This window comes from Brienomyrus brachyistius, chromosome 18, assembly GCF_023856365.1.
Source record: "Brienomyrus brachyistius isolate T26 chromosome 18, BBRACH_0.4, whole genome shotgun sequence".
NCBI lineage: Eukaryota > Metazoa > Chordata > Actinopteri > Osteoglossiformes > Mormyridae > Brienomyrus > Brienomyrus brachyistius.
Genome location: NC_064550.1, coordinates 5,775,812 through 5,847,900, shown reverse-complemented (window position 1 = coordinate 5,847,900; position 72,089 = coordinate 5,775,812). Strand labels below are relative to the sequence as shown.

Genomic DNA, 72,089 nt, shown 5'->3' with positions numbered 1-72,089 from the left:
CTATATAAAATAACCTATAAACCAAATTGTGCACTATTCCTATTAAGATTCAAGGTTCAAGTGATTTTGCCACTGACTATGGCAACCGGGGAGTTTTAAAATTTAGCAATTTAAAGCAATTTAACCACAAGTAGGACTGGGTAGAATACATGATACATTGACCGATTGTCATGTAAATTGTAGATGATTAGAAAATAAGAAACTTAAATAAACAGAACAATGCAAACCTCAGCTCACCACATCGCAGCAACCAACCAAAAAAAAAACATTTAATCATTTAACGATGCCGCAACAGACGGCCCATATCCATCAAATGCACTGCGTGGTTAACTGTGTTAGTGGAATACGCCACATGCCACTGCTTTGGTAATACAAAGCCAAATAGGTGAATGTTCCCACAGAGGAAACTTCAAGCGCTGGTGAAGAAAGCAACGCATTAGAAGTCACACCATCCTTAAAAAAGGAGATATTGGCGATAAGCAAGGTATCGAAAAAGATATCGGTGGTCCAAAATTCAACAGATTGGTGTTATATACTGTATACTCTACACGGAAACTGGAAATACTGCAAACCTATTTCACTGGTTCACCAACGTTGGAATCCAGTGGAACGTGCAGAATGAGGATGTGGTGGAAAATCACAAAATATGAGACAAATCGCCTCCCATATTGTTTCAAAATGGGATGCAGCGTTTTGTTTTTCAAAATAAGACGTGTAACTACTCTACCAACAATGTCAAACTTGTTCCCCGGAACGAATGACGAGAGTCAAAGAAAATCCTGGCAACAAATCATGTTACCGCCTTTATTGGTGTTATGCCCTGTGACAGAAATGTTTGCTTGCGTGATTTACAGTGTTGTATTTGAGGACATCTTAGCAAAGCCTGAGTCAAGACCATGTCATTAAACAGCTTGAAATACAGTAAAATATAATAAATTGGCGTCAGATTCAGTTTGGTTTCATTTGAAGGGTAAGTAGCATTTCAGAGGTTCTTTCAGAAGATCTACGTGCTTCCAGTGCCGTCAGCTACGCAATCGGATTCCATCATTGGGCCGGTGGGTGGTTCCTTACAAACGCTGAAGAGAAAACAGGTGGCAGCAGAGCTCTACAAATCTGTAAAACACAGGAAGGGAAGCTATCAAGGCAGACAGCTTTTGCTTTGCTAAAAATCCTCCACACTTCTTGTTCAGACAGTTTCAGCACAAATCCCCCTAGTTCTCTGGAAACTTAACGTAAGCATCTGTAATCTGACACCTCTGTCCACTGTGGTTGGTTGTTGCCTGCAGGCCATTCCACAGACACCTGCCGTTGACACCCCTATGAAGAGTATAACCCAGTTCTCTTGCATTAAAGTATCACACGGCTCTGTTCCAGCACGGACTATACCTTACGCTTTCATAGACTACATGCTTAGTTTTTCATTCTTTGCTGTAATTCTGCATGTACCATCCTTTTCCAAAAACAACCCAAATTCTAACGAAAACAACAACATGAATAAGAAGATTTTTAAAACAGTTTTAGTAATATTCATATTCTTTCTTTGCAAAATCCAACTTCTGTGCAAGTAAACACTGAGATATTGTGTTTGTCATCTGGAACATCCCTACTATACAGAAAGTGTGTAGATCTTCAGAAAAACAATTAATCTGTCAGTATCTGTTTGTTTCCTGCCCCTAAGTATTCTTGCAACTCTTATTTGATGATGCAAAAGATTGATTTCAATGACTAAGTTGAATTACGGTACCAAAGTTCATGCAGCAGATGCTGCAGAGCATTAATATAAATGTATTGTACCATGAACAGTTACGATGGAGTACAAGATATCTGTGCAACAATGCGCATGAATAAATTTGGTAAATGAAGCCAGTAAATAATGCTGAAATATAATAAATGCAGCTTATCAGCCCTTTATGTCTCACTGTTCTTTATCTAAATACAAACTGTAATGTTCTTCCATCGAACGGTATAGCCTTGGCATTAAATGGACTGAACTGTTGTTTAAAGTTTGACAACAAGTATAAGTAACGGCGTACAGAATCCACATTTCACATAAGTTTAAATTCCACGTGAAATTACTGCAGTTATTCAGAGGTGTAGAAACAGCTAGGAGGAAACATCACGTTTCTGAAATTATAAACATAACAAATTTCCTGGTTAACCTGAAAATACCACACTATTATGTACAATTATTACTTAAAAGTCCTTCTTCTTATTATTATTATTATTATTATCCATCCATCCATTTTCCAAACCGCTTATCCTACTGGGTCGCGGGGGGTCCGGAGCCATATGCCGGAAGCAATGGGCACGAGGCAGGGAACAACCCAGGATGGGGGGCCAGCCCATCGCAGGGCACACTCACACACCATTCACTCTCACATGCGCACCTACGGGCAATTTAGCAACTGCAATTAGCCTCAGCATGTCTTTGGACTGTGGGGGGAAACCGGAGTACCCGGAGGAAACCCCACGACGACATGGGGAGAACATGCAAACTCCACACACATGTGACCCAGGCGGAGACTCGAACCCGGGTATATAATAATATTATTATTATTATTATTATTATTGTTTTGACTTGTTTTCACTTATTTGACCAAATTATCTCACTCCTGAGTTCTGTAACCCTGTAGGATATTGGTATGGGGACTTACTTGAAAATTTCACATTAGGTATTTGTTCCCTTATTTTGATTTCCATGACAAAGAAGGGTTAAACTTGGTATTAATACCTGTTGTAGAACACAACAGAAGACTCAAAAGGTATAAACACAGCATACATCTTACAGTATAAACAAACAAGAAAAGGAAGGCGAGGGAATCTTACCAAACTCACACTGATACCGGCACAGCAAAGCTCCAGATCAAAATTAAAACCTAATCTTCTGTATCCAGGCTACTTGCCAACAGCTTTGAACCCCTTGCTGTCTCGTCTCATTTCAGAACACCTCTATCATACCTGCTGCTACAATTCCCAGACTTGAGAGAACACAAGTGTACAGAACTCAGTCTTCTCATCACAGCAATTAGTCTTTTCATCTAAGTCAGTAGCAAAATTGTTCATATTCCTCACCCCGTAGGGTAGGTTCCTCTTAATAATACACCATGTAGGTTCGCTTCTATGTTCCCTCCTATGGTGATTGACACTCATCCGAGATGGTTAGAGGAAAGACCTTTTTTAAACCTTATCAGATTTCCATTATGTCCTACTAAGCAGGCAAAATTAATGCATATTCATGCATTTATGTTGTAGATTGTGTCGTAACTGTGTAATATTTACCATGGAATAATGTGCGCTTGTTAACTGAGTGCAGTTGCCTGACCAATCAGATCTGAGAAGTATTGCATATCATTAGTAGCTTTATATTGTCACTATAGTAGCATTATACATTTTATTAATTTAAACAGATAAAGGTTCAGAACCGTGTCCTCACTTTTAATAATAATAACAACAAAATGATAAATTAATAACCAAAAAATATACTGCATTCCCAGACAACGAGAACAAACTCTGCAGACGACGATAGAGGTGGAAACCAGCAACGGTGATATGGGGAAATGGAGCTTATCTGTAACTCCTCACTGTCACGTCAGTCTCCCTCTTAAAAAGACAGGACCTCAGTCTGTTCTGTGGAACAGACTGAGAAATAAGCAATGCTGTCATCTAATATAGATCACGTGGGCTTGCTAATAAGTTGCTAATAATTTGCTAATAGTTAATGGACAAGGTGCAGTTATTACGAAAAATACATAATGATGTACGCTGTCAGCACTAAAAAATGCACTCCCCAGACATTGCATCTCTGTGTGTGTCTGTGTGTGCATCTCTGTGTGTGTGCATCTCTGTGTGTGTGCATCTCTGTGTGTGCATCTGTGTGTGTGTGCATCTCTGTGTGTATCTCTGTATGTGCATCTCTGTGTGCGTGCATCTCTGTGTGTATCTCTGTGTGTCCATCTGTGTGTGTGTGCATCTCTGTGTGTTTCACTGTGTGTGCATCTCTGTGTGTGTGCATCTCTGTGTGTATCTCTGTGTGTGCATCTCTGTGTGTATCTCTGTGTGTGTCTGTGTGTGCATCTCCGTGTGCATCTCTGTGTGTGCATCTCTGTGTGTGCATCTCTGTGTGTATCTCTGTGTGTGTCTGTGTGTGTCTGTGTGTGCATGTGTGTGTGTCTGTGTGTGCATCTCTGTGTGCATCTGTGTGTGTGTGTGTGTATGTGTGTGTGTGTCTGTGTGTGCATCTCTATGTGTGTATCTCTGTGTGTGCATCTCTGTGTGTGTGTATGTGTGTCTGTGTGTGCATCTCTGTGTGTGCATTTCTGTATGTGTATCTCTGTGTGTGCATCTCTGTGTGTGTATCTCTGTGTGTGTATCTGTGTGTGTGTGTGTCTGTGTGTGCATCTCTGTGTGTGTATCTCTGTGTGTGTCTGTGTATCTCTGTGTGTGCATCTCTGTGTGTGTATCTCTGTGTGTGCATCTCTGTGTGTGTATCTCTGTGTGTGTCTGTGTATCTCTGTGTGTGTCTGTGTATCTCTGTGTGTGTATTTCTGTGTGTGTCTGTGTATCTCTGTGTGTGTATTTCTGTGTGTGTCTGTGTGTGTCTGTGTATCTCTGTGTGTGTATGTGTGTGTGTATGTGTGTGTGTGTCTGTGTGTGTCTGTGTATCTCTGTGTGTGCATCGCTGTGTGTGTATCTCTGTGTGTGCATCTCTGTGTGTGCATCTCTTTTTAAAGCACCCATAACAGTGAAATAGGCACCATTGACTTCAGACCAGGTTTTTCGCATAATTGCTTTCTGCTGCCTCAGGATAATTATGTGCCAAAAAGGCACCTGACTGACACACCCGTGAGGGTTCCGATGGCCACAGGACATTTGCTCTTGAAACAACATGGGTGCTGGATGGGAAAATGAGGAGCGAGTCGGGCTCTGACTAGCAAAGATACCTGGAGTCACTTTGTGCCTGGTGTATAATAGGATCGTTAGAGTTATATATATTTATATATTAAATTCAAGCATTTATATATTCATATGGCTGAGGTGATTCTTTGGTTAATATTTGTTCATATATAGCCAGAAAGGTCCAATTTAAAGGGTTAAGTTGTTGTTGTTTCACAATATTGTTTGTGATGCCTAATTTTTGTGTGATTCTGTGAGTCTGAATTCTGTGTGTACCGTTTGAGCAGAGAGCACAGTTTTTTTTTTTACATAAACACGTCCCCTCCACGCAGCCATTGTGTGGCAGTGACAGGCATCGCTGCCTTTCCAAAGGGGGCTTCTGTTCCACAGAACAAAACATCTGGCACTGAGACCCAAAGGAAAGCAGGGGAGGAGACCGGGAGCCAAGGCAGGCGCCCCATTCCCCTGTGTGATAAAGATGCTGCCCCACTTTCACTGAAAAAGATCAAAGGAGCATATTACTGTTTCTTCTGTTTCGGAAATCGTTTAAATAACAAACTGGACTTGTTTTTTTATTATTCAGTTTTAAGATCACATTATTAAATATTTTGTTGAAATTAAAATTTTACTTATCTTGTCAAAAGTGTTTATTTCTATATTGCACAAATTAGTTTCATATTCTGTCTGCAAATATAATTTAAGTGCTAGAGATTTAGGTAGATTTCCAGCACTAATATCATTGTCAAACTAAACACAACAGAAGTTATTCAGATTGTTTTTTTTATGAAATTATCAGGACAGAAGCATCCTTTTCCTTCTTCCCATGTCGCAGGGACTCCCACTTACATATAATACATTAATAATAATAAGATTCTAATAAAACATTATTCACATGAAACTAATTTACTTCAAGTTTGACTTAAGGCTAAAGAACTTCCAAGTTTTTGGTTTATAATACCACTTGTAACGTCATTCAAAAATCTTTTTTTCATTGGCTGATGATATTGCAGGCCCATGCATTTACCAGTTTATGTATTTGTTGTTATAATTCGAATGAACTAGAAACATCCACAATTCTTAAATCTTAAGAATATGCCCTTTAGACCTAAGATCACAAACACTCTCAGCCCATCTTCATAAACTTAGACAGTTTAAGGCAAAAATCCCCGTGACCCTGATTTAAAAATTTAGGTGAGGAAGATAGCAGTAAACATCTGAAATGATGCGGCCTTCATACTTAGAAATTCTGTCGATCCTGAAGGAAATTGCAGGAGAACGAGGATAGAGTGACTCTGTGCTTCTTATTTTGTTCCCGTGAGGGAATACTGTACGCCTTGCATACGGCACCTTTAATGTTTAATTGAATATGACTGCTATTTAAGGTACTGAATAAAGTAAATTATTTAAAATACAATTCAAACATCTAGTTATATCCTTAATGATATATTTTGAGACTTGCGGCCACACAGGAGTCTGTGATCCCAAACTCCTTTGGGCTGTTTCGTACCCCAGGCAGGAATTCTCGCGTTGGATCCGATGCAGCTGAGCTCACAAACTCCCTCTGGCACACCTGCAGGAGCCAGTCAGAGCCCCCCGCCACGGCTGAGCGAAATGCTTGCTCAAAAACAGGCTTTGGCGTCTCCTCTGCTCCGCCCCGTTTTGTGTTTCCTCTCATTTCAATGGCCTTAAAACTGCATACAACAGCCAGTCCTGCTACAATGCGACTAATCCAATCCTGACAAACCTTGCATTCACAAAAGTCATACAGTACACTAAAATACAAAGATCCAATTGTAAAAATAGGGTTAAGGAAACGTATCACTCTATCCTCGTTTCCCCGTGACCCAGTAGGATAAACGATTAGGAAAATGGATGGATGGATGGATGAATTTAAGAAAAGAAATACTACTACGACTACAACTACTACTACTACTACTACTACTACTACTACTACAACTAATAATAATACATTAATAAATTGTATCATATTCATCTCAGTCTTATTAATCTCACAAAATTTGACTAATAACCACTTCAATTTAACGTGCCGAACTTGATAATTTGTCGAGAGTAGTGAGCCACAGCCACTATGAGGCCGGGCATGTGCACATCACAAACACAAGGGATTACAGTATGCAGAGGGGCACCATGCGGCCGGGCATGAACACATCAAAAATACAAGGGATTAAGTTACGCGGAGGGGCACAGTCTCTGAAAAGCAAATGTAACTGAATTAACAAAGGTCACTGTGTGTCTTTACAGTGTGTGATTTGTGAAATATTTTTTGATTTTTAATGCGTGAATCTACAACAACTTTGATTGTTATAGATTTGAAAACCAGTCCAGCCGATTCCTTGAAAAGAACCGAATCTAGCGTTTAGACTAATTACTTGAATTGGTTAAACTGCAGGTGAACGGCAATCTTATATGATACAGTGCAAAAGTGCCATATGGCCTCTGAGTTGAGTTTATCAGACATCATGTAATTCAATCAGTCCCTGAGCTAATTTAATCAAACATGTTGACTATTGCCTTGAAGCCTTGGAGTTGAATTAGTTAGACATGCTGAAACTGAATCAGTCCCTGAGCTGAACTTTTCAAATATGCTGTGTAACCATGTACGCTCTGAGCTGAATCAACCAGATATGATGAAACTAGGTAGTCCCTAAGCTACATTTATCAAACATGTTGATTTTGTGGTAGCTTGTAGCCACCCCATAGTCCCTGAACTGATATCAAACTGGTTTCACATTGTGTCTGTTTGTAGCCATCAGACAAACGTGAATCCAGTCTAGCATCATAGTCCAGTATGAACAAACCCACTTAAAAATAAGAGAAGCATAGAAGTAATCAGAACAACACTAAATTAACTAAAGACCATAGCCATTCTAAAACAACCCACATTTTAAAATAAATTGAAGTCAGATTTCTTTTTCCAAACCAAAAAACTCTTGCCATTTGATATGAAGTCAAAGTAACATTACTAGAAGCGCACAGAAAGATCTACAAGCATTTACAGCTTCTGCCGAGCCAACAGGCGGTTCCTTGCATTAACATTTAAAGAAATGTGGAATAAAGACATTTTCATAGACGATTAAATGCAAATTAGAATAATATAAGAAAGGTCAAATAAAGTTTGATAAAAAACAAGAAGAAAACATGTAGCTGCATTATTTAAAATTACTGAAAAGTTGCATCCTCCTTATCTTTGTTTGTGGCAGTGTTCCTGATGTTTAATACATGTGTAGTACGTACTGTGTAAATTTTGATTTTGATAGCCCCAGAGAATGCTGTCCATCGTAAGGACAAATTTTACAACAGAAAAATATCTGGCTTTTGGCTTCCTAATGTCCGTTCATCCATCCATCCATCCATCCATCCATCCATCCATCCATCCATCCATCCATCCAGTTTTTGTTGCCAGAATCTTTCAGGGCATAACTCCTTTTCCTTGTTCTTTCACTGCCACGCCTTCTTTTTTCGAGTCACATGCGGTGGTCATGACCATGTGAGCCGAGGTGAGAATATGCATAACTCAAAAGTGCAAACGTTTTTTAAAAGCTGTATTGACTTAAATTAAATCAATTTCCATCCATCCATACATTTTCCAAACCGCTTATCCTACTGGGTCACGGGGGGTCCGGAGCCTATCCCGGAAGCAATGGGCACGAGCCTGGGTAAATCAATTTAACTAAACTAATTTAATTCATCAAATGTATAACAGTAAGCCATACAGCAGTAGATTTAGACAATGAAATGAGTTGGTTGGAGACCTTGTGACGATAGCGATACGTCGTCCAGGGTGAGCTAGGAGACGGTGAAGATTTGTATTGATTGGTTCTATTCAATTAGTTCTGCTGATGTTCTCAACAAAGTGGATATATTGATTTTCCCAGTGACCCAGGTAACCGAAATATACTGAAAGATATTTTATTCAACTCACCACCCATCACCTGCCTAACCTTTTAGCTATCCCTAATCCTAACAGTTATCCCTGTTCCGATATAACTCTGGAAAATAAACTTCCTTGCTGTCTGTTAGTTCCACGTGTTGTCAAAAACAGACAGATTATTATTGCCACAATTTCCATTAGAATGGAATTGTTTTGCCACTCGGTTTTCTTTAGCCTTACTTTGCTATGGCATTTATTGGCTGGCTGTTAATAGATGTGCAAATATATCTTTTGTGTGTACTTCCGAAGAGTGGTCCTTATTTCTCCAATTAAGGTGTCAACTTTAATCCAAGAATAATGCTTGGAATCCATTTGCCAATGAGAGTTTGAATGACTAGAAAAGAAAATGGACAATGGTGAAAAAAATGCATAATAGGGAGTTATTGGTCCAAGCAGTTTTCTATACGAAAAAAAAAAATCTTCTGAAGACGCTACGCATGACTCACTTGACTCACTTGAGAATATTGTGGAGTAATACAACAAGACTAAAAACATACACACAATGGAGAATCCTACAATGGAATGTTTCATCTATTATTCAGTCAGTCTGTATATGCCAGTTGGAACAGTAAATTTAATAGACACCCTTCCATTTAATGTCTCTTTAATCACAGAAAATCTATTTAGTTTTTGAAACTGTTTTCTTTAGAGCTACTAGCAAACTAATAGATGGCATCTTTCTTTATGACACATTTCCAAATATTAACAGTAACTTTCACATCACACCCCCCACAGGCTATATTCCATCTTCAGTTCCTGGAACGGTTAATTCAGGTTGGTTCTGAACTGTCTAATTAGAGGTCAAGACCACAGAAGCGATTTAGAGATGTGTGGGATTCATTAAAACAAGCCCAGAAAGATCTGCCAGTGAGATATCAGTGAAAAGTGGGGTGAAATGGTCTTAAGTTTAATGCTTTAATATTTTCAGTAATTATACGATGAAAGCAAAATTCTATTTAAAATTGATGTTTTGACTTTAAAGTATCCGGCCTCTAGGGTTGAGGGAACATTACATAACAGGTTTTACACGGCAAAGACGTCTTTATAATGAAACAATGTAGCGCCTGGATCTGTATTCTATTATAAACGGACTATGGGAAACAAGATGCTCCTGGCTGGCTCAGTGCCCCCCCCCCACATGCGATCAGCCCCCAGCATGCCCACCTTCACCAAAACCATTGTGCCCCCACCCATCACCTTCCCTGAGGGACTAACAGCTGCCACGCATCACCAGTAATCAGCTTCTGAATATAAGCCTCGCTCTTCCTTTAAGTACTAAATGGCTGCACTTACTGAGTGTGTCATATGACTACTAGAGCCCTTTCTTGTATGATCTGCTCCTGACCTCCTGGACTTCGGATTCTTGCCTGAGTGTTTCCTGGTTTCGGTTGCCTCGCCGATCGCCTGAGCCTGCATTCTCCCCTCTGGATCACGTCTTCTGATTGTTTTGCTTACCTGCCTTGAAGGTTTTTCACCTGCCTGTTCCTGACTTGAATTTGAGCTTCCGAATTAAACATCCGCACTTCCTGCACTTGGATCCTCTTTGTCTACGGGGAAATATTTGGCCAAACTTAAATTTTTATCAGTAATCAACCAGTAAAATGAATAGGAAAATGAGGAATTAAAAAAATAAAATGAACCAGAAAAGATAACAAAGTTCTATCACATGGAATAGTCCGAAATAGGAGAACAGCCATTGCTTTTCATTGCACATTCACTGTTACATTTGAAACCAAATAATATTTTCAAGGCTACTGGCACCAACAGGAACCTGTGACTCTGAACCCCTTTAGGCCTGCATTGTGTATCACTTCAAGGGAAATTGTCAAGTTGGCTACAAGACTAGATGCACAAATCCACTCTGACATATCAGACCCCTAGAATGCCCACTGAATAAAAGTAGCTCACAGGCCTGCTCTCACGGACCTTGTGTCATACGTTCCACCTCCTCCCATCTCCCTCCCTGCTTACCTTTCTCTTACACCCGGCTCAGACCGAGTCCACTCAGAACACGTAAATGTCCGAAACATTGTTCTATTTGAATGCAATTGGTGTAAAGTTTGGTGTAGATGTACTTGATTGTCCTAAACACAACTGGTACAACAGTCTCAGTCGTAAGATGGTACCCTCCCCTTTGGTGTACAAAGAACCTCAACTCCACGTTGTTAATTTTCCAAGCGACTACCTGACTGTTTATCAGCAGGTGGAAGCTGGATGCATGGATGCTTATTCCCCAGAAATTAGTTTTCACATCTGATAATTGATTGATTAATTATCCTGTTCAATGGAACTCCCTCACTTGGTCTCTCACTTATGGAGGATGCTTAAGATTACCAGCAAATCACTGCATGTCCACGTCTAGCAGATTCCTAGGTGGTGACGCTACTACAATGCCCTGCCAGAATTAATACACACTACAGCAGCACCACAAGGTTGTGAGGTCTGGTGATTTTCGGGAGCTGAGAGGCTACATGGTATCATAGAGTGACAAACTGCTGTGCAGCCTTCGTGTTGCGTCAGTCAGACACACGGATCTATGTCAGTTCCTGAGTTGAACTGGCCAAATATGCTGGCAATTAACTTGGAGCCTCTAAGTGCATGTGTGTCAGTCTCTGACCAAATATGCAGACATTTCGTTAAGATTTAATTGAATTTAATTTGCAATATAAATACCATTTTTGCTCAGAAAGGAAGAGCTACTTCTATATACTTTTGTCTATCCGACTGAGTCTTCAGTTATTCAAAATTTAGTTCGGTAATTCAAAGTTCAGTATAAGGGAAATGGGAAAAACAAAAATAAAATCAAATTAAGCTGAAAATTACCCAACAATTTTGTTAGACGTCCAGCAATTCAGCAATTATTAACTGAAGTAGAATGTCCTGTTTGGGTTTGCATTGATTTTGCTTTAAATTGTTTCTTTTCATTCAGACTCTTTCACAAATGAAATGTTTTGGCCTTTTTGGCAAGAGTTTTTTGGTTTGGAAAAACAAACCAAGTTAATTTATTCCTTCCTTGTCTACATTCTGTGCTTTCATGAGCATTGTGGCTTTCTGTCTTCCCACAGCTGAGAAATGAAATATGGTAATATATGGAACACATGAAATTTCAATATAAATTGTCAGTCCATAAATGTTCTTGCTGCAATAATGTCCATAACAAAAAGAGCACAGTCTGATGAGCTGGGAAGGCTTGTTTAGATAGGTCTGTCATATCCAATTTATGAGGCAAAGGCCTTGAGTACTGTACAATTTAAAACACTTAGACCGGCTATCCAGCCTGCGCTTTACATTTTAAAGTAATTCTTTTTGGTTGTTCCGTGGCGCATATGCAGCTATACATAAATATGGAAAAACACCTTATCCTGGTCAGCTTCACCTACAGCATTTCCGGCACAGCATAGGACAAAAGGCTGCGGGCAGTTGGGATTGGAATGTCACCCCATTACAGGGCAATAAAGGCGTCAGTATTTAAAAAAAAAAAAAAACAAGGATTCAAAGTGTCGTACACTAAATATTTTAATAATAAGTTATCTTGTACATTGCGTCCATGTTACCAGAAGCAATTGGTGAAGCCTGAACATTCACTTAAGTTTTATAACCATTGTTATTGTTACTTCTAATAATTATTATGAATGGCAAAGGAACCAAAATGTTACAAGTTATGAAAACAAAGTGATTCCTAAGACTTTCTTCGAATCCAAACCAATTTCATTATGAAATATCACAAAATCTGTTACTTCTGCTGTCTGGGCGGGTCCTCTTATAAAGCCACAACGTTAAAGCTTCTCACCATAGTGTTACATGTATAATTCACCAACAATCATCACATTTTCCTCATTGTTCAAACTGTTGACACTTAAGAAAAATGTAGGCCAAGATCATAAATCAAATTGCATTGATTTGTTGCTTTACTTTAGTGCTTTGGGGCAGCAATTTTTCAAATTGCACTGTACACCGCACATATGAAATTAATTAAATTCAGGGTTCTAAAAAAAAATTAAGATCTGTTTGGAGTCTCCAAACCAGCTTGCAAAGCCGACTGTCCCACAGCCTTTACTAGTTAAATATCTGATTTCTTTTCACTCAATACTCATTTATATGACATTACTACTATAGGTGTAGATTGTAACTCTTTTTAATTGTTTTTATTAATTTTTTTTTGCCCACATAGCTGACAGGAATTTTATGGCACAAGAACAGACCAGTAAACAACATACAGACTGCAAGTTGCCAAGATTAACATATTAAACAAGAGTCAAAATTTAATTCAAAAATAAAGGAATGATTATTTAAAGGTTTATGAAAAACCTGTTGATTTAAAGGTTTAACTTACCGAAAAGAACCAAACACAATAACAATTCTGTTAAACATTTTTAAATAAAGTAAAAACGATTCTGGCTTACATATATGTTATATATAGATTTATATATATATTTCTTTGTGTAACAAACTCTACTTTTGAACCCGTCGAACACAGATATTAACTAGGTTTTTTTGTCTTGAAAGGAAACGTTAAAGGGATTGTCACAAGTGTATGAAAAATGTTCATTATAAACCATATATACATATCCGTTCCTTCAATTTTCTAGCTCCGCAACCGAACATTTGAAAGCCTCCATGACCAGAGAACAGTTAATAGTCCCATGCCCCAGTGATCACAGTCACAGATGGGTTCCAGAGTTTTCAAATAATATTCTCCGTTTGAAATAAAATTTTTATTGGATGGATATGGTATTCCTACATGCTTAGCTTTGTTTAGTGTTGCCCTTGGATAGTAGAAGAAGTATTAATAAAATAATAATAATAATAATAATAATAATAATAATAATAATAAAGTACTATAAAGACCTTCCATTTATGTCGTGGCTGACTGTGTATTCCTGGTTTAGTTTGTACGCTCTGTTTCCCATTAGGGACTGTGGTCACATTAAAACTGACAGACACAGGAACAACAAACTGCAAAACAGCAGAAAGTAATATTGTGTAAAGCACAGAAATAAAACAATTACTTCACAATTTCAAGCTTCTATCCACACGAACGAAAGGAACAATAAATAAATGAACAAATTCTGTGGAATTTGGCATGTTACACAGTAACTAGTAAAGCCCTCGTTCCAGCGTACCAGGAGGAGAGATAGATCAGGTATAAAAACCTCCATCTTTTCTTGCAGGTGCAGGATTTTCTTGCAATACCAGAATCCATCTCTGTGAAATTCTGTTACATAAGTTGTGCTGTAAATGGTTTCGTTCTTTGTTTTTCGGTTGTTACAACACGAACGAAGACTGGTAGTAATGGAGCAATGCCTGTGTTCTTACAGCACGATATCCTTCAGGCACCTGTTTCCCGGAGAGTCCTTCTCTTGACAGTCATGCAGGCCCTGCTTGACGTCCCGGACATCAGGCTCGCTGTCCTTCCCCTCTGCCTGCCGCAGTAGGCTTTGCTGGGTTATCCGTTCAGCATCACGCCGTTTCAGAGTGCTGTAGGTGGAGGGAAATTTGGCCAGGGGGCTCTTCAGATGCACAGGGGAGGATAGGGGGCTCGCTACCTCTTGGCCGTTACCTGCCTCCCTCACCATCCCACTGGCTTTCGGGCTACATGTTGACGCCTCCACTGTCCTGCGCCCCTTTGGCTCACACCGCTCATGATCCTCTGGACCATCCTTGCCAAAGGTGGCAAAAGTCCTTTTGGTAGCGCAGTCCTTGTAAGGGGGAGCATCCACAGTGGGCGGCTCAATGGGGAGAGTGATGACGCTGCTGCTGTGTTCTGGGGATTTGACACGGGCGGGAAGGCGCGGCATCCAGCACCGGTCCGAATGCCCCAGGATACGGCATTCTTCCTGACAGTGGAAGCTATCTGTGAGGTCTGTGGAGAAAAAGTGTTGAACACAACGTTTAGCATAATATAGCTTTTAAAATCAGAAAGTCCCATCTTGACCTACGGTTTTTTTTTAGTTTTTTTTTTTTTTAACAATGGTATTTGTAATAAACATTCACCTCAGACAGTAGTTATCACATGCAAATGTGAGCATAATCGATTGTGTTTAGACTTCAGATACACTTTTATTCTCCTGCCTCGTCTGTGTTTTGGGAGACTGACACACAGCCGTTTGTGGGGAAATTCTACATCACTGTCCAGTGTATAAAAGTTGGCCCATAGATCAGATTGACAAGACTTGGTTGTAGGTAGAGTTTTAATTGGGTGATCTGTCAAGCCCACACTGCCGGTTTCAAAAACGCCAAGGTCTATGAAAAGTCACCAATTTTGCCTTTTCCACCCTTCCTTGACTGTGAGAGGCATGTCTGCCTCAGACTTACGTCGATATTTAAAGACTGAAGATGGGCGTGCTGTCATGCCCCGTAACCTACTTCAGGTTCCAATGAGACTCGCTGATCAGGCTGCAGAAAATCGGCCTGTCATCAATCTCTGAATTTGGATGTGGAGAAAGAGCAGGAGCTTCTAAGAGCTACCGTATTAATTAAGAGGTCAGCAATTCATCTTTCATATCATGAAAATCTGTTTCATGATTTTTTATAACTCATCTTTAAGAAGTTATGATATCAAACCTTTAATATATCTACATATGCATAACACTGGGAGTGAAACATAAATGTAAGCACAAGAATAACTTACTAATCTTCTATCTACAGAGGTGATAGTTCACGGTTTCTTTACCTTCAAAAGATGTTAATATACTTTAAAAAGCATCGGGCTGCATCACATTCCCTCCCTGCTCTGTGTTGGCATTCTCGCCCTGTGATGGATGGCTTTACACCACACATACCGCTTCCTTTCACAGTCGCAGCGGTTGTGTGAGATGATGTTTCCCTGTACGGCGCCCACAGCCTGCGAGTTTGTGTGCCCTGTGACACGCTGGCTTTGTGAGCCCAGTGTTCTCTGGCTAGGACAGGCTTCCTGCTATCTATACTCAATGACAGGATGCAAACTGGGTCCATTCAAACCATGCTGTTATAAATAATATCAGGAAATATATACAGTAAATACTAAACCAAAGACTCTCATGTTATTTCGTCTTCATTTACTTTACCAAGGAGAGAGCATTTTCACAACTTCCAAAAAAAAAAAAACATTCAGAAAATAATGAAAGTGTACAGATTATACTCAATTTGTTAGGAAAAAAAACATTTTTTATTTATTATTAATTTTGACGAAAATGAAGTGTAGCATACTAAAAACACAAATGTTAAAATATTTATGTTAGTATTCAGGCACATATAAACCCACAAACACACATATTGTGCAAGACTGACGGTAGCATGGCCATTCTCCTGTGATTGCGAATGCTTTGATGTTTGAAAGTAAATTATAATCAGGATACAATTTGCACTGTTTGCCTTCATTTTGAGGTCAAATTACATAGCTGTTTCAAGTCAATGGTCCCCACTAATCGAATAAAGATAATCAGGAAATGTTAGATTAAAGAAAATACAGACCAACTATCAACATGTGTGGACCAGGAGTAACTTTATTGTGTGTGTATTTTTATTTTCTTTTAAAAAAATTCGTCTGTTCTGGTTTTTGCTGAGCGCAGTAAAATCTGATCAAAGTACTCTAAGTGCTGTCAGGGTTCCTACACATTTTCCACTTTAAAATTCCATAACGAAATACCAAAATAGTCGCATACTTTATTCCCTTTTACATACTTATCTAGACACGGAAAACAGCAAAATGAAATTGCATACATCTCCATAACATGCAGGGACCCCGCGGTGTGCAGCAACAGACCCAAATTAGCTTAACCACCTATTTAATCTAATCAAGAAATAAACCATTCAGTCAGAGACATGTTTCAGTCACTGCATTTTGCTGCTACATTAATATGTTACTGCTTGTGCAACAATCCTGTTGATGGGTCGGTATTCTGACATGCATTTTGCTTCCTCAGACAGGCTCCTTCCTGCCGCACATAAATATTCTGCATAAGCACATCATTGAAAGCAGGTCAAATACTTCTACTACTACTACTACTAATAATAATCATAATAATAATAACTACAACAATGATACAACATGGATGGATTCATTTATGTAGAGGAACATTTCTGTTGAATCAACGACTGAAAGAATAATATGAAATGATAAATGTATCATTTTCAATGTTCAATTATGCTTTATACTGTAATGCAAATGGAGCTGTGTGTCTATATGAATATGCAGACAGTGATGCTTTTCACTTAGCCTCACTGAGATGTCCGCGTGTCCAAAACATTCTTTCTAATGCATTAGAAACAAAGCTGAGATTTTGTAGTCCATGTTCTTAGCCACTCATAAACTCCCAGGTCACAGTCCGCTTGTATCGTGCCACTGAAGTTCAGCTGAATTTTCTTTTCATCCATTTTGCACAAGCAGCCAGTAGACTGCCGTGCAGCCTAAAAGCTTTTATATGGCTCCTTGGATATCCTGTACTCCATCTCAGCCTCAGGCGTACTGCCGCAAAGCAGCCTAAAACGGCCAACTCTCCCATCATCTACACATGATAAACTGCCAGTCGTCTTCAATGCCAAATACACAGGATAATTTAGAATTTTACATTGTTATGGGACGGGCAGGTAGAGAAAATGGATGGATGGATTTAAAGGGTAGAGTACAGGAAATATTTCCTGATGATGTCAGCTGGATTTTTCAAAATTTGGCTGCAGGGAACAAGGAAGAACTACAGTGCTGTGAATATACAGAGCTGTACGTGCAGTTGGACTAAATAAGATGGGAAGCTGTGGTACATGATTACAGTTAAAATGCAGGATAAAAACCTGTAGCCTTCGAAGTGGTAACTTTCTGCCAGGGACATTACTGATGCTGGACGATAAGTTTAATTCCAAGATTACAAAAAAAAATGATAATATTAAATTACATCTCTAATGGCATTATTACTTGGTGACATCTTGTTCCCATATCTTATCATTAGCAATGGGAATGAGAATTCAGACACAGAATATCCATTCTGTAGTTTTTTGTAAGAAATGCTTTATAATTACAATCATAGCTGCCAGTTCTGCACGAGGTTTGGTGCTGGGCCCTAGCATGATATTTATGTGAATATTTTAGCACAATAATGGTATTACTTACTTACAAAACTACTGTATATTATGTGGGGGGTGGCATGGTGGTGCAGTGGTTAGCACTGTTGCCTCACACCTCTGGGACCCGGGTTTGAGTCTCCGCCTGGGTCACATGTGTGCGGAGTTTGCATGTTCTCCCCGTGTCGTCGTGGGGTTTCCTCTGGGTACTCCGGTCTCCCCCCATAGTCCAAAAACATGCTGAGGCTAATTGGAGTTGCTAAATTGCCTGTAGGTGTGCATGTGTGAGTGAATGGTGTGTGAGTGTGCCCTGTGATGTGGAAATAAACCAACTGACCTATATTTTTCAATTTTATTTTATAATTTAATCTAATTTGTATTTAAATTCAATTTTTGTTCATTCCAATCATACAGTTAACATACACTCACTAAACTCTTCATTAGGTAAATCTGTTGAACTGCTTGCTGAAGCAAACGTCTAATCAGTCAATCATAAGTCAGCAACACAATGTATGAACTCATGCAGAGATGGGTCAGGGGCTTTAGCTGATGCTCACGTCACACACCAAAATGGGATGAAAGGTGACTTAAGTGACTTTAAATGTGGCATGGTTGTTGGTGCCAGATGGGCTGGTATGAGGTCAGAAACTGCTGATCTACTGGGATTTTCACACACAACCATCTCTAGGGTTTACAGAGAAAAGGCTGAAAGAGAAAATAACATTCAGTGAGCGGGACAAAATGCCTTGTTGATGGCAGAGGAGAGAGAGATGAATGGCCAGACAGGTTCAAGCTGATAGAAAGGTGACAGTAACTCAAATAACCACTCGGCACAACCGAGGTATGCAGAAGAGCATCTCTGAACGCACAACACGTCGAACCTTGAATCAGATGGACTACAGCAGGATTAGACCACACCAGGTGCCACTCCTGTCAGTGAAGAACAGGCAACTGAGGCTACAGTGGACATGGGGCTCACAGAAACTGGACAATGGAAGACTGGAAAAAGGCTAAAGTCTAACTAGTTAATTTATTCAACGAGTTTATGATAAAAGTTGATAAATTGTTTAGTTATGAGAGAGCCCCTTCTGGCACAATGGGTGATGATAAAAATGAATAGAAGAAAAAAATAAGGAGACCTTTTGCGAGATCTCACAGTACCTTAGCATCACTATAAATAACTCCATTGTGTTCATTCAAAGTACAATGGGTACAGTTAATGGACTAATAACTATAATACTTTCAGTGGCTCAGAACATTATAAACATGATTTACAGATAAAAGTAGATTAAAATAAATATGGTTCATCTTACAAAATCAGTCTCCAATCATGGTCACAGTGAACCAAAAGCTTCACTGATCTTCCTGGTCTGTTAGGGCTATAAACACATTTTCAGACTTAAATAAAAATGTTGGGACGGCATGGTGGTGCAGTGGTTAGCACTGTTACCTCACACCCCTGGGACCCGGGTTCGAGTCTCCACCTGGGTCACATGTGTGTGGAGTTTGCATGTTCTCCCCATGTCGTCGTGGGGTTTCCTCTGGAAATATACTCCAGTTTCCCCCCACAGTCCAAAAACATGCTGAGGCTAATTGGAGTTGCTAAATTGCCAGTAGGTGTGCATGTGAGAGTAAATGGTGTGTGAGTGTGCCCTGCGATGGGCTGGCCCCCCCAAATCCTGGGTTGTTCCCTGCCTTGTGCCCATTGCTTCCGGGATAGGCTCCGAACCCCCCGCGACCCAGTAGGATAAGCGGTTTCGAAAATAGATGGATGGAAATAAAAATGTTTTTAAATATCATTCTACGCATCATCTTGGCACTAACAGCTTACTCCATGTAACTTAAAGAGTGTTGCGGAAAGAGATTTTAAGTTTCCAAATTAAGCTACTAATTAAATTTGTCATTGCATTGCCTACCATGTCCAATTATAACCAAAACATCACTGTATCGGTTCTTCTGAAGCAGAGGCTCTATTGCTCTCTTGCTTAGTTATGGAGGACTGAAGAAAACAAATCAACCCTTAAATATAAACTGAAACTTGTAAAATGTAAAATTTTACCTGAGAAATGATCATCATATCATTTACAGTCAATGAATGTTCTTTTACCTAGATTATGTAAACCAGCAGGTTATGGGCAAATCATGAGATATTAACGTAAAGCAAAGCAGTGATTTTTAATGACTGAAAATGGCATCTCTTCAAAACGTATCATTTTGCCTCATGATTTGCCATGCTGCTATATAAATTGATAAATTTTACTTGTCAGACTAATGTGTGTCTTTATGAGACTACAATAAGTTTACAAAATGGTATCTCATGAATATTTGTGACTGCGATTTCTTGGCAAAGGATTTGTCGTAAATCACACGGTAGTAGTGCCACTTGCTGTTTAAAAACTATAACAGTTCAGTGTGTCCTGAAGCGGTAAATCCACACGTGCGCGCACACACACACATTAACACACAGGATTGGCAAAATGCCAAAATAACGCATGAAAAAGGTTAAAACGTAACGTAAAAAATGGCCACCCCTGAACTACAGCATTAAGAATTACCACAGACCTGGCTCAGCGCTTCTGTGATCCACGCTCAACAAAATCTGATTGCTTAGCACAAAAAATGCAGTGGCTTTGAGTTTTAATGTAATGTTGCAATTAAATGGTATTTGTTCTTGGTATCGGACGATTTTTATGAGTATGAGTGTTAGTATATGAGTGTAGTATCAGCCCGGTACCGGTATTGGTCCATCCCTATAAATAAGTATAGCCTCTTATTCCCATCTTTTGGGCTTGATTTTGTAGTTTTTGCATTTAAAGGCAGTTTCCTGTTCCTGATTTCCCCTATTGGCTTTTCAGCCACCCACCCACTCAGAACCCCAAAATCTCATTGGTTGCCTCTGTCATTGTGATGTACTGTCTAATGATCTCAGTGATCATTGAGCAGAAAACCTGGAATTATGAATGGATGGGCCAGTCAGAGCGGTTTTCTGTTGGAGCCGTCGTGACAAAGCAATGTCTGTATTTTCCATGCTTCTGAATCTAACACTCCATCAAATTCTGATCCAGGAGGCAACATGATCAAATAAGCAGGTAATTAGTATTCTGTAACAAGAAATGTACATCCATTCTGGGTCTCTCACTGGGGCATAAGGACTTTGATGCCTTCCTGGCATGCTAGTGAAGCCAAGCTGAGCAGAGAGGAAAGAATTTCCTGGAAAGGTCAATGACAGAGATAGCAGACGGTCACCCTACTGAATGCACTGCTTTGATTACAGGAAGTCTAACTTGGCCACATTTCCAGTTTGGGTCAGGCCAAGCTTGCTGAAGTCGAGAGACTTGAGAGTTATTCCTCTCTTCCTGGGTCTTAGAAGTCCCAGATGCTCTCATTAAACATCGAAGAATATGGAGAAGGATAAGAGAGGCAGTGCCCCCCCCCCCCCCAGCCAGCCCCCCAAGCTCCTTACACACCAATAATATTAAGGGGGGAAAAAACAGCGTTAACCTTGACTTCCTGCCCACTTTCCAGCATATGGCATGTGTATGTTTTTTTTAGCTGGTACTTTACTAAGCTTTTCTAAAGCTTCAGTCATAAAGCAGTAGCAGACACTGTGATATGCTTTGAGGTTACAGGTCATTGTTGCTCCCAAAATCACATGCCATTTTTCATTCATGTATTCATTCATTCACTTCTAGTCATCATACTTAAGTTATCTGACTTAAGACCTGTGCAATTAGATTGTATACATCTGATAGGAAGTACAAGTAACTATATAACAAAGAAATTACATTATGCAAAGAAATTACATAAATAATATATGACTGAAGTACTCAATTTCAAGTTTTTCTTCACGCCCATTTAATGTTTAGATTACAAATGTGTCCAAAATATAGGTCTAAATCTCTTAATACTACTTTGCAGGCAAACGTTTAAATATTCACACATGACATTCATTTTAAATTAGATAAAGGAGCACATACATATCCCCAGGACTTGTCAAACCAAAGCTGCAGATGTACGAGTGTAGGCTGGGTTTCATTGAATGTCCACAGACACCCACACACACACACACAATCTCAATTCACCCACAAAATCAATACCAAAATTGAATTTACCTGTGATTTGTACATAATGTTCAATGTACGGGACCAATCATAATTTGAAATTGTGTGAATGCATTTGCACTCAAAGATTCAATGGTAGACAGACAGACAGACAGACAGATAGATAGATAGATAGATAGATAGATAGATAGATAGATAGATAGATAGATAGATAGATAGATAGATAGATAGATAGATAGATGGATGAATGGATGGATGATTGTGTTATTTGTCCACAGTTCAAATTATTAACATTTATCATTTTGGGTTTTACTTTAAAATTAAATAACATGAAAGGAATAGTATATCACAAACCAATTTATGTTTATCTAAATTAAATTGGGGTCTGGGAATCGACAATTGCTTATTTAAGATTAAATTTGATATTTAAATTTAAACATTGTAAATTGCCAAATTTCCTATATTGTAATGCAATATAAGCATTAATGCCATTACAGCAGATTAATAGACCATCATCAAATCAGATTTTGTCACCCTGAGACACAACCTGCTTCATATGACCTATATAATAATACAACCTTGTCCTTCAGACACAGCCTGAGTGCCTATGTTATATTTTATAATTTTAGGCTAGGAACTTGATATATGATTTATATGTGGTCATTTTACCATTATTATTACTATTATTACAGCAAAAGATCTAAAACATCCATCCATCCATTCATCACCTGTAATTGCTCGTTCAGGGCCCATCCTGGAGTCTATGGGTGCAAGGCATGGAACAAGCCAGGATGGGGCACCAGCCCATTGCAGAGCACTCACACTCCTTATGGGCAATTTGGTAACTGCAGTTAAACTCAGCATGTTTTTTGGACTGTGTGTGGGGGGGCTGTAATACCCAGAGGAAGCTCCATGATGACAATTCACTATAGATAGCATCAGGCTTCCCTCACCTAAAGCATAATAAATATCTCTAAGACGAAACCAAAGAACTTCTGCAATATTTAAGATCTGTCTGTGGCTGATTGGGAAGGATAGAGCACTCCAAATATTTATAGTGGTTTAACTGGGGCAGCTAATTGGAAATTCTTTTGTAGTGTGTCAGTTGTAAGTGTATCAATAGAATGATAGCGACGGAATGCAGAGCCCTTCACACATCAGCACAAAGACTCGACTGTGATGCAGCCCATGAGTGCCGCAGTCTCTGGTTTCTAGCGATCTACCAAGTCAGTCAGGAAGAATTCCCTTCTACAGAGCAGGGGTGGCTCATAAACAGCCGTAGTGGCATGTGTAAGATGCATACAACTAGACTAGCATAAAACAGAAGAATAGCATATTAAAGACCATACTTGGGAAAACTTGAGGACAAAACAGTAGCTGAACACGATCTGAGATTGTGTTTTTGCTCGGTAGATGTACTTCTGCTATGAATCTGACTGAATTGTTCACAAAAAATATAAATTGTTATATAGGAACAAGTGTGTGGCGAAATTTTCAGTCAGCTTTGTTATTGTTTGCAGCAAGAATGCAAATGATTGCATCATGTATTTTTGCTTCTTTTTTTTTTTGCAGGGAAATGACCTTCATTGTTCATTACCTCTCCCCCAATAAAAAATAAAACTGCTCTATTTACCTCTTACTCTCATAAGAGGTTGACGAGGGGTGCCTGGATTCAGAGTTAATCAGCTATCCAGAGTAGGAATCCAATGATGTCATATCATTTTGTGCCATTTAATGGAAAATAGGACAAAAACAGGTAGGGCCCTATTTAGCATCCGGCGCAAAGCGGGGCCAGGCGTGACGCAAGTGTCTGCTCATGATATCTGTGGTCTGCGCTTGCATGAGCCCGGCGCACGCCCCTCTCAGCGCCCGTCGGCGAGTTGGTGTGGCCAAGTGCATTACTAGCACATTGTTATCTTCAGGCAGTGAAAAACAAATGCGCTTCTGACCAACAGAAACCTGGTATGAAGTCACTGGCGCAGTGTCTCAGTGTTATTTACAATAGCAACACTGCTTGTTACGGACAGGGATACGCAGCAGCGCACAAACATGCAAGAGGTTGAAAAGATTACAATGCAAAACATCATGGGTATATCAAAATATTTTAAGAGATCTATGTCATAATGGTCAATTCAAATTATGAATTCATACATCATTGTTTAGTCTCAGGATCTTCTGCCAGCGTATCTGCATGACATTTACGCTACACTTGCTGTATGACTTTGTTGCAGGTGTTTAATGTAAAATAATGAATTTGTAAAATATTTTGTCCTGCTCCCGCCTGTATCTTTAATGTCGTCCTGTGCTGGGCAGCCCTGTAGGCACTAAGGAGATGTGTCACGCCACGTAGAATTATGGGCAGGAGACGCCATCTTCGAAAGAAAACACTGTTATTTGATTAGCTGTCATCAGTATTGTGAGGAACAGAAAGCCAGTGAACAAAGGGTTAGGATTAGATTTTCAAATTCACTTTTATGTTCCTCAAACCACTCTGTCACCAGTATTTCTGTGTGTATTGGTGCACTGTCATCCCGATACACGTCCCCACCTTCAGGGTGCAGTGTTTGAACCATTGTGTGAACATGGTCCTCCAGAATGGTCCCATGCACACCCATCTAGAACAAGTCCACCCACGTGCTTCACTCTAGTTAAGCAATAGTGAAGATTGGCAACCCCTGGTCTACGCGGTAAGCCGCTCTAAAGTGAAGATGGCCTCATCAGAGAACAGTACATATTTCACACTGACCACAGCTCAGGATTTGTGCTGCTGGCACCACTGAAACCAACATTTGGCATTGGCATAAGCGACCAAAGGTTTGGCTATAGCAGCCTGAACATGAATATTGACCGTTTGGAGCTCCCAGTGAACAGTTTTGGTGGAAACAGGAGAGCTGAGGTGTGCCTTTAATTCTGCAGTGAGTTGAGCGGCTGTGGTTTTATGCTTTTTGGATACAATCCGGGTTAGTACCCAGACATCCCTTTCAGACAGCTTCCTCTTGCATCCACAGTTACTGCACTTGTATGTGGTTTGTCCTTCGTGGTGGTATGCCGACATTACCCTGGATACTGTGGCTCTCGATCCACTATAAAGACCTGCTGTCCTGATAAACTCCAGCAAGGAGTGTATCAACAATCTGTCCTCTTTTGAACTTTATGCCTCCCATTGTTGACCAAATTGCAACTCAACAAGCCTCCTAGAACGCATTAAGTTTACCACTGTAATTTGAACAATAATCATTTTTATCACTTCTTTAATGAACTTACCTTTCTGCAAGAAAAGTTTTTTAAATGACCTTTTCAAATAAATATGGCTCTGCAAGTGTCCGATTAGACTGATTATTCAAAATGTTTTTGGGGTATTTACAGATGGAAAATGAAACGTCTTCGTCCCAGTGTAAAGAACCTTCAAATAACAGACATGCTTCCTGTAAGTGTTTTACCTTCCCTATCATGCACCAATAGTGAGGGTCAGGGGACATGGCTGTGGATAGAGACTGGTTTGGGAGAAGGAGTGGAAGATATGCCATATCAAGATACTTTTGGTAATAGTTATGATCCACAAAGACCAGTATTGTTTTGGAATGTATCTAGTAATGTAGTAATTAATTAGTGGGAGTGTTGCCACCTGTTGTACTAACAGTTCCTTTGCAAAGTTTGCAAAATACAATTGGTCCACATTGGATTTTGCAAATGCATCCACAACTATATCCACACAATCAAAATCAAAATAGAACCTGTTTTGGCACCAATTCTTTCTCACCAGCCATGCCACACACTATTTTACAGGTTAGCCAATCAGTATGTGGCCTGCGTGATGTTTATCATATGACAGTACAATATTCTTAGCAATCCAATGGTATATAAATTTTTTTGGTGTGTTTTTTTTCAACTAATTCATAAAAAAAAAGATCAATTAAGTTTTTAATTCAACGTCTAGTGCCTAAATTTAGAGACTGGGACATATAATTGACAAAGAAGCCTGCTGTCCTATCGTTGTAATAATTGTGATAAGTGCTGCACTTGTAACTCGGTATTCATTGGAAGCTCAGCTTAGATGAACTTATGCCTGGTGAACTCCTTGACAGCACATATGTTCGCTATAGACAGCACATATGTTCGCTATGCAAGGCACATAAGTTCGCTATGGACAGTCCATATGTTCATTATAGACAGCACATATGTTTGCTATGGACAGCACATATGTTCACTATGGACAGCACATATGTTCACTATGCACAACACATATGTTTACTATGGACAGCACATATCTTCACTATAGACAGCACATATGTTCGCTATGCACAGCACATAAGTTCGCTATGGACAGTCCATATGTTCACTATAGACAGCACATATGTTTGCTATGGACAGTCCATATGTTCGCTATAGACAGCACATATCTTTGCTATGCACAGCACATATGTTCGCTATACACAGCACATACAGTATGTTCGCTATGGACAGCACATATCTTCACTATGGACAGCAGATATCTTCGCTATAGACAGCGCATATGTTAAGAAAGCATCTATGTGATTCTTATGATACCTCTGAGATGTGTACTCTGGATACAATTGAAACTGGGAATAATAAAATATCACCATACCTGCCACTACCAGTTACAAAAAGTAACACTAGTTGGAAAACTACTTGATAGACTCATAAAATCAGAGCCTATCCCGGAAGCAACGGGCACGAGGCAGGGAACAACCCAGGATGGGGGGCCAGCCCATCGCAGGGCACACTCACACACCATTCACTCACACACACACACACACACACACACACCTACGAGCAATTTAGTAACTCCAATTAGCCTCAGTATGTTTTTGGACTGTGGGGGGAAACCGGAGTACCCGGAGGAAACCCCACGACGACATGGGGAGAACATGCAAACTCCACACACATGTGACTCAGGCGGAGACTCGAACCCGGGTCCCACAGGTGTGAGGCAGTAGTGCTAACCACTGCACCACCATGCCGCCCCTAGAAGTGATCTTTTCCCCTTGGCAAATCCGCCATCATAATAACAATCCACCAAGGTGCAAGCGCACCTGGCTCTTAAAGGGAAGAGCATGTGACACTATGATTGGTTTATACCACAATTACGCCCCAAACTCCACCTTGACTAATTATGAGATTTAGTACAACCCTTTTAGACCATGCACCTGGTGCTGTAACTATTTTTCCACCGTTAAACTAGCAAAAGTGTGTTAGCCACGTGCTAAAAGAATTTGTGCTGTGTATTTCAGACCATGTGCTTTTAGATAACTAAAATTGTACCCCTAGAAAACAAACAAAAACAATGGTTGTGAAGTTCTAGCATAATACCATAAAAAAATTGCTTAAATAAATCACAGTGGGGTCAGTTTTCCCATGCACTTAAGTTTTTGAACTTAAGTATTTTTTCCCATTGACTTAAGTGTGGGGTTGAAGTGCACTTAGGCTAGATACACACTTTGGGCTTATAAACACCATAAATACGGGCATTCTGCATGTAAATGGCCCTTAAGCGCCTTCTGCCACTGACTTAAGTGCACTTAATTGCATTTTTCACTATCTGCTCTGCTGTATTAAGTTACACGCCTCTACATGGCCAAACGTGATATCGCAGTTTTGAGGAACCTGAACAACAACAAAACTTTCTCACCCGTATCATACATTTACAAAGAAATTTTACAATCTAAATGTGAAAAATTCATTACAATTATCAAAGCACTATATAGAAATATACATATAAGTCTATACAAAGTATATCACCATTAGGTAGGATTCGAATGACATCTGCCTTGTCAACACACCTACCAGGCAAATCATTATAAAACAGCTCATTCAAATAAAATTGTAAAAGGTTGAAGGGAAGCAGTGTGTACTTGTCATCCTAAGCCGCAGTGCATGTCCTTGTGCTCCAGTGAGAGTGGGACAGACAGATTCCCTTGTCTTGATGTGATTTAACTGACACTGAATGCACCGTATGTTTGACTGCCCATTTTAAATTCCTGTTTGTTCCATATTTTCGTCCACATACATAGACTTCATACACACACTTGGTCAGGGGCCCCCAACGGAACCACCTGACCAAGACACTTTCCTAATTGGTAACCATTCTTCGCTTAATGTGAAAGATATGTGGGTTTTTATTCAGTGGAATAACCCATTGCAGACAATGCTGTAGCTTATAAGAATGTTTCCACAAGGTAACTTTATTTATTATTCAGCAATTCATTATAAACTTTTGCATCGTGTGGCCTGCCGTCTGTTCGGGTTAAGTGCGGAGGGTGTGGCCACGCCTACTTTTCGGGTTAAGTGCGGACGGTGTAGCCGCACCTTCTTTTTGGGTTAAGTGCGGAGGGTGTGGCTAAGCCTTTTCGGGTTAAGTGCGGAGGGTGTGGCCCCGCCTTCTTTTCGGGTTAAGTGCAGAGGGTGTAGCCGCACCTTCTTTTTGGGTTAAGTGCGGAGAATGTAGCTGCGCCTTATATTCGGGTTAAGTGTGGAGGGTGTGGCTAAGCCTTTTCGGGTTAAGTGCGGAGAGTGTGGTCCCGCCTTCTTTTTGGGTTAAGTGCAGAGGGTGTAGCCGCACCTTCTTTTCGGGTTTAGTGCAGAGGGTGTGGCCGCACCTTCTTTTTGGGTTAAGTGCGGAGGGTGTGGCTAAGCCTTTTTGGGTTAAGTGCGGAGGGTGTGGCCCCGCCTTCTTTTCGGGTTAAGTGCAGAGGGTGTAGCCGCACCTTCTTTTCGGGTAAAGTGTGGAGGGTGTAGCCGCGCTTTCTTTTCAGGTTAAGTGCAGAGGGTGTAGCCGCACCTTCTTTTCGGGTAAAGTGCGGAGGGTGTAGCCACACCTTCTTTTCGGGTAAAGTGTAGAGGGTGTAGCCGCGACTTCTTTTCGGGTAAAGTGTGGAGGGTGTAGCCGCGCCTTCTTTTCGGGTAAAGTGTGGAGGGTGTAGCCACACCTTCTTTTCGGGTAAAGTGTAGAGGGTGTAGCCGCGCCTTCTTTTCGGGTAAAGTGTGGAGGGTGTAGCCGCGCCTTCTTTTCGGGTAAAGTGTGGAGGGTGTAGCCGTGCCTTCTTTTCGGGTTAAGTGTGGTGGGTATAGCCGCGCCTTCTTTTCAGGTTAAGTGCGGAGGGTGTGGCCCCGCCTTCTTTTCGGGTTAAGTGCAGAGGGTGAAGCCGCACCTTCTTTTTGGGTTAAGTGCGGAGAATGTAGCTGCGCCTTATATTCGGGTTAAGTGTGGAGGGTGTGGCTAAGCCTTTTCGGGTTAAGTGCGGAGAGTGTGGTCCCGCCTTCTTTTTGGGTTAAGTGCAGAGGGTGTAGCCGCACCTTCTTTTCGGGTAAAGTGTGGAGGGTGTAGCCGCGCTTTCTTTTCAGGTTAAGTGCAGAGGGTGTAGCCGCGCCTTCTTTTCGGGTTAAGTGCGGAGGGTGTAGCCGCGCCTTCTTTTCGGGTTAAGTGCGGAGGGTTAGCCGCACCTTCTTTTCGGGTAAAGTGTGGAGGGTGTAGCCGCGCCTTCTTTTCGGGTTAAGTGCGGAGGGTGTAGCCACACCTTCTTTTCGGGTAAAGTGCGGAGGGTGTAGCCGCGCCTTCTTTTCGGGTTAAGTGCGGAGGGTGTAGCCGCGCCTTCTTTTCGGGTTAAGTGCGGAGGGTGTAGCCGCGCCTTCTTTTCGGGTAAAGTGTGGAGGGTGTAGCCACGCCTTCTTTTCAGGTTAAGTGCAGAGGGCGCCTTCTTTTCGGGTAAAATGTGGAGGGTGTAGCCACGCCTTCTTTTCAGGTTAAGTGCGGAGGGTGTGGCTAAGCCTTTTCGGGTTAAGTGCGGAGGGTGTGGCCCCGCCTTCTTTTCGGGTTAAGTGCAGAGGGTGTAGCCGCACCTTCTTTTTGGGTTAAGTGCGGAGAATGTAGCTGCGCCTTATATTCGGGTTAAGTGTGGAGGGTGTGGCTAAGCCTTTTCGGGTTAAGTGCGGAGAGTGTGGTCCCGCCTTCTTTTTGGGTTAAGTGCAGAGGGTGTAGCCACACCTTCTTTTCGAGTTTAGTGCAGAGGGTGTGGCCGCACCTTCTTTTTGGGTTAAGTGCGGAGAATGTAGCTGTGCCTTATATTCGGGTTAAGTGTGGAGGGGATGGCAGCGCCTTCTTTTCGGTTTAAGTGCGGAGGGTGTAGCAGCGCTTTCTTTTTGGGTTAAGTGCGGAGGGTGTGGCCCCGCCTTCTTTTCGGGTTAAGTGCAGAGGGTGTAGCCGCACCTTCTTTTCGGGTTAAGTGCGGAGGGTGTAGCCGCACCTTCTTTTCGGGTAAAGTGTGGAGGGTGTAGCCGCGCCTTCTTTTCGGGTTAAGTGCGGAGGGTGTAGCCACACCTTCTTTTCGGGTTAAGTGCGGAGGGTGTAGCCGCACCTTCTTTTCGGGTAAAGTGTGGAGGGTGTAGCCGCGCCTTCTTTTCGGGTTAAGTGTGGAGGGTGTAGCCACGCCTTCTTTTCAGGTTAAGTGCAGAGGGCGCCTTCTTTTCGGGTAAAGTGTGGAGGGTGTAGCCACGCCTTCTTTTCAGGTTAAGTGCAGAGGGCGCCTTCTTTTCGGGTAAAGTGTGGAGGGTGTAGCCGTGCCTTCTTTTCGGGTTAAGTGTGGTGGGTATAGCCGCGCCTTCTTTTCAGGTTAAGTGCGGAGGGTGTGGCTAAGCCTTTTCGGGTTAAGTGCGGAGGGTGTGGCCCCGCCTTCTTTTCGGGTTAAGTGCAGAGGGTGTAGCCGCACCTTCTTTTTGGGTTAAGTGCGGAGAATGTAGCTGCGCCTTATATTCGGGTTAAGTGTGGAGTGTGTGGCTAAGCCTTTTCGGGTTAAGTGCAGAGAGTGTGGTCCCGCCTTCTTTTTGGGTTAAGTGCAGAGGGTGTAGCCGCACCTTCTTTTCGAGTTTAGTGCAGAGGGTGTGGCCGCACCTTCTTTTTGGGTTAAGTGCGGAGAATGTAGCTGTGCCTTATATTCGGGTTAAGTGTGGAGGGGGTGGCAGCGCCTTCTTTTCGGTTTAAGTGCGGAGGGTGTAGCAGCGCTTTCTTTTTGGGTTAAGTGCAGAGGGTGTAGCCGCACCTTCTTTTCGGGTAAAGTGTGGAGGGTGTAGCCGCGCCTTCTTTTCGGGTTAAGTGCGGAGGGTGTAGCCGCACCTTCTTTTCGGGTAAAGTGTGGAGGGTGTAGCCGCGCCTTCTTTTCGGGTTAAGTGCGGAGGGTGTAGCCGCGCCTTCTTTTCGGGTTAAGTGCGGAGGGTGTGGCTGCGCCTTCTGTTCGGGTTAAGTGCGGAGGGTGTAGCCGCGCCTTCTTTTCGGGTAAAGTATGGAGGGTGTAGCCGCGCCTTCTTTTCGGGTTAAGTGCGGAGGGTGTAGCCGCGCCTTCTTTTCGGGTTAAGTGCGGAGGGTGTGGCTGCGCCTTCTGTTCGGGTTAAGTGCGGAGGGTGTAGCTGCACCTTCTTTTTTAGGTTAAGTGCGGAGGGTGTAGCTGCACCTTCTTTTTTAGGTTAAGTGCGGAGGGTGTAGCCGCACCTTCTTTTCTGGTTAAGTGCAGAGGGTGTGGCTAAGCCTTTTCGGGTTAAGTGCGGAGGGTGTGGCCCCGCCTTCTTTTCGGGTTAAGTGCGGAGGGTGTGGCTAAGCCTTTTCGGGTTAAGTGCGGAGGGTGTAGCCGCGCCTTCTTTTCGGGTTAAGTGCGGAGGGTGTGGCTAAGCCTTTTCGGGTTAAGTGCGGAGGGTGTGGCCCCGCCTTCTTTTCGGGTTAAGTGCGGAGGGTGTAGCCGCGCCTTCTTTTCGGGTTAAGTGCGGAGGGTGTGGCTAAGCCTTTTCGGGTTAAGTGCGGAGGGTGTGGCCCCGCCTTCTTTTCGGGTTAAGTGCGGAGGGTGTAGCCGCGCTTTCTTTTCGGGTTAAGTGTGGAGGGTGTAGCCGTGCCTTCTTTTCGGGTTAAGTGCGGAGGGTGTAGCCGCGCTTTCTTTTCGGGTTAAGTGCGGAGGGTGTAGCCGCGCCTTCTTTTCGGGTTAAGTGCGGAGGGTGTAGCCGCGCTTTCTTTTCGGGTTAAGTGTGGAGGGTGTAGCCGCGCCTTCTTTTCGGGTTAAGTGCGGAGGGTGTAGCCGCGCTTTCTTTTCGGGTTAAGTGTGGAGGGTGTAGCTGCGCCTTCCTTTCAGGTTAAGTGCGGAGGGTGTGGCCACGCCTTCTTTTCAGGTTAAGTGCGGAGGGTGTAGCCGTGCCTTCTTTTCGGGTTAAGTGCGGAGGGTGTAGCCGCGCTTTCTTTTCGGGTTAAGTGTGCAGGGTGTAGCTGCGCCTTCCTTTCAGGTTAAGTGCGGAGGGTGTGGCCACGCCTTCTTTTCAGGTTAAGTGCGGAGGGTGTAGCTGCGCCTTCCTTTCAGGTTAAGTGCGGAGGGTGTAGCCACGCCTTCTTTTTTAGGTTAGGTTTGGAGGGTGTAGCGATGCCTTCTTTTCGGGTTAAGTGCGGAGGGTGTGTCCACGCTGAACATGCTGATCTTTAAAGTGTGTAAGTGTTGACTTAAGTGCTTGATGGGAGAATTCTATAACTGCACATGTAGGGTTGGCCAGGCAAATCACAGTAACAAGTTAATATGCAATTATGACCTGTCATTTCTTAATGGAAACTATAAAAGCAAAGAAGTTGCTACAAATCATTTATACAACAACAGTGTTGTATAAAGTCAGGCTGAGGACCAAGACCTGTGGTTAGTGATTAAAGTCCAGTCATACTTCACGGTCTGTATAAGCTGCCAAGGTAAGATGGCATGCAAGTCTAGGTTAAATAGTCAGTAAAAAATTAAATGTCAGCCTTTACCCATAATGCAACTGTATACCAGGAGCTAAATACACATACATACAAACACACACAGACACACACACACACAGACACATACACACACACACACACACACACACACACATATATATATATATATATATATATATATATATATTTATATGTACACACACACAAAGACTGACCGTTGGACTAATGTCTGGTTAATGATCTTTGCAATGCACAATGGAGTATTTTTAAAACAAAAACAATGGTTAACAGTAGTAGATTGGCGTGGTATGTAATTTTTCATATCACACAGACATTACATTATCCGCCTCCTTGCCACGCTCTTAAAAACATATAATGGCATGTATTGACCCTTAAATATCATGCTAAAAGAAGCTTCCAAAAGGATGAAGATGGATTCAGTTTGAATCGGGTCATCTCTCTTCATGGAGTCAAACACAGATGTGATACGACTTGTAAAGAGACCACAAGTGGCTTCCTTAACCTGCCTGCATTTTGCATTTAGAGAAATGAGAAACAACACGCATTGTGTGGTTTATAGTATTGCTGCTTCTTTGTGTACATGTATAACAAAAATGACTCCTTAGTATTAATATTTTTGAAAGAAATAATTTGCATGGAATATTCATGAGTTTGGCAGGACATGGAAATGTCATTTGCCAGGGGTAATCTTTTGTTGCCAAGTTAATCACGGCACAAAGATAATACTTAATACTGACGGACACATTTTAAAATGTCACATGTTAATTGATAGTAATACCATTAAAAAAAGGCCAGAACAACTGTGCGATGAGATGCAGAATTCGGTCGATGAGGAGGAAGAATTTGGTTTCGCAGAGCATGTGTGCTGTTGGTTCTTTGAGTAGAATATAGACGTTGATGCAGCAGTGGAGTGACTGGGGTCTTCTACATGGACATATGTGCACTACAGTAATCTTTTCAGAAGAAAACGGACGTTTTTTTAAACTACGGAGTATGTATTCGTCTTTCTGTTTTGACAGAGTGCTAGTATTATGAAGTTTCTGAGAAAATATTCATTCACTTTAGACTTCGGTCAGACTTCTTTATTATATAGTCAGGAGTACAATGCGAGGGACTTGTGCAGAAGGGTTAGGCTCCGTTGAGACTGACAAAAAAAAGTTATCATTTGCTCCTTTTTTAGGCAGAAACACGCCATTGGCTGATCTGCACATCACTTTCTGGATCTGTTGGACCCAGAGATCCAACAGCATAAACTGACAGTTCCTCAGGAGCCAATGAGCATGGACATCGTCTTATTAACAACTGGTATTACAAGTCATCATGAAGTAAAATCCAAGGATGGCTTCAATTGCACACTGTAGCTCCTCTTACTAAGTAATAAGAAACAGAAGGAGCTGCAGGGATAATGAAAAGTATCTGGCAGAGACTGATGTCATGGTCACTGAGTGGCCAGCAATGCAAGGAACCGATAAAATATGTGTAAGTGTGCCTGAAATTACAGAGCGGCTGTAAATAGGGAACGTTTTCTGTGACGGAAGAACAAGAGCAATCAGGAATTCAAAGCTCCTTTAGACAAACAGATTTTTCCGAATCCCATCCGATTCTTAAATAACAGGAAAATTGTGGGAAGTGACTGAATCTAAGTGGTACTGTTTGTGCTATTAAGTACAGGAAGTCCTGAGAGTTAATGGTATGTTGCTTTAGCCTGCTGTAGGAACACCGCTAAAATTTCCCTGGGCTGGAGGGATCGCTATTATATCAGTTATACTGAGAGCAACGTGAGGAGAGTCAATCCGACAGGAACTGGCCAATGTGTGTCTTTCTCCATGGAGCGAGGCGTTTACTCGTGCAGGCTGGATCAAGCAAAAAAGTGTAGCACCATCATCACTGCAAAGACAAGGCACAAGGCAGCACCCAAAACTTGAATTAAAGTGGCCTGCGATTTGGCATTTCCACAGCTGATTAAGAAGCACTGTATTGTATCTCAGCAGTGCATTGTGGGAGATGGGTGACTGTTGTAATATAGTGTCACAAATCAGATCACACTGGACTGCAGCCAAGGCTGTCTACTGGGTGGATCTGGACAATCACCATCCTGATTAAAGTATAGATGGTGTTTTCATGTCATGCTGCAGTTCCAATAGCTTCCATTATCACAAGGTGTTTGCTCGCTGGCATATGGTGCCCAGACTGAAACGGGCAGTACCCAGGGAGTAAAGTGGTGACAGATGGCGCTTGGGTGGTGGGCTGGCAGAATAGGCCAGCAGGGGCATGAGAAAGCTGGCCTCACTGTCACAAAATCTCAAACTTTGATCAGGCTACAGAGGAAATTGGGTCCTCAACAGCTTTATAGACAGCAGACTGCAGAAGAGGTGTACAAGACTATAAAATGACTTGTATCCTTCCATAACTCCTCATTATATGAATACAGTATTATAGAAATCATTCTCTCTCTCTCTCTCTCTCTCTCTCTCTCACACACACACACACACACACACACACACACCCATAACCAAGCTTCCTAGAGTAAAAGAACTTAGGGGATTTCTTTTTTTCTTTCTCCAGTCTTTAATTTGTTTTCCACAAAGTCCTACATTGTGAGCTCCTTATTGGGCTCTGGACGGGCCTGATCTAATTCCATCTGTGTTTGACGTGACTATTATACAAGTTCTCCAGACAGCGTGATGAGCTCATTTTTAATTTGGATTATTCAAACAGTATGATATGCTGGTATACTCAATCAGTACTGCATATTTGGGGTCTATTGAAATCCCCCAGAAGATGTTCTTTAAAAACGTGTTTTGTTGTTAAAGGCATACAAAATAAGACACAGGTTTTATCCATTTTGGGGAGGTTTCAGCAAATAGACATATTACGTAAAAGAAAATAAAAGTGTCAATCAAATTAATTTACTGTAAGCAGAGTTACACTATAGCACACATGTTTTTTATGTGCTAAAGTGAATACACATAATATACAGTAATGGAAAGCAGACTTTAAATAGTGAAATGAAATTAAACAAGGTATTTAGGATGCGGGTTGATAGTTGCAAGCACATAGAGACACACATGCACATGAAAAATGATTAAAAGTTTGACAGTGGTTACAGGCAGCACCTGAGTTATAGGAAATAAAAATAAAATATAAATGTTTTAAAAAATAGGAACATATAACATATTACTAATTATGATTCTGGATGAAGATCATGAAATGTACAATTAATGCTATTAAAAGTTCGTTGTTGTTGGGAAATCTTGTGATTTTACGGTATTGTTCCTTCAGGCATCGTTTGGTTGTTTTCGACAAAAAGGCAACAGCAATGCCTGACAGAACCGCTCGACAAACAGCAAACTAGACTGAGATCCTTTTTTTGTAAAGAGGAGAGGACCTCGGAAGACGAGGTTTATTCAGTAATAGATGTTCATACCAAGAATAATGTTGAAAAAACAGCAGACTTTTGAGATTTCTGCAGGAGCTGTTAGCGTCTGCTCAGACCTCAAAGGATCTCTTATAAATTGGGAAAAAAGACTTCCCTGTCAGAAAGATATTTGTTTCCTTTACAGATTTTTTTTTCCCCCTTGTATTTTCTCACGACTGTTTACTTCAGCCGTGCCATCTCATAGATTGCCAGCCTAAGCCTCTTACTGATGCTCTCCTGATTTTTGACACCTGTCGGCATTTCCGTAAGCAGATCAAAAGACAGTAAACTAAGAATTAATCTTGAATATGTTTACAGCACGAACAGGGAATCTGATTTACCGTTCCTTTGATTTGACAAAAGAAGCGCCGCAAATCACACGCGTTTTCCAAGTAGCCATTTATAGTTTAGATGATCAAATAGCGAAGAGGTGGAGAAAAAAGGGGGGTTTCGAAATCAATTAGGAGAAGTGTGGCCCTGGTGATTTTGAACACTAATGAGGTGTGGAGAGATAGCTCAGGGCAGTTGAGAAGAAGCAAGCCATTGGGAATCCATCAGAGGGAAAAATTTGGGACTGACAATTAAAAAGCCTGGATGTGGCAAGGGAGCAGCTGGTGCTGATTGGGTTTCCGTGAGCTATCTAGCTCCTGTGAAATATGTTGCTTTTGCATTCAAGAAATTCTACAGTAAAACACAGTAAAAGACACTGAAAAAAAATCACTTTCTCTGTGTTGTTTTGTGCTGTTTCCCCATAATTAAACAATTCACCACCTCCACGTTAGTTGCGATCAAAATACCTTTCCACTACTTAGGCATTCCTACCAAAATTATTTTACTACCAATGGAACAGATGGAAATACAAAGCAAATATGGAAGGAATTCATGATATTCCAATATTTTCCTGTACTAATGTGCTTTTAAAATGTCACATTTAATACTTTGTACAGTTTATTCAAATTGTATAAAAGGATTAATATTCTTTTGGAAAGTATAATAATAATAATATAAAAGAGAATATACAAATTCATTTTAAGCAGTTTAAAATGTTCAGGGATTGAGCAGAACCTTATCAGATAGATTAAGGTGCTTTTAATTCTATCAATGCCACATTGGTTAGCAAGTCTAAATTATAATCAGATCTTTCGGTTTATAATGAAAATATGATTGCATTTTGCCTGCCATCTGTTTCTGTGTGCACATGTAAATCTCATAAATTGAATAAATAAATTACCAGACAGGATTCTGTAAGATATAATATGAGGTAACCTGCTAGACCATAAGTCAAATTAACTTGAAAATGAATAAAAGAACACATAGATACATACATACATACTGTACATACATACAGTACATACGTACATACATACATATATACATACATACATACATACTACAGTACATTACAGAAACCGAACTGCATGATTTCTGTGCATTTCTGCATGATTTTTATCCAATCATAGGCAACTACAACTGATACTCGACTTGTTTTTATTTGTTGACAAAAGTGTCAGTAAATCTTCATTCATAGTTTTTGGTATCATAATTTAGTTTTATTTTCATCTTGTTTTCATCAATTAAAAAATTTTGTTTACGTAAAATTTTTGTCATACTGTAGTTTTCATAAACACATCTAGCACTGCGTGAAAGTCATGTTCTGTGAAATGCAGTCTCAAGGGAAAGGCCATGTTTTCTGTGGTAAGTAGGGAATTCTTGATATATGGGTCCCACAATTTAGTTGAAATTATTAAACTTCTGACTTGATTTGCCTACTAAAGTCAGACTGCATTGATAGGCAATAAGTTCTATTTGACTGTTAGTTTATTGTGCGTAATTTTTCTCCTTTTATGTCTAATGTAGTAAATATCACAATATTTATCGCAATTTCATAAGTGCATTGTGATTTTTTTCAATATTGTGCAGCCCTAATTAAAATGGACACCAGTCAAGGGAACTTCAGAAGAGATAACTCATGCCTTACGATATTAAACAGGATCCAAGTCAGTCAAATACTTCTCGTACAGAAAAATCATAGAAAAAACATTTTTGTAATTTCTTTGAGGAACTCCCTTTATAAACAGAAGACATCCATTCTACCCTAAATCATATTTTACAATATCTAAATTAACCAGGACTGTACATCTTGGAGGACACCGACAATATGCATCTCCAAAAATAAAATTACAGTAATAAACATGCGGGTTGCAAAAAATAAATATGTAGAAATTTGAGTTCTCAAAATTGTTTGTAAAGACTGACTCTGAAAACAACATCTCTGTGATTATACTTCTATTCTAAAATATATCATCAATAAAGAGCATGAAGCCTATGCCAGGCTGCACAAGTCACAAGGTGGAGAAGCCCCGCCCACATGAGAGACCCACCAATCACAGGGGTGTGCACATGTCGGGCAAACATATCTTTATGGGGACCCCTCATTCATTTCTATGGGAGAAATGCTGACGCTAACTACGACAACATTAACCCCTACCCAGCCCTAACCATAACCATAAGTAACCAAGCAAAATGCAAGAGTTTTTGCATTTTTAGTGTTTTCATTGCAGCCACAGATTTTTATTAAATTTAGTATTTCCTAATGAAGAACAAGAATCTGGTCTTCAGTATTCAATGGGTATTTATCACATTGTGGGGACATTGTGTCCCTGTAAGGTAAGGTATACCTGCTGACACACATACACACACACACACACATACACAATAGGTCATGCAGAGACGCCAAGTCAGAGTGTGGGGAAGTTAAGATGAGGCAATAGGACTATCTACTGAGGCATCGTCACCTTTATTCACCATGCTGACCTATACATAAATAATGGATAGGATGGATGGAATTTCTTAAATAACAAAATTATTATAACTGATTTCTTCTCAATAAAGGTAAAAGGAAGAAAGTCAGTTTCATGGTCTGTTGAACCTGAAATAGCCTTGATGCCTCCAACACCTGAAATAGCCCAGGGGCCACTGACACCTGAAATAGCCCAGGGGCCACTGACACCTGAAATAGTCTACAGGAACACTGACACCTGAAATAGCCCAGGGGCCATTGACACTTGAAATAGCCCAGGGGCCACTGACACTTGAAATAGCCCAGGGGCCACTGACACCTGAAATAACCCAGGGGACACTGACACCTGAAATAGCCCAGGGCCCTCTGACACCTGAAATACCCCAGGGACCACTGACACTTTAAATAGCCCAGAGGCCACTGAGTACGTTAATGTGTCTCTGTAGATGACTAACAAATAAAAGTGTGAAAATACTAAATAACAATTTTAACGTGCCTGTGTGAAAACTGGAGGTAAGCTTACCTAAGGCCGGCACCTGGCAGCCGCTCGATGGCACGGTTACGTTGAGCATATCATTGGCGGCAGTGTCTGGATAGAGAGCTCTTTGCACATCATGCTCGCTGTCAGTCTGGTCACTTTCTTCATGACCGCTGTCTTTAAGGCTGTTACCTTCCATGTCCTTGAATGTCGATGTGCTGCAGTGTGACAGGGGGAAGCTGATTTACCATAATGGTGAAGTTCTCTCAGATACGATTTCCCACACCTTTCTCTTCATGTTCCTCGATCTCATGCATATTCACTGGCGTTTCTTATAAGCAAATTGCATTTGATCATTTCATTGTATGTGGGGATCAATTAACTATAAAGGACAGCACACACTGAACTTAGTGGTGACTGTACTACACCAGGGCATCAGTGGGCCGTGGTTATTTAAAATTTTTTTATGGTGTTTTGGACTGAAGCACCATAATTACATTGTTTGAAGGGAGCAAGCATAAGATAGATATGGCATGGAGGATATTTAAATAGCTACATAAAGAGACAGACAGGAAGATATAATTCATCAGTATTGATGTTTAGAGATATCATTGGTTTAGCAGGAAATATTAAAGAAAATTAAAGAAATATAGGACAAAATGAGGATTTTTCATTGAAAACCCACCTTTTAATGAGATGCGCTCTACTGTTTACATAGCTGGAGTCGATCGAATAATTTTCCGTCTGTAAAACAACAACATGACATGTTAATTATCATTCATCTTAAGTGCACACGTAACCACAAATAGTAATCACTGGAAAGATACCAACGACAAATTCTACTCATGAGCAGGACAGACCAAAAAATATTTTAATAAAAATTTTCCCATTTAATCTTTTGAAACAACTAGAATATTTATATTACAAAACACTTCTGCTAAAATATCTAATTATGTTTGACTTTGACTGTTTCTGAAAAGATTAATTCAACCACAATATTAATGTCTACAATTGCTGTATTAGCACCAAAAATTTATAGGATTTCCCCTATGCCAGCTGCACTCAGTAGTCACTCTATTAGGTGCCCCTATGTAATACATTAACCACTCCGATGGCTGACAAGAAAGGCATTGAGAGATCCCTTTCTGCACAACTGAGCTGTTATTTTTGCAGTTGTGGCATTCCTGTTCGCTTATACAAGTCCTCCTCTGACTTCTCTCATTAGCAAGGTGTTTTCAGCCATAAAACTGCTGCTGACTGGATGCTTTTTCATTTATGTTATCATTCTCTATAAACTCTAAATGCAGAAAAATGTGGAAATCCCAGGTGGGTGGTTGTTTCTGAGATCTCCGTACCACCAGGCCTGGCACCAAAAATGACAACACTTTTAAAATGACTGGACTCATGTGTCTTTGTAATACTTAGCCACACAATGGACTTCTCAACGCTCTATCTATCTATCTATATCTATCTATCTATATCTATATCTATCTATCTATCTATCTATCTATCTATCTATCTATCTATCTATCTATCTATCTATCTATCCATCCTTTCATAGACTGCCCCCATGTCAGTTTACCCTGCATAAGACATAAATGTTTGTGGTCTATCTCTGAAATCTCTTGCCAAAGTTGGCGGCATAGGGTTCCAGTTGTGATTTTTTTGTTGTGGGTAATCTCCAGTCCCAGTCAAATAGATAAGGAGATGATACTCTGAATATGTGCATATGGACCTCATGTGTTTCCCCATCATATTAACACCAATCAGGGTACTATCAGTGGTCACAGCAAGAGTCAAGCCATTTCAAATCACGAGGCGTTTTAAAATCTACAAATATTTCCAAACTGCTAGACACCCCCCTCCGGTATGTCCCTCTCCATGAGCTCTTAGGTTTTAAGTTTCTTTGATCTTCACCTTCCATTCAACAGGAACCAAAGCACACAATGACAAGCATCTGTGGTTACGGAAGTCGAACCGTCACCTTCACGTCTTTTTCTTGATGTGTTTTGACATTTTCATAAGACATGTCATGTGGTTTTTGTATTCAATTGACAATGGTGGTTTTGACACAGTATCTTGTAACTCATGTAGCTCAGTCCATCAGAAGTCTTTGAAACATTTTTTTTCCCAACAATGCGGGTTGGATATCCTTGCAGTTTACTGATATAAGGTATGAGGTGATAGCCTTTTGGTCATAGAATGAATACTAAACATTTCATGTTAGTCCTGAGAACAGAATGACGACAAAAGCTCTCAGCCACATCGCTTTGTCAAGTGGTTCTGCTCTTTTTCACAATGGGAAGATGACTCCGGCTCCGTTGGATACTGGTATATACTGGGAGCAAGGATTTACATTATCTCTGCATCACATGCATGCAATGTATGCTTTTAAAATTAGCTATTGCCTTTAAAATGTGAGTATTACATTCATTTCCCAAAAGCCTATGCAGTTCAGGGTGACAGTCAGCCTAGGAACCAGAGGGCACTAGGCTTGCGGATACCCAAGCACACAGACATAGCTGGGGAGCATACCCTGGGCAGGATACTCTGAGGAGGATGCCCTGGGCAAGATCCCCTGGGCGGGATACCCTGGGCAAGATCCCCTGGGGAAGATCCCCTAAAGTAGATACCCTAAGGAGGATACCCTAAAGTAAATACCCTAAGGAGGATACCCTGGGGAGGATACCCTAAAGTAGATACCCTAAGGAGGATACCCTGGGGAGGATACCCTAAAGTAGATACCCTAAGGATGATACCCTGGGGAGGATCCCCTAAAGTAGATACCCTAAGGAGGATACTCTGGGGAGGATCCCTTAAAGTAGATACCCTAAGGAGGATACCCTGGGGAAGATCCCCTAAAGTAGATACCCTAAGGAGGATACCCTGGGGAGGATACCCTAAAGTAGATACCCTAAGGAGGATACCCTGGGGAAGATACCCTAAAGTAGATAACCTAAAGAGGATACCCTGGGGAGGATCCCCTAAAGTAGATACCCTAAGGAGGATACCCTAAGGAGGATCCCCTAAGGAGGATCCCCTAAAGTAGATACCCTAAGGAGGATACCCTGGGGAGGATACCCTAAAGTAGATACCCTAAGGAGGATACCCTGGGGAGGATACCCTAAAGTAGATACCCTAAGGAGGATACCCTGGGGAGGATACCCTAAAGTAGATACCCTAAGGAGGATCCCCTAAAGTAGATACCCTAAGGAGGACACCCTGGAGAGGATACCCTGGGGAGGATACCCTAAAGTAGATAACCTAAGGAGGATACCCTGGGGAAGATACCCTAAAGTAGATAACCTAAAGAGGATACCCTGGGGAGGATACCCTAAAGTAGATACCCTAAGGAGGATACCCTGGGGAGGATACCCTAAAGTAGATACCCTAAGGAGGATCCCCTAAAGTAGATACCCTAAGGAGGACACCCTGGAGAGGATACCCTGGGGAGGATACCCTAAAGTAGATAACCTAAGGAGGATACCCTGGGGAAGATACCCTAAAGTAGATACCCTAAGGAGGATACCCTGGGGAGGATACCCTAAAGTAGATACCCTAAGGAGGATACCCTGGGGAAGATACCCTAAAGTAGATAACCTAAAGAGGATACCCTGGGGAGGATCCCCTAAAGTAGATACCCTAAGGAGGATACCCTGGGGAGGATACCCTAAAGTAGATACCCTAAGGAGGATACCCTGGGGAGGATACCCTAAAGTAGATACCCTAAGGAGGATACCCTGGGGAGGATACCCTAAAGTAGATACCCTAAGGAGGATCCCCTAAAGTAGATACCCTGGGGATATGCACACTATGGACAATCTAGAGTTTCACTTTACCTAACCTCATGTCTTTGACTTGCTGCAGGAAACTAACACCCAAATGATGGAAAGAACATGCAAACTCCATACACCGAATGGAGGCTGGATTCAAAGCCCTAATCATGATGATTGGGATTCCAAACCACAAAGTCATTGTTTTTCCCTGGATATACATAGTAAACTATAATATGCATTATTCTGACATTATAGGCATAACTATTTCATCATGCTAGACATCATTGTAAATGTGTTCCCTTACATCCTACAAATGAATAGCAGATACGGTGATTTAAAGAGAATCGGCAGACTGGCATGTCCATATTTGTTTCCTTAAGCGGTTCCCTGGCTATATTCTCCCCTGTCACTAAGGTGTTGCTGAACTGAATTCCTGCTTTCTAGTGGAGTGAGTGGGCCAAGACAACTCTGTCATTATTTGTAACATATTCCAGCTAGAAAACATGGTTTTGTCAAGAATATAGTTAAGGACAACTTGCCAGAACACATTATGTTCGTACACTGCTCCACATAAACAAAAAACTGAGTCACTTCTTTTCAACTTCCTTTCATGCCCAGTAGTCTGCTACTCTTTGCGTCATTACATTCAGAATTGGGTACTGCTTTGTATTATGACAAAATTTTGTATAACAGTCCACCCACAATATCTGATTTTTCATTAAAACTTAATGATTACAGGATGCCTATCGCTTCAGATGTTCTGTATTACTCTGCTTGACCCCTCCTTCTCACTCGTGCATCGTTGTGTCCAAATTATTATTTACTGTCGGATGAGAATTTGCTTTATGAGTAGTGGCTCATGCTTAATGCATGAATGTTGCTGACAGCTACCTCTGAGTACATTTGAAACTGGGTCTTGTTTCACTTCTGGCCATACAGTGGTTTCATTTCAAGACTGGGTATAAGGGCACATTTTTCAGGGTGACCAGTGTTTGGTTGGTATTTAACAACCCAAAGTTTAGTAACTGATGCAAGTAAATGTCTGTGACTTCTGTGCCATTTGATCGCAGTTGGACAGAAGCAGACAGTGAATCGTGCTGTCACACTGATTGCTGAAGGGGAGACTGTAAACTGAGGGCTGGATAGGAGCCGGGGGGGGGAGGGGATTGGGGGGGGCGACTGCACTGCTCATGCTGACGGACTTCTCTACTGCACATGACTACAATCAGATCATCTCAGATCATTTCAGACAGCTCGCCCTGCAATCTGATTCGTCTGCCTTATAGAAGACTGGCTCTATGGTCCTTATACAGGTGTATTCTTTGTGTTTGCAATTCAAGAAATATACATATGGGCTATTGGTACATATGTGCGTGTGCATTTACTAAGCATGCATAGGATAGGTTTCTTGTCCTCGCAATTTGACAATGATGCCATATTAAGGTACGTTTAACCTATTCAATAAAAATACATGCAAATAACAATGTGAAGAGACACACAAACAAACAAAGATTAGGTGTGCTTCATACACTGTCTAACCACAGAACAGCAGCCGAATCTCCCATCAGAGTAACTTTATATGCATATGCCCTAGTTTAAAACTTCATAACTGAGTAATGGAAAAACTGGGCGAAGACACTGTGATTATACTGGATCCTCGGGTCATAAATAATGCGTATGATGGGTCCTGAAAGCTTCCTGCATCCGGTTCCAGAAAAACCCTAAATAATGCAATGAGATGTGGTTTTGCATATCAAAACAGGCTGAGAAAATAAAAACTTGGTTTTTGCGAAGCATAAATTGGCTTGATTTTCTCTAATCCCCTCGATGTCTAAACCAAAGAGTGCTTACTTCCTATAGGCGGGAGCTCAGGACTCATCGTCTGGATGTTTGGGAAATAAATTTGAGTACCTCATCCCAAATCCCACAGCGTCCGTTTTGTATTACCTGAAGCAGACAGAGAACAATTCCCCAAACAGACACTGAGGTCCTGAGCAAAGCCGTAAAATTTAATCTATGCCGGCAGATTACTTGCCTGCTGATTCCCTCAGAAATGATAGCTAAGCTAAAGTTAAAAGGCTAAAGATTTTTGCCTCAGCAAAAGTTGCTTTCAAATGCACTTTTCAGCAAAAATGCGAAACTAAAACTGTTATTTTGAAATGAATGTTTATGTGTATGATTATTCAACCCGAAAAGCACAAGCAGGCTGCCTATAAACAGCTGCTGAATTTTCAAATTCAGAAAATATAATCTACACTAAGTCAATGTAAAAATAAAAATGAAATGAAATGCACACTATAATATAGAACTAGGCAGTATTTTTTAAAAACAGATACCACATGACATGGTCACATACTGTATTTGCATACAGACTACTCTGAACTATTTTTTTCTCTCCTTGTACCTGCATTTTAAAGATTTTCTTACTGCAGATTCAACAACACGATATGTCAAACCAGCCAACAACATCATTTTGAAAGCAATTCTTCTTGTCATGCAGTTTTCTTGGGGGCTTTCATGAGGATGTGGTATCTTTTTATGGGTCTTTTCTATGAAGAGTTGCAAAATCCCATCACTCAGTCTGAGGAGAAAGCCATCCTGCACAGGCCAATCTCACCAGAAGATGGAATGAGTTGGGCTTGTTATTGACTTATTTTACTACGATTTAAGAAAGTGCATAAGTCAGCACTACCGGTTGCATCACTACCAGTCTAGCAAGTATAAGATGCAGGCAGAACATCATCATCTTTCACTAATCCTGACATGGTGTCGATTTGATTAAACAAATTACATTCACACTGAGTCTTGGCTGGTGGAACATCACAGACACTCTGATGCAATTACAACACCCCTGGCCCACGCCCCTCAGGTACATTTAAGAGAAAGTTTCAATCTGTTCCTAGAATTGGAAACTTATTTTTACAAATGTTTTTTAAGCTTTTGCTAAAATAGGGTAAATAAATTATTTAAGAAACCATGAAAGCTATTAAATTAATAAACACAATGATACATCCAATGCCAGCCCAACATCCCTTACAGCATGTCTAGGTTTATTTTCTGCATATGCCAGTAACGCTCTCAGATTAATACTTAGTAATTTATATCTGATTTACAGGGCTTAGTGTAATTGTTTTTTAAAAAAATACTGCTGATCCTGATAAACTTGAAGTGACAGAGGAAATTAAGACATGATTATAAACAGTATACTAATGTGTCTATGTACTTTTCGGGAGGTAATCTTTTCCTTTCCCAAAGGAGCAGATTCTCCATCCTGTGTGCCGTTCACGAGAGGCCCTCTGTACCTACAATCACACATCACATCACACAGAGGCTGGATGACTGCTAGCTATTGTCCATGAAGCTCCGACAGCCAGGCATCAGAAAAGAAACACTTAACAAGCAGCTGCTGAGACGAACAAAGCCTTAAATTTGATAGCGTTCTCTCTGTCTTTTCTCATCACAAAATACTACTGATTTCATGAAATCCTACATAGAGCACAGAGTGTATGTGCTATGTAGCTGCTAATACAGCTTTTGATATTTGTAGTACTGTAATAATACTGTGTGTGTGAGTATATATATATATATATATATATCACTGGCCAATTTATTAGGAACACTGATATATTTGTGATATGGCATGGTTGTTGGTGCTCTTGTTGGTGTATTTCAGAAACTGCTCATCTCTTCGGATTTTCCTGGGACACTCTCTTCAGCTTGATTACTTCAACTGTTGCCTCCAGATATACCAGTCGAGCATCACTTAAATGCCACAGAGTATTGCTGCGTATCATCTACATCCCTTTATGGCCGCTATTTATCTATTTTCTGATGTCTACTTCCATCAGGATGATGCAACACAAAGCAGCAGGCACCTCAAACTGCTTTCATGAAAATGACAAAGATGCCAGTGTTCTTTAGTGGCCTCCCCAGAAACCTGATCTGAATCCAATAGAACACCTCTTGGATGTGGTGGAACTCAAGATTATTATTGTAAACAAACCTAAAACGATAATAAAACCTAAACTGAAATGAAAACAAACCAGTAAACTAAGTGAAATTAAATTTTAAAAAATTGCCAGATTTGCTGCTTAAACCCCTAGTGAGCAGAAATTACAATTTGTGGTTTCTCTTTTTTAACATCTATTTTTTTTATTTAAATCAAGCCTGTAAACAGGCTGTCAGCCTATACTGACCTATGAGAATTCCCTCCTCTACATAATGAACGGTAAACATAGTGTTTCAGTGTCTGAAACTGCTGAGCTCCAGGAAATTTCACAGGAGACACAATGACGCGCATTTAAAAAAAACGGAGAAAATTACGTTTGTCCTTGTGTTTCAGACAAAGAGATTAAACCTGGTCGAGCTAGTAGCAAATGTGAAAGCAGAGTGTGGAACCATTTTGAGTACGGCACAAGCTCTAAGGACACCACAAATTTGCCAATACAAACATGCTTATGAAGAGGTTGAAGATTATACCATACATTATAATAAAAATGTGCGTACATTCCAGTAAACATAGGTTCATACTGCGATTAGTTGTAGGAATCAAAACCCCGACTGTGAAAACAGATCAAGTGATCTGATCATGAGTTGTATGATTAAATTATGTAGCTTAGCAACTTGAACATATAGTTTTGTTCATATGACTTCAGTTTACAGTAGCAGCATCAGGAACACCTGACGACACAGTAATAGTAGTAAGTAATAGGCTTACTCTCAACTTCAATATGACAAAAAGTGACTATAATGAAAAACAGTACCGTTACATGGAAAGAAATAGTTGGCTAACTGATGTTTGTTTTTCAATCGGTAATTGCTATCCATCGTATTAACAAAAGCAGACACATAACAGTAAATGAAATTTAACCCTCTTATATCCCTTTTATATGGAAAGCCTATTAATTGGAATTACAGTATAGATAGCATTTACAGTCATTTTAACTGACATGATAGCCAACCTGCGTCTCACAGAGACATTACAGTACAGGTAAGTCCTGAGAGTGAAAGCCTGAAAGTCCCAATTATGAGCCAATTAAATATATTTTACTGTTACTCCAGAAACAAATACTGAAGAGGCACACTTGACCTCAGAGTGGTTAGGGTGTAATTAAAGTCTGCCATAACTACGTGTCTGGCACGCATAGCTACAAACAAAAAATTGATTTATGAATGAAAGTATCAATTATAATACAATTGTAAGGTGTACTGTTACTCTTGAAACAAACATTAACGTGTGATTGTAAAAAGTAACCACAGAGAAGTTGCTTCCAGCTGTCACGTTCACAAATATTAGCCCTGAAAATGATTTATACATCACAGGTAAGACGTGGTCACACAACTGGGAGCATGGTTTACTGAAACGGAGTTGGAAATTGCATAACCGCAAAGAACAAGGACCAAGACTGAAGATAAAGTTTAGGGCATTTTTTTTTTATCACGATTAATCGCATATGTAGTCACATAGCAACACAATTTAAAAAAAAGGTTTTACAGTCTCTACATATTCAGTACTGAAATTTCTTTATTTTTTAAAGTGAAATCAGTGCTTGAAGTAGGCAGGTATTCACCGGTACACAGTACCAACACCTCATTTTTTTCTATTTCAGAGTATTAGCACCTCTCCATGCATCCGCATGCATCCACGCAATCATAGAGACAATAATGCATTACGAATTTAAAATGAAGGGTAACGTATTAACTTTGACAGCCCTAGTTAAAATTACATCCCCCAGACAAACCATAACTGCATGTGTGTCTAACGGGGCTCTCTGGCCAATACAGTTTCTCGAAAATTGAATTGGGGATTGGCTGTGGGAGTTGCTGGTTCTGTTACTCAGTTATATGGTTATACGGTTCTGTAAAATCCTTGACCCAAAGTTCAAAATGTCAGCCGTTGTAGAGTTAACCTGCTCCATGAACAGATGGCCATTGCTACGACGTGACTAAGAGAAGTGTTAGAAACATACATTGTTAAGGCTAAGCCCTTAGACTTACAATGCTCATTAGAACAGTGCCACCATCCATAATACATTTTGTGCTCCCTGTTTTCATATGAGTGCTTCCTTATTTTAACTAAACCCTGACTAAACTAAAAATTAAACTAAATTATATCGTTTCGTTATATAATTACAGAAATTATAAATTACGGTAAAATGGCCTTTGGATGCAATCATTTCAACATGGTCAGAATCTCTAGCGGATACTACCAGCCCCGTGCTGAGTGTGTTTTAACAAAGAATTTGGCTATTCTGAGAACAAAAGCTAATCCTACCCAGCATTATCATTGTGTACCTAGTAAAGTGACCGTAAGTGTATATAAACGTCAATTTTTATATACAATTATATTTGTTTCTTACAGTCGTTATATTACCTTTTATTATTCATATTTAATCACATTATGATGGTGATTATTATTATTATTATTATTATTATTATTAATAATGATAATAATAATAATAATGATGATGATAGTAATGCCTTTCCACATGACCATAACCCACTTTTTACCAATTTAGCTGCACATAATAACTGACAGTCTCCGATACGCAGCCTTGATCCATTCAGGGAAGTCACGCTAATCCTGTCTAAAGGGAAGTCTTCAGGATTACTGCTAGTCCTCCAAATTAAACCAAAAAGTCAGCTTTCTCTTTTTGCTCATACAAGCAAGAGCTTCACATGGCCTTCATAAGGGGATCCCAGAGTTTTTTTCCTCTACATGGACCAATTTTGAAGATTTAAATGACACCATAGATTAGAATTAGGGACTATGGCGGTATCCTTTGTACAAAACTGGAATATGCATGTATAAATCCTCAAAGTTTCTTTCTAAAATACTCTGTTGTGATATCTAGCCAGACAATGCGGTCAGAAAACAGTAATCAGGTAGCCTGTCCCTTTGTCCGCCTTGGTCAGCCATCCTCTTTAGATGATATTATGTGCCTTTCTTTCCAAGTGCCACAGTCAATCCCAAAGAGATCCCTTCCTCCTCAACCCCAGTAACTAGTTGCCAACACATGATTCCCACTTTTTAAATGACTATCCACATGAATAAAACATTTAATAATGATATACTGACAAAACAGAAAGAACCAGATGCTCTTTATTTAACAGTTCTGGATTTTTTTCTCTTAAATGCAAAAAAAAAGCATATTATTATATTATTACTAGATGTCTGACTCTAACTAGCTAACTAACAGCGAGGAAGACTATGAATGATATGTAGTAAAAACATGCAGAGGTCATCATACACAGAAGCAATAGTAAAGCCGTACTGAGCTATGACTAAGAAGACAGAATGCTGTTTAAGAGCCAACAATCAGGAGAGAATTTTTTGCTACTGGCTGGCATGGTCTATGTGAGTGAGTAAGCATGAATGAGTCACAGCTGACTGTTCATGTGTGCTTACTATTAATGTTCCTGTCATCTCGCTTTTGGCTAATGATCCCTCTGCACTTGTTTAGTCAGAACAGCAGAACAGGCCCCATAGTGCCTCCCTGCAGACACTACATCCACGTCATTACAGCAGCAGAACAAGTAGTCGTCTCCACATATTTTTGTTCACAATGGCACGGTTTTCGCTCCAGTTAATACTGGATTAGGAACTGCAGACATTTTGGAGGGGAGACAGGAGCAGAATCTTCTGGCAGCATTGCCAATGTTATTTATTCGCTCCATATTTTATACTACAAGACAACCCCTTACACAGACAAACCTTGTACCAACTGAAGACATAAATTCTACCAAAAGAGACGTTATGAGCATTTTTAAAAATTATAAGAAAACACAAGTAACGAGAAGTAAGAAATAAGTATTCCTGCTGGGCACTTTCCCTCTTATACCGTGAAGAAAAGTGTCAAGCTACAGCTGGTATTTTGACAGTAATGGTTAGTTCTTGCATCATTACCATCTCCTTCCGTCCATTTTTTAGCCAATTATTCTCATTTGACAGAGCTGACTTATTTTGAGAATATACTGCACCCGCAACACTATAGTGATAAATGAGACAACATTAAATAGTATAGTTGTTTTTAAGATGGCTAGAGAAATGAAAAGACATGATTACAATACCAATAGCAAATGCCTATAATGACAGCATTTGTTATTCTGAATTTATTCAAGTACATGTGTAGTTAAAACAGGCAGAGCCCAGTATGTCAGAGTGGAGGCTAGAGAATGAGATAAAGTGTGGGAGTGTTGGTTAGGATGCAGAAACGGAAGCAGCAGGTGAAACTAGACTTGCTAAAATGATAAATATCTCCCTACACAAGGCAGCCCTGCTAATTTCCTGGGTTTATAAACTGATAGGATACACAAAGCAGATCTCCAAGACATACCTATCCTGTCTTTTCATCCAGTTGTATAAGAACAAGAAAGATAGAAGACACTGTCACGTTACATTGTTTATAATTGCACACGCAGTATTGACACATTCCTACTTCAGATCATTGCTAGCCTTGCATTTGGGGAAAATTGAATCCTGTTGCTTCCAAACGTGTAAAAAATAAAATATTCTAACTCAAATCATAATTATACTTTGTTAGCATTTGGGAGAGGGGGGGGGTACTTTGAAATAAAGTCATTTCCAGATTTTAAAAAGATGTCCTCCCAATGGAAATATTTGACTCCGGACTCCTCATCTTTCAGAGGCAAACAGACAAAGAAACAGGCCCAGCTGAAAGGCACCTCCGTAAAAAGATACAACCCAAAATATCCAGAGATTCTACAATTCTACAAGAAAGCAGAAGTCAGTATGAAGTGCATGGAAGTTTTGGGTTCTGTTGAGAGGGATGACTAAACCTGCGAACTCGCCGTTAGAGATTTGGCTTTGAGCGCCTGTTTCACAGCGCTTCCGTCCGTCACCAGGCACCTTTCATGAAATGCCTTCCTGAAGTATTAACGGCATGAAGAGACCAACAAACCTTCCTTAGGAAAAGCAACTGGTCGCTATGGCTTTGTTAGGAAATATAGGCCAATCTTTTTCAATCCTATTAATTGTTCTTTGATGTCAGCAAAATCTGTGCTAATGAGAGCTGAGAAATGAAAAAAAAAAAGTGAAAAAAGACATTTAATGAAGCTACTTCCTCTCTCCTGTGGTCTGATTTCCCAAGACCATAAAATCTTTATTTTGTCCTGACAGCATATATAGTCTAAAAAAAGTTTTTGTACAACAATACAATTGTCACTGGAAACAAGCCATATTAAGTTCAGTATTGGGTACTGACACACAGACATATGTACACGAGAGCAGAAACTGGAACCACCAGTTTTCCTAAACAGCTTTCAGTTGTTAAAGACGTACCTGCAGGAAAACGAACAAAAAAAATAGGCAGGGGGATTTGAAGTTATTCTCCTGTATGTACAATGTAATAAATCTGACTACTGAGAAGCCATGTTTGTCCAAGATGAAAAATAAATTAAATGAAAAAAAAACACTGAATTAAGTTATGAAAATTACTGCTAGCTGCACTGTCGTGCTTCTCTTGTCACATAAAGATGTGTTTATACATGAAGTGTTTGTACTAACGTCTTTAATTAATACTCAAAAAACAATGGATCCTTTCACCAGCCCTGCCATCGCACAGGTTCTGTAAAAAGTAGTTTACCAAAACAAATAATGAAATTCAGAAACTCTGAAGAATGATCTGGACATACTTGGTTTTATGGATGGCATGACAATCAAACTGCAAAGGAGTTTCTCAGTTAAACACCCATGAACAAAATAAATTATTCTATTCTAAACTTTATTCTAAACTCATTTCTCTTGTAGAGGTTTTGAATGAATCTAAATAAAGTTGTTGCTGTGATTTATTACAAAACTTTTACTTCCCTGATCCTGTCGTGTGTTATCAGTGGGAAGTTGGATGGATAGATGGGCAGATATATTAATATTCATATAAAAGTGGGTTAACAGAGTTAGCACCACATTGGTATGAACTTTGAACAAAAATGAACAAAAATGACGTATTTTTGGGTAAATAAGGAAAATGGTTGTTCTATTGTCCTGTCAGTTGCCATATGTAATAAATGATGCATTTATATTGAAGTGTATCCTGTCATTCACTCATAAGTACACCTTTATAAAGCAAAAAAACACTTTCCTTCACTAATGTAAAGTTCATACCAATTTCCCTGAATATAATGAATAATCGCATGCTTTTACTATAGTCTCCACGGCTGTACTTGACAGACCACTGCATTAAACATGACCCCCCACCATTCTTTGAGCGAAAGGTATATTTTCATTTACAAATGCTATTTTATGGAAATCCAGTAAAAACCTTGTTAGTAACTGTAGCACTTCAAATCTTCTTACGTTTTTTTAGTTTTTTTCTTCTTCTATTTTTTGATCCATAAAATAAAATGCTTTCAAATAAAATCGATTTATGTTCTGAAAAAAAGAAAAGTTTGTGTGGGCACATGTGAAGTATTAAATCCCTTTATCTTTATTGCCAATAGCAAAGAGGCTCTGCAATTCTAAAACAACCTCAAAGCATCTCTAAATACTTTTAACGTTTCTGACATGAGAGACTTTTCTCTGCCTTACAGCCCTCTCTCCACCTTCCCTGTCGACTTCCTTTACACCTAAGCTCACTCTTCACTTTGGTCCGATTCGCAGTGCAAGCAGACATCACATGTTATTACAACTAGTTTATGGTGACACGCTTACATCAGTCAGTGCCGGACATGTCGTCTGTGACATGGTCTCTTTGGTTCATGCAAGCTGCAATGCTTTAGATGGATCTGAAGGTTGGTAACTTTTGGTTTGAGAGCCTGCAAAGACCAGAGGTTCATGTTGCCTGTCTACCATTAAAAACAATGCAAATGAACATGCTTTACATAAATGTATACCAAATTTACATAATCTTTCTAATATTATCTGATAAATTTTTTCTTACAAATAATGAAAATGGTTATTTTTCATTAAAAGAATCCACTTAAGTCTTCTTAATTTGTGCTTCCTCTGCTGCCCCCTGGAGGATGGGCTCCCCCTTTGGGTCTGGTTAGGGTTAAGGCTTCCTCTATCGCCCCCTGGAGGTTGGGCTCCCCCTTTGGGTCTGGTTAGGGTTAAGGCTTCCTCTGCTGCCCCCTGGAGGTTGGGCTCCCCCTTTGGGTCTGGTTAGGGTTAGGGCTTCCTCTGCTGCCCCCTGGAGGACGGGCTCCCCCTTTGGGTCTGGTTAGGGTTAAGGCTTCCTCTATCGCCCCCTGGAGGACGGGCTCCCCCTTTGGGTCCGTTTCCTCCCAAGGTTTCTTCCTACTAGGGAGTTTTTTCTTGCCACTGTTGCCTCCGGCTTGCTCACTCTGGACTTTGGGCATGGATAATGTAAAGTGCTTGGAGACAATGTAATGTGAAAATGTGCTATACTAAATAAATTAAATTGAATTAAATTAAATATAAACAAGTACAGCATATAACAGCCCAGTAGAAGATGAGCATAAGATGATGTATGAGTTACGAGGGGCAATAAGCAGCATTACTAATGTTTGTAGACGAGCATATTCAAGAGCGGCTTTATGACCTAGTTACAGAGATTCATTTTGTAACACTGTCCTGTCTAATCCCCAGAATAGTTTAGAATTCTCTATTCAAATCCCAAAATTCTGTGCAACTTTGAGGCTTAAGGCTTTGAGATTTGAGGCATAATTTTTAAACCACTGGTCTATAACCAAAATGTTGCTCAAAATTAATGACAGACTGGAGCAGGGCAGCGTTTAGCAGCTGTAAGACGAACTGTAGAGTAGATGGTGTTGATGTGGCAATATACCATATTGCAGAAAACTAGATTATTTCAACATATTTCATGTTTTTATTTTTCTTTGACACAAATAAAAGATTTTGGAACGCTAAATATACAGTTTTACTTATCCATTCACCATAAACCCAACCAAAATAGCACCATGTTAGTGTCTCAATTTCGAATTATAGTTGAATTATGGTCAGTGTTAAATTATCAGCATTCAAACTGAATTTATTTTTGGTCAGATTTTCAATATTAAAAAACTTATAGTGGGAAAACCTTGATTTAGTGCTGATATAAAGTGAAACGTTGAAGATTAACCTTTTTGTCTGATATGAAATCAATGTCATTTCAACATATGTGTGATCTCTGGGAAACTTTTCCCCTACTCGTAACAGTTGTGCATACAGTACTAAAAACCATCCACCTAGTTAATCGAATACAAATTTATTGGGTAGGCGTCAAGTTTTATTTTAATGTGAGTAAACAGCAGTAGCTTAATCGTTATTTTTGAGTAAGCAGACGGACGTACACTGACGTCACGATATGATGACGTTGTAAATTAAAGTTGTAAATATCATATATCTTGTCAAAACTTAATTATTCAAGTATATGAAAGGATACCGTATACATAAACAGGGTTAACCTTGCTTTGGTATTCGTGTATCCATTAAACTAATTATACTGTCCATGAGGGAACGATCGACTTGCTTCGTGCTCGTTTCAGTTTTTTACACGTAAGGTAAAACCTACAGATGGGTGCAGTTATCTAGCCAGGTATCGGTTACAAGGGTGTGATGTGAAGAATAAAAGTAGTTATGCTGTTTATAAGTATTTTTTTCCGTGGTGCGGAAAACAAAATTCTTAATTCTAGAAACGGTTCGTCAGTTTCAAACCGCACGCCAAGCGAGTACAGGCTGGTGAGTGCTGTACCTACCGAGATGCTTTTAAACAAATAAAATAATTTCCCATTACATGTTCTGCACAGGTTTATGATGCTATACCTTTCATTGCAAAATGTGTAACAGTAGCCTATGTTTTTTTTCCATTTGTCATTTATTCTATAAGGCATATAAACAGCTTGATTTTCATTGTTCCATCATCTCCTGATACTTATCTTTGCATTGCAATTTTGGATCTTAATAATGAATCTAAAACGTCCGAATCTCTTTTATTCCAGATTGTACAGTACTGCGCAATATACATAAGTGATAATGTATTTAATGTTGGTGATGTTTTACCCAGGTAATTTAACATAATGTGCGTAACTTATTCATTAAACTGTATATACAGGAAAATCACGTTATCCGCAGATGGTTCATTAATATCTGCGGTAGGTCTTGTTAAGTATCACCAAGCGATACATGAGGACTGCTGTATATGACTCCGCTGGGTGACTGTACAATTTGTTTCATCCATAAATAGCATTATTTTATTATAATGAACTACATGCTAAAATACAGCACAGTTTAATCAATGCCTTTGTAGCTGAATCTAGACAGTAAAACTGGCAGACTAATATGGTGACGCTGACCCAACGTCTACTTTTCTACAATCTATGATTCTGTCAAGTACACATGGCAGTTCGAGTTTGCTTTGTGCCATTTGTATTTTATTTGTAATAATATTCATATTATTACTCATTATTATTAATAAATGAGGTACCAAGTGATACCTTAACATTGCAGGAAAATGGTGTACTTAAATGTTAAATGTTACGTTAGGCTTAAAATATAACACCTCAGGGGAAATATAATACTATGTTTTATTGTAAAAAGAATATTAGTCCTGCATTTAAGCTTTGTGCCATTTTGTTACAGGTTCCTGTGGAGGATGAGCAATTCTCAACTCCTTAAACAAGGTATCCGACTGTGCTTTTTCTTTTTCTAAATGTATTTTCCGGGGTAATTCAATAACTTCCTGGTGTGAAAGTCAATTTCATATTAATCCATTCATTACTGAGCTGAATTTACCTCTTAACTATTTTCATTATTTTTAATGGCGTACATGATTCTTCCAGAACCAGTTTTATGCTGAGTTTGTCCGGCACAGTGTGACTGGTGGCCTTGACCAGACACAAGGCTTCACGTACAGGCAGGATAGCGGAGATGCTGCCTGACGTCCTGAAGGCTTACGATTGCCAGGTCAGTTTAACCATTTTTGCCTCAAATGCAAGTGACAGCAGAATCTAAATTTATCAGTTATTTTAGTACACATAGACAGATGACACTCTTTCTATTGCTAGCCCTTTCTTTGCATTTACTGCTGTTTGCTGCTAGCGTAACTGCTACTTTGGCTGACCGTACATGTCACTCAAGGACAGTGCAGGATGGTCCAAGTCAAACGTTTGTATTATAAATGTTAATTTTTTTGCTTCTCTTTCTAGGTCCATGATGTCAACACAAGATGTACTGTAGCCTTACTTACTGTACCAATGTACCTGCTTCAGGATAGATCACAGTTTAAGAGATGGAAGTATTGAGTGCCTTGACAGAATTGATACGACTATCAGTGCTTTTTGTCGCTTTCCAGATTATCAATCACAAATATTCTTTGTACTGTTTACAATATTATTACAACCACAGTGCTGTACTTTGTAAATTTCCATACTCTAATTCCAGTACAAAAAAAAATCTAATCTGTTGCAGAATGAACAGGGAGGCATGTTCATGTACTCCTCCATTCCACTGTTTATCTGCAGTATTTTATGCACTTGGTTGTCAGACGTTTTCTCAAGAAAATGTCCTTTTCTAGCTCCTTCAGGTAGCCATGAGTTTCGCTGTTATTCCAGCTGGAGAAGGTGCAGACGGCCCTGTTGCTCTCCAAACAGTGGTCCATGACACGGTAAGGCCTGCTCTGTTCAGTCCTGCAAGCACTGATATAGTGCTGGAAGATGAAACTGTTATGCACAATCTCCCCTGGCTGACTGAAACATTTGCTCTGTTGTTTAGGATGTATTATGCAATCATTGCCTTTAGAATATCCCAAGAAACTCATTAACACTTTCACATTCATCCAAAGACAACTGATGGGCCTGGATGATAGTAAAACACTTAAACCTTGCCTGCTTATTCTCAAAAATGAAATATTACTGAGTTGAATGTGCTTTTCAGTATTTTTGGTTACATTTTTATTCCTGTTTTCTCTGGGGGATATTTTCTCAAGTTTGCAAATTTACTAAAGTCAAAGGTGAGCATTATCCAAAGGGATTGTCCCTTACTTCTTTTCCTATTGGACTGTGAAGTATGTTCTGTGTGAAACTAAGGTGATGTTTCAAACACGAAGGATAAACTGTTATCGCTGGAAGTGAATTCTTTAATTGTTTACAGCAGGGCCGCCCATCCCTGCTCCTGAAGACCTGCCACCCTGCAGAGCTTAGCTACAGCCCTAATTTAACACGCTTGATGCAGACATTCAGGCTCTTCAGTAATATCTCAGTTTTAGAGCCAGGTTAAAAATTACTGCTTAAGTTTAGTATCATTTAATAAAAAATTAAGTAGTCAATGATTATTTTTTGAGCACTTCAACAAAAATTTTATTTACAAAAATTTTTTGAGGTAATCAGTTTCCACAAAAGTTTGAGTATCTGGAACTTATCTGGTTTTAGATAATTCTGTGAACTAGGGCGTTCACATGGCAAGCAGAGCAAAACTGAATGAAATGCAACCACTATATACTTAAGTACGATATCTAATTTTAAGCACTATTTTATTAATCTCACATTACTGAGATTCCTAAAAAAATCCTAAGCTGCTTTAGATTTCTGGATTAATGTAACTTTCTCCAGTCTAGAGAATGTAAATTGTACGATAAGCACACAAATAGAGAGGTAGAATAGGATGAGAAATGGAACCACAAGACCTATAAAGAGATTCCTTAAGCGGCTTCGTAAATAATAGCATTGTGCACCGAGAGAGCTACACAGGTGAGACACAAGATATTCACTTAGCTTTGGTCTCACGAGTACTTGTTTTGTGTCTGTCAGGCATTCATCAAGCTTGAGATTCTCAACCCCTAACCAGTAATTGCTAAAATGAATTTCTCACCAAAATCTCTGGTGGCTCACACTCCAGGAATTAAATCAAGTATGTTTGGAGTGGGATAAAAATTAACTGTAGTCCTTGAATCAGTCTCCCTTGTGTCTTAGGAACGTTTTTCTTTTTTTTAATTCAGTGTTAGTACTCTAGCCTCACTGTTTCATTTCAGCTTGAGCCCCCTTTGCTGAAAATTAAGATTTGCCTGCCTTTTCATTTGAGTTATACAGAAATATGGTTTTAATTGATTATTACAGAAGCCTCAGTTATATTGCAAATTATTATTGTTGTTCTTCTTCTTCTTCGTGTGTCAGTTCGTTAAATCCATTAAATTTCACCCTGCTGTTGTAATTTTTATTACTGGGAATCCAAAGTCACAACTTTTCTAAATGGTGGTGGACGGGAATCAAAGCCTAATGCAGCACAGCAGGATTTTAATTTAATTCCTTCAAGCACTTACGGTGGTTTATCTGGATATTTGCAATTTTCATGCTGTCTCTAGAAAATATAATCTCTTTACTGGGATGTGAAGTATATTACATATCACATGGACAGTCACGGATTATGTGGCAATTTGCCTGGTAAATGGATATTTATTTCATTTTCGTACAACTGGCATTAAAATCATAATGTAACTCATTGAAATTTTAGAGGAAATTAAAAACATCTCTAAAACATACTAAAATAATAATGTATTTCAGAAAGCATACAGAATGTATTTATGTATTCTGTACAAACACATTAAATCAGGAATATGTGTACTGTTACCGGCCTAACACACATACACACACACACACACACTATGGAAAATTTAGGGACAGCACATCTATATCTCCGTAATTGTGGATGAAAACCCATGGGACGGAAGGAGAGTATGCAAGCTGCACATAAAGAGAGGGACTTGAACCCACCACCCTTGGAGTTGAGAGACAACAGTGCAACCCAACACCCATCCGTTCCTGCCCTTAAAAGATGCCTGTAACTGCTCAAGACACATAAGCCGTAAGCATTTGCCATAATCAAAAACTGTTTGCGACCTTATTTGTTTTCCACTCCTTTTTCATTAACAGAGACGTATAAAAGCCTTCTAATCTTTCTTCAAAGGTCTCTTTATTGCCTCCCTACGCCCGACCACCACCATCAGTTTTACAATGCACCGTAATTGCAATGTCTCTGTGCCCATAGCTCATCTCTCTGCTCACCTGGAGGACTAAAGTGTGGCTTGTGGGCTAAGGGGAGCAGACAAACCAACAGCCCTCATTCGCCATACTGCTCTCTGGGTGCTGCTTCAGAGGATGCTGCCTGAACCAGCCATCCACAATAATCACAGTAAATCAGGGTAGCTTTCAGGCGCACCGCACAGATGAACGATGGAAAGTAAAAGAAGGTCGCTCGTCAATTGATAAGTCATTCATGATTTTTTTTTCTTCTACAGAGTCATTGAAACAATTTCACAAGCTTGGGATAGTTTCACCTCTATCATGTCCATCCATCCAGTGTCTGTAGCTGCTTATCCTGATCCGGGTAAGCAGGGCCCAGACCCTATTGCTGAGGAGCATTTCTATCCCAGATTCTACAGGCACAAGGCAGGGAACAGCCCAGGGCACCAGCTCATCACAGGGCACAATCACACACCATTCACAACTGTGGGCAATTTGGTATCCAGCAAATTTTTAGTCTGTGGGGGGAAACTCCACTGCAACACGGGGAGAACACACATACGAACTGGGGTCCCAGAGGTGCGAGGCAACAGTGCTAAGCACTGATCACCATGCCACTCACCACTCATGTGTCTGGCAGTAAACACAAAAGCTGATATTGAATGCATGCATGACATATAAAAATAATCCAGGTTAAAATAAACATAAAGGAACTAACAGTGTATCTGGGAATAAACAAACAAATAAATAGATGCTGCTACCCATAAAAAAAGCTTCAAACCTCAGACAGACCGCACTCCCATTCATATGGGGGTAATTAAGCATACATTACTCTTAATATATGTTCCTTCAGTCACATTTGGAACAGCTTTTTGGCTAGATTAGTGACACCTGGAAGGAGTTCAAGCTCGCAATATTTTCCTGACTGCTTGACAAATAAAAGAACGTGCAGGCCAAGCAAAACAAAATAAATCAATTTTGTCAGCCCTCCAGAATTTGCCTGGCACAAGTGCAGCAAACTCTAACCACTTCATCAACCCTAATTAAGAGGGAATTGTGACATGATTTCAGTCTCAAGAAGCAGCAAAGTAAATTCATTTCAATGGAAGACATGACCTTTACATTGGTAGATGTTTTAACAATGTATCACCCACCAATCCAAAACCTGCATTACTTATCATAAACACTATATGGACAAAAGATTGTGGACACTAGCTTGTCCAAAATCTCAGTAGGAAACCAAGGATATTAATATGAAGTAAGTCAGTCCACTGCTGCTTTAATAGGCTCTGCTTTTCTGGCAAAACTCTTCATTAGATGCTGGAACATTGCTGGATTTGCTGAGAATTGATGTTGGGTATTCAGGGGTGCGGTTCCCGATAACGACGACTCTTACTGTCTTGCAAAGACTGGAAAGACTTCGTACTATCTAACGAAAGGTGTTTCCTTTGCTACGTCTATTTCCCGCACAATGTCTTACGAAACTGCTTAAGGAAGAGCTTCTTACATGAGACCTTAATAGGCACCGGAACACCTGATTGGTTGACATCAATGACTAAAGAACTGATTATTCCCTCCATGCAGCAGCTGTTTGACTGCGGCATGAGAGAAAGTGGTGTTCTGTATAAATATAACACTGCAGGAATCCTAAAAAATACTACATTAATCAGAACTGTGGAGAATCTAAAAATAAAATACAAAATTAACAAATTGAATCATCTAACCGTAAATATGATTTTCGCCGACTGGGTGCACAAACCCGCCTCCCCAGATTGTAGTGTCACCAGTTTATTTTTATTTGTTCTATAAAACACCTGCGTGCACCAATATGTCATTGATATAAGGATGAGCAATGGGCCAATAACTGAAAGAAAAGTGGCATCACTGTCTTAACATAAGAGAATGTCCTATGTGCTTCAGGACTGACTACTAATGACTATTACAGGGTGCTTTTTGGGGAAAATATATTAGCCAAATACATACACGAATCTGCAGTATATCAACCTCATGAAGTTTAGACATACTGTGGCACATTTAGTGAGAAAATAGGGGGAACGTGTCCACCCCAATATTGGCAGAACCCCCCCCCCCTTCCCGATATATAAATAAAAACAGAATCAGCAACGTGTTCCTTATCTTTCATTATGAATCTGCGTGTTATTGGGGCCAATTCACTGTGCATCCAGTGCACAAGGACAAAACCTAACGAAGATTGTAGTCGTGGATCAGACAAAATCACTTTATCATATGAATCACTTATTTTTTAGTTAAGTGATGTTTGGTTATGAAACTGTACCCTTAACAATGTTAGTCTTATTTTAAATGAGCAGTATAATCCGACAACAGTGATGAGAGACAGCTAAGAGAGGCTCAGACCAAGCTTACGAAAGAGTATCTTACCGAACATATACTTAACTAAGAACATTTCGGGAAATACGTCGGAGCATTAAGATACAACTTAAGGCAAAATTTATGAATGACGTAGTGTTAAGGAGGTTTCTGGAAACGCACCCCCGGTAACTTTCTGTGAGCTTGTGCGACTGACAACTTCACAACTGAACTTATTGTCCTGCAACTTCACAGTCACTTCACTTGAGGTTGACCAGGTCAAGTGAAGGTCAGAAATGTGGTGAACTGATTTATTGGTAGGAAGATATCCTATGATGGTGCCAAGAGTAAAGGCACTAACCATTCCTGCACACCCATTCGGCTGGTAAAGTTTGTTGCATGTTGCAGGAAATTGTGTGACTGCGTGCTTAATTATACATATGTGTTAACAGTGGACGTTGACTGAACGGAAAACCCTACTGATTAATCGGGGTGTCCGCATACTTTTGGCCATATAGTGTACTGTATGTTTCTTTTCCTTAAACTGTAGTGATGAATTATACCCTGATGCAGGCTGCCTCCCCCAGCACTGAACCCCTCCGGCAGGAGAGTGGGCCTCACCTCTGGCAGCGGTATGCCGTTGATGATGAGGTCAGGCTGCTGTGGGCCCTGTCCGCTGAAGGTGTTGTGATAACCATGGTTGGCGGCGGCATTGCGCACGTTCTGGCTCTCCACGTTGAGGAAGGTGCTCTCCGAGCGCCTGCAGCCCAGAGGCAGGCTCTGCTGGTGGTAGTCGAAGTAGTTGAGCGAGGAGGTGAGTGAAGAGCAACTCACCACGTTCATTTTGTCCGCCTCCTCCACGTCACGGGGCACCAGCCGAATATCATTCTTGCTGAGCTTCTTCTTCTTGTTAGACTTCTTCTGGTTTCCATAAGAGTACTCTGCCACCCTGCGCAGGTAGAAGAAACTGAACAGACTCAATAAAGCAGTGAACTGGTATCTGCACAGTCAAGGCGTGCCATGCGTCATCGCAACAAGGCCCTAGTTCACGAGGAATAACACAGGGGACCCATGAGTATGTGACTTATACAGACACAAGTGAAATGCTTGGTTAATTTCATTTGCCTTTCTCCATGCTGCCATCACCATCATCAGCAGAAAGCATTCAGAATGCAAACATACCACGCCACAAAAACACACACGGCTTCAAAAGGACACAGAGAATGCATGCGCACAGTATGCAAGCAGATTCAAAATACAACCCACACTATTTGCTCCTTCCTTTCTTTCTTTCACTACTGCAAATCCATTAGCATTAAATAAATGAAGGTAAAGTAAAAATGCAAATTTAGTTGGCCAGTATGTGGGGCTAATTCAGAACAATGCATCTAGATACTCTCTGCCACAAATTGAAATCATTTTCATTCTTAATGTTAGGAAGCTCTGCTGAGCACTTTCTAGGCAAAACTGTATTCAAATACGATGGGACACACTGCACTCGGCAGTGAACCAGTGAACCTGATCTGAGTTTACTTATAAGATCTCTAAGCTTGTTTACACTGTCCCACACAGCGCACCATTATGTTATGCTTTATTCATGTTAAAAATGCATTAACAACCCACCCTCTTATGAGATTCTGCCCTTGTAGAAGACGCTTTCCAGTGATACGCCACATGAATAAAATTCCCGTTTATTCAAGTGCAATGTAACTGCAAGGCTATTGTTTTACGGGGGAGGGGTTCTTTTATATTGAATAAAAAAAAACCTTTTACAAAATATATGGCATTGTAATATTCTGGACTTTAGCTTTCTGTCTTCCTGTTGTACAGTAACTAAGTTGAAAGTGGAACAGGAAGTCCTTCATTGTAATGGACTATAGAATATGGTTTAAGTCAAAGGGGGATAAGTAATCACCCTAACATTACACTGGGGTGGGGGGGGGGGGGCGGGTGGACGAGAGAGTGACACAAGCTAGTGGTACAAAGGCGGAGCTTCTCAGTGAGAGAATGAAGGTTAGCATCTGACAGGTAAATAATGACTAGCTCACAGGATCTCGCTCGTAGTGCCCCAAGGTAGCTTACAGCAACTAGCAGCTGGAATGGGTTATTACTAAAAGGAGAACATGCATGATCCACTGCAAAGAGATGCACAGCACTAAGATAGCAGAGCAAGACTAGGCTACAAACTCTCCTTACAGTCTTATCTACAGGTATGATTTATCCTTCATATCTTACGTAAAATCGACTTTTCCATCACTTAAAGCTCTCCAGTGCAAGGAAAGCTTGAAATCATCTTTATAATTTATACACTCCTCTGATTAAAACATTAAAATGTTTCTATTTGTGCTTTTTGGTATTAACTTCATCTACACCATTAGGCTATATTGTTAAATCAAATGGCATTGCATATGAAATCAAGGGATAATCTATGCAAAAAAATGTTGCAGGATGAGTGGCCAATGCTGTAAGACAAAAAGTTACATCCTAAAGTGAATTTAATGACTCCATTATTGCACTACAGTTATAAAACAGAAAAAGATCGTAATGGACAAATTAATCTAGTGGAAACTCCAATGAAAGCCTGACGCACCCAACCAATATAACTGCAAGGCAGGAAAGACGTGAAAACAGCAAAATGTTCATATATCTATGTCAGTGAAAATATTATGCCAAGTGACTAAGCACAAAAACATCTTACTAATATATTTTCCAGTTAAATCAGGAAATATAGTTTATATCTTCAAGTGAAAAATCAAATAAAATGTAAAAAAATAAAACAAAACTGGGATATGGTATAACATTTAACATTTATGCTTTCTTGGTTTGGATGGAAAAAGCAAAAAAAATACTATTCATGATACATACTTCCTGTTCATTATCAGTTTGCTGCCTTCAGATTTAGGCAACAGATTCTCCAACAGTGAACACCCTGTCCATTTGAATCTCTATTAATTCATTTTATGTTTAATGTGCCAAATAATAAAGCTATAATTGTCCTAAAATATTACAAGTCATTATTCTGTATAAATGATAATGGTTTTAAAATTTTATATAATTGGATGGGATGCTACCTTAAATACTTAAACTACTGAAGCAGCAAGCAAGAGACGAAGTTCAAGCAAAATCTGGAATCTTAACAGAAGAATTTGCAAAACTTTATAACGTTTCTAAATAGTCATTCTGGAGTGAATTCTACTATCACTACTACTACTATATTATTATTAGTAGTAGTATTATTATTAATAACAAATAATAATACATCTACCATTATATGTACATGTATTCCTTTTATTCTTTAATATAAATATAATTAAATACATGAAATGCCTTTTTACCTGCAATTGTAGGTTCGAGTCTCCTTGTTGTCCCGTTTACATTTCACAGCCACAAAAATCATAGTGACAAAAAGAATAGCAGCAATAGAGCCCAAGGCAATAATGAAAATCAGGGACAGGTTGACGTATCCTATAGACTCCTGTTGGTCCATGTCGGGTGAGAGGTATATCACAATGAAGGCGGAGGCCGTCAGCGACGTCTTGCCGTGGTCATGGGCCACCACCGTGATCTCGTAGCTGCTCTTAGCGTTTTCGCCAAACGTCCTCGTCGTGCGGATTTCGCCATTCACCTGGTCGATCTCAAAGAAAGCCCGATCTCCCTCGGAAATAGAGTAAGTTAGTCTTCCGTTTTCCCCTTCGTCGTAATCATCGGCTTTGACTTGAGTCACCAGGTACCCAACACCAGCATTTCTGGGGATGGACACCTCTGCCGAGCCGTTAATTAGGGGTGGGGTGGTCATAACGGGGGTATTGTCGTTAACGTCTAAGATCACGATGCGCACAGTGGCATTACTGCTTAAAGGTGGGTTTCCACCATCTTTGGCTAAAACTTTGAATTCGAAAGTCCTGGTATGTTCGTGGTTGAAAGATCTGAGCGCATAAATGTCGCCAGAAGTCGGATTTATGGAGACATAGGTGAAGACGGGCATGTCCCGCACCTGAGACGGCACGATGTGGTAGGACACGGTGCCGTTCAGCCCCAGGTCCGGGTCACTGGCGGACACGGAGAGCAGGTAAGCCCCGGGGGTATTGTTTTCTAGGATCATTTCTTGATAATGTGGCTTAGAAAAGTGAGGATGGTTATCGTTTTCATCCGTCACTCTCACCGTCAGTGATTTCGCTGCTTTGAGAGGCGGTACGCCGCCGTCCACCGCTTGGATCGTTAAGTTATACGTGTCCCTCTGCTCTCTGTCCAGCCTCCCATCAACAAGTATAGTAGAGAAGCTCTCATACTCCTGCAGCCTGAAGGGCACACTGCCCTGCAGCCGCAGCTGCACCCGTCCATTAGCCCCCGAGTCTCTGTCTGACACTCGGACCAAAGCTATAACGTACCCGAGCTGCGCGTCTTCGCTCACTTCCACTATCTCGCTGTTCGCCGACAGCATTTTAATTACCGGCACGTTATCATTTGCATCCATAACATTCACGATCACTTTGCAGTGAGCAGGGATAGAATTTGGACCTAAATCCTTGCCTTGGACATCAATCTCATACGTGTTCACGGACTCATAGTCCAAAAGCCCACTGACTGTAATGACACCAGTAAAAGGATCGATTTTGAACAACTCCCTTGTTTTATCGGACACGTAGCTGTTAAACGAATACACCACCTCGCCGTTCGTGCCTTCATCTGGATCGGTCGCATTCAGGTCAATAACTATAGTGTTGTTAGGGGAATTCTCCATCACCTTAACTGAATACACAGATTGGTCAAAAATTGGGTTATTGTCATTCGAGTCGATCACTTTAATATTAAGTGAAACAGTGTCGAATTTCGGGGGGTCCCCTCCATCCAAAGCAGTTATCACGTAACTGTAATGAGACTGCGTTTCTCTGTCCAGATTTTTTTCCAGCACTAACTCGGCAAACCGAGATCCATCCCCCCTTGTCTTAATGTCCAACCCAAACATATCTTTAGGGGTGATTTCGTACGTCTGGACACCAAAGCTTCCTGCGTCCGGATCACTTGCCCCCTCTAGGGGAATCCTGGTGCCTGGAGAGGCAGTCTCTGAGATATTCAGGTCTATGTCATCCCTGGAGAAAACCGGTGCATTGTCGTTTAGGTCCTTAATTTCAATTTTAATTACACATATTTCCATAGAGCTGGACATGACCTCTAGCGAGATAAAACATTTAGGTACCTGTCGGCAAAATACGTCTCGGTCGATTTTTTGCTTGTTGATAAGAAGTCCGGCGGGGTTAATGTCCACCAACTGTGGCGCAGTATTGGATATAACCCGCAAAGAGGGCTGTCGGGGATCAACCAGAAATCCTGCATCTTTTGCGTCCTTCGCAACGTTTGCAATCACCGTCCCTGCTTTCTGGTCTTCGTCCACAGAATATTTCAAATTAATTACTGAATCCGACAAAGTACAGGACAGAAAAAGTATTAGAAGTTTTATAAAATCCATTTCCTTGGCTGGTATACTTGTTGATTTTTGTCTATCTTTTATGCTCTATAACAGAAATATCAGCATTTCGACACTTATCACAGTCGCAGCGCAAATTAGCCAGTCATTCTCGTTACTATAAAGTTATCCGGCAAATGTAATGGCGCATCTTGCCTCCGGAGTGCATATCCTGCCTTGCAAATCAGTTTTATCAAATTATAGATGGTCGACTCACTAATATGATACAATTACTCTACACAAAATTTGCTTTTATCTAGTTAACTTCTACATCGTTTTCAGGGGCGCAATGTTTAAAGCAATTTAAAACGTTCACAGACTGACGGAATTCACACAGCGATTTGCAGGAGGCTGTTCTTGCCATCGATAAGGCTTTTTAGCCACAAGCTGAAACTGAAATTTCTTAAAGTATAAATTAACGCGTCTAACGCGCCTAGAACAGTAAAGAAAAACCCAGTATAGACAGTTCGTTACGTGTAAATAACAGCGCGATCCTTATATTTATACAGTTTCAGGAAAAAAACAAGGGCATATCAAATTTATTCTTTTAAGTGAGAACTATTTTTCCTCCAGTTGATACTTCTTTTCGAAATCACTTTCTTTTAAAACTACAGTCTTCCAGAATTTCACATCCAGAAAATTGTTAAAGATAATCCACATCGGAGAAAGTCCGCGATTTAATGCATCAATTTACCAGCATGGAATGTAAAACGAAGCAAGACGCTGTCATTGCGGGAGCACATTTTAAAGCTTACAGTGTAGTCCAAGATTATCCAGTAGCCTAGTTTCCTTATTACAGGGGGATCTCTCTGAATCTTCAAAGCTCTGTAAAATTCTTCCTGTTCAACGCTTCTGACGAACCGCACCATAAAAGAAAAACATAAAGAGCATCTCTTCATGCGTTCCAGGGTAGTTTGTACAAAATCCAATCCAAACGGGTTGCCAAATATAACGTACGCATTATTTACGTGGAAACCTTTGACAGATACTGTTTATATATATATAAAAGACACAAATCAAATCAGATTCGTTTAAATATCCAGTATCTGGATGAGGTGCAAAACAAACGCTGGTCTTAAATGCAGAGAACTCCGGCGCGAACGTAAACCTCGCACCTTCCGAGCGAACTGCATCATAACAGCTAGCCTTCGCTCAGAGGCTGCTTCTCAGTCTCAAGACCCGCAACCACCTTAGCCAATCGGAGGCCACACCCGAGGGACAGACCGCCGAGTGGGCGGAGCAACCTGCTGCTGCAGACCTAACTTGGGCTTCAAACTTCTCTCACTGATAATTAGAAGTGTTTCAAACTCTTACTGCTGCTGATATTATTTTGACGCTCGTTATGTACTGATCGCGCTTTAATGTTAGTTGTCGTTTCCACTTGTCTGAATAAGTGAACTTTTTTTATTCATTAATTTGATACGTGTGTCCAAAACACGCAATTCGATGAACTGGTATCTACGTCATAAGTGTGACGTGTGTGTGTGTGTGCGTGTGCGACCCAGGTAGACATTACATTGTCGGGACCTAATGTCCCTACAACGTGATAAAACCTGCTATTTTGACGTTGTGGAGAACATTTTTTTTCGGTCCCCACAAGGGGAAATTCAATTTAATAAAAATCTGTGACTGCATAAAAACTGAAAACGCCAAAAGACATGTATTTAGTTTGGTTACTTATGGTTAAGGTTAAGGGTGGGGTAAGTAGGCGTTTTATGTTAAATTGTAAAACTACTTCTCCCCTTTATCTGTGTAGCTATGTTAGTATGTAACACTTGCCTCAAAGGAGAATTACCTTGTTTACTTAAATACACCCACCTCCCACTTACCCACCCACACACACACACAAACACACACACACACCTCCTACCCTAGCACCATCCTTCAAAGGAAGCGTTGGTCAAATTGTTAATGAATATTTCTTGTATAAAATAATCAGACATGTGTGTATTACGACTGACACACTCACCTAATATACTGCTGTACTGCCATGATTAGTGGATGAAATCAAGCATGTCTGAAACTGAATTGATGAAAAAGCCATAGACTCGGGATGAAAATGAGAAGGTAACATTCTGCCTTCTGTTGGATTTCGTGTAGCAGTTCTGGAGCATAATGCGTGACCATATTTAATGAAATTCAAGGTACTGGACTTAATTACTTGTTTCAGAGCAAATCTCCAGTTTATGACAAATTGGAACAGAGAAGCACAAAAACATTCAGATCCAGGAGTTGCCTTCTTTAAATGTCAAGTAGTATTATACCTGCCTGTGACAGGATTGCATATATAAAGCTCGGGAAAAATTGAGAGCACATCAATATTTTTAGTGTCATTAATTTTGCTATTTATGGATATGTGTCTGTATTTTATAGAACATTTAATTGCAGAAAATGACAACCAGTGAAATTACCAAAAAAAAAAAAAACATGTTATACATATGCAAACTGAAGAAATTTATACCCATTATTAAGTAATACATCAATGATGTTTTTACTTTGGAAGGGTTCAACAATCAATATGTGGTGGAACAAAGTCCGGTTCTTTATCACAGCTTTGATGAATCTTGACACGATCTCCAACTCCTGGAGTAAAAATTCTAAGAACTCAGCTTTGTTTGATGGCTTGTCACCATCTATCTTCTGCATTATAGTATTGCAATGGGGGTTTTCAATGGGGTTTAAGGTCTGGAGATTGGGCTGGCTATGTAAGGGTCTTGATTTGATGGTCCTTCATCCACACCTTGATTGGTCCAGTTCTATGATACATTGTCCTGCTGAAAAACCCAGTCATCGGAGTTGAGGAACATGGTTAGGGCAGATGGAAGCAGTCAAATATATTTCTCAAACTCATGTGTCCTTCACAGAGACAAACCTGCCCAATTCCAGCCTTGTCGAAGCACCGCCAGATGATCAGCGACCCTCCACCGAATTTCACAGTAGCTATGAGACACTGGGGTTTGTAGACCTCTCCTGGTCTCGATCTAACCATCAGACAGCCAGGTGTTGAGTGGAGCTGAAAATTGGACTCATCGGAAAAGATGACCTTACCCCCACCCTCTCTAAGCAGATACTTATCAATAAAGGGCTTCTGCCTTGCTTTTTAGGAGTTCAGGCTTGCTTCTAGGAGCTATTTTTGAATCATCCTAGCTGTGCACCTCACACCACTTTCTGAAAGTCGCTTGATGTTATCCTTCATGAGGCCCAGTCAGATGAGTTGGCAGTCAGCTTAGGTCACGCTCTTCCTGACTGGTTGTTGGTCGTTCCCAGTGTCTCTGGCTTCACCTTGCTCTCGTGTGCCGCCATCTTGTAAATCTTAAGCTGGGACGCGACCTGCTGCTCAGTGTAGTCTTCTACCAGTAGAACCAGGAGCAGAGCCATCTTCTCCTCACTGAAAACTTAATTTTTTTTTCCATTGGCTTATTCAGTGGTTATAGCACAATGTGTCTTGATTAGAATTACTTGGATTTTTTTATGAAATACATTTCTCCCATTCTAGTAGGATGAATCCCAGACCTTTTTTCATTCCGTGAGCTTTGGTTCAGCTGATCAGCTATTTAATACCTCATACCGCAGATGGGATAGCTGCCATAGGAGTAGAACCGCAGATTAAAATGAAATAAGATAATTTTTCCCAGAGCAATATATATGCAACACTGTCATAGGTAGGTAAATTTACCATATGGGTTATTATTATAAGTATGATTATATTTCATATTTTCACAACTGATATACTTAATTGGAATCAAACTTACTTATGGATTTAATGACATTGTGAATTGAGAGAAACAAATAAAACTTAAATTTTGTGACTTTAATTTCCCTTTATAAATTCCAGCATGACCATCATTTTATGATCTAAGAATACTTTGTGATGACGTGTTGTTCACCTGCTTCCACTGATGAATTTGTGATTAAGTCATAGATATACTGAAGGGTTAGGCAAGAGAAACATCTCTGAAATAACTACAGTATTTAATTTATGTCCAGTGACCTTAAAATGCATCACAGGAGTGTGATGTGCCTTTGATCACCCCAATCAGCATTTGCAAAAAAAAAGTCATATTGACTTTGACCTCCTGATAATTGTGAATTAGTTTGGTACAGATTCATGGGAGATTCATTTAATCAAATTCATTTAATCAGATTCATTTAATCGAATACTAAGGACTAGAAACAAGTATATAAAAGTTCTCCG

The 72,089-nt window shown here is 40.2% G+C and overlaps 1 protein-coding gene and 2 long non-coding RNA genes across 6 annotated transcripts; 2 read left to right on the top strand and 1 right to left on the bottom strand.

The window, feature by feature from the left end:
• Nucleotides 1–12,343: 12,343 nt before the first annotated feature.
• On the bottom strand, nt 12,344–69,059 carry LOC125713357 (protocadherin-19-like). 4 transcript variants are annotated; one of them, XM_048984389.1, is made up of 5 exons: nt 65,766–69,059; nt 63,052–63,397; nt 40,080–40,138; nt 39,440–39,612; nt 12,344–14,708 (listed from the first exon to the last, which is right to left on the bottom strand). In XM_048984389.1, exons 1-5 carry the CDS (start codon nt 67,895–67,897, stop codon nt 14,158–14,160), a joined length of 3,261 nt encoding a protein of 1,086 aa, XP_048840346.1. In that variant the 5' UTR covers nt 67,898–69,059; the 3' UTR covers nt 12,344–14,157. The 4 variants fall into 4 exon arrangements, with proteins under 4 accessions (XP_048840346.1, XP_048840348.1, XP_048840347.1 ...); XM_048984391.1 differs by having other exon boundaries at nt 63,265–63,397; XM_048984390.1 differs by having other exon boundaries at nt 63,052–63,379.
• Nucleotides 56,727–57,856, top strand: LOC125713359 (uncharacterized). Its single transcript, XR_007383566.1, has 3 exons — nt 56,727–56,769; nt 56,929–57,052; nt 57,295–57,856. It is a non-coding gene; the product is annotated as an uncharacterized LOC125713359 (long non-coding RNA).
• On the top strand, nt 60,071–63,142 carry LOC125713360 (uncharacterized). Its single transcript, XR_007383567.1, has 3 exons — nt 60,071–60,281; nt 60,378–60,466; nt 63,004–63,142. It is a non-coding gene; the product is annotated as an uncharacterized LOC125713360 (long non-coding RNA).
• Nucleotides 69,060–72,089: the final 3,030 nt, after the last annotated feature.

What these genes read in the sequence shown, in the direction of transcription:
- LOC125713357 (XM_048984389.1), bottom strand. Translation starts at nt 67,897, where the DNA reads ATGGATTTTATAAAACTTCTAATACTTTTTCTGTCCTGTACTTTGTCG. An exon ending in ACTCGAACCTACAATTGCAG is followed by an intron (nt 63,398 to 65,765) that starts GTAAAAAGGCAT and finishes GAGTCTGTTCAG; the next exon opens with TTTCTTCTACCTGCGCAGGG. An exon ending in ACGGCATACCGCTGCCAGAG is followed by an intron (nt 40,139 to 63,051) that starts GTGAGGCCCACT and finishes GTTGTTTTACAG; the next exon opens with ACGGAAAATTATTCGATCGA.